Below are 72,089 nucleotides of genomic sequence, written 5' to 3'. Positions count from 1 at the left end.
GGTTGGCTTGTAAATTGGAGACATCCTGTAAGGGCATTATTCCACTGCATAGCTTAGTGTCAGCTATAAAGACAGAAATTTTACTTTTAATCCCAGACCCAATATAACTTATAAGGATATTAAAAAGTAAGGGTCCCAGCACTGAATTTTGGGGTACACCACTGATAACCTTAGACCGTTCAGAGTAAGAATCATTAACCACTACTCTCTGAATTCTGTCTTTTAGCCAGTTTTCTATCCATTTACAAACTTATATTTCCAAGTCTGAAAACTTTACCTTACACGTGAGCCATGTGTGGGGAACTGTGTCAAATGCTTTTGCAAAATCCAAGCATACCTCGTCCACCGCCACCCTTCTGTCCATGTTTTACTTACCTCCTCATAAAAAGAAATCAGGTTTCAACTTCTGTCTTTCATGAATCTATGCTGTCTGTTACTTAAAATATGTTTTTCCAGTAAGAACTTGTTTATGTGGTCTTTTATTAAACTCTCCAGTGTCTTCCAACTATAGAAGTTAAACTAACAGGTCTATAGTTACTTTGTTCCCTTTTTAAATAAAGCCACCACCTTGGCCCTACAGAAATCCAGTGGTACTATTTCCTTCCTTAATGAGTCCCTAAAAATGAGATACAAAGGCTTTTATTTTTTATTCTGTCTAAATATTTCTGAACCATATCCCTTTTGAGCTATTGTGGATCATTTGGAGCTGTGTCCCTACCACCCCCATTATGGGCATGAGCTCCCCCATGCTCCTTTGTACAGTATACACAGAGCTGAAGAAAGTATTTAATAAATTAGATTTATCTTTGTCGTCAGTCACCAACTCTAGAATATTTTGTAAAGGGTCTACATGCTCAGACCTGACCTTTTTACTATTAATATATTTGAAGAATTTTTTGAGGTTTGTCCTACTATCTATTGCAATCTGTCATTCGTTTTGAGTTTTTGCATCTTTGATTTCCTTTTTACATATTCTGTTATATTCTTTGTAACATTTAAACAACACTAGTGTTCCTTCATTTTTATATTTTTAAAAAGCACCTTTCTTATTGTTTATAGCTTTTTTAACTTTGGCCGTGACGTGATATTCCTTTATATGAACATTAGTAATAAGCTCTGCGTGGTTTGAGATTACCAGGTCCAACAGAGCATCATTCTTGGTTGGGGTCTGAATAAACTGGACCATAAAATTGTCCTGTAATAGGTTTATACATTTTTGCCCTTTAACTGTCCCAGCAGTGCCATTACTCCAGTCAATTTCCAGGTAGTTAAAATACCCCATTATTATCACCATGCCAGCCCTTGCAGCCCTTTCTATCTCCACCTCCTCATTAACATTGGATCGTCTATAACAAACTCCAATGATTAACTTTAAACTATGCACATCTATATGCAGTTCCACCCATAATGCTTCAGACTCATCACACTCTCTATCAACCAGGCCCTCTTTCGCACTTGCTTTGAGATCATTTCTCACATAGAAACAGACTCCCGCCACCGTTCATTTTTACCCCGTCTCTCCGAAAGAGTGCATAGCCATGAATATTAATAGGACACTCATGTGAGGAATGAAGCCAAGTTTCAGCAATACCGATTACATCATAGCTCTCTTCGTGCAACAGAGCTTCCAACTCACCTATTTTGCTTGGCAGACTTCTGCCATTGGTGAACAGACACTTTAATGCATTATTACATTTTGCTCTGGTGTTTTTCATATCTTGTTTAGTAGTACAAATGGCAGTATAATTTCCAATGGTTGATTGCAACATGGGAACTTTCCTGTCACCTGTCATAACCCTCCCCCCATCTATCCCCATTCTACCCTCAATGAATGTCTGACTCTAAACTGACCTGTCTGCCCAATGGAATTCTAGTTTACCCTCCCCCCTTAATCATAGTTTAAATATTCCTCCAGCCTTCCCATAAACTTCTCCCCCAGCACAGCAGACCCCCTTCCATACAGGTGTAAACCATTTTTAGAATATAGGTTGCACCCCAATGAAAAGTCAGCCAAGTGCTTCAGAAATCCAAATTCCTCCTCCCTACACCAGGTCTTTAGCCATGCATTCAGCTCTCTAATCTCCCCCTGCCTTTCCTGTGTTGCGCATGGCACAGGCAATATTTCAGAGAATATCACCCTGGAGGTCCTTCCCTTCAGCTTGCAGCCTAGTTCATTTAATTTTTTCATAAGGAGCCTCCACCTTCCATGTATTCTGTCATCGGTTCCAATGTGAACCAAGACAGCTGGGTCATGCCCAGCCCCTCCCAGTAATTTATCAACCCGGTCCACCGAATGCCAGAACCTAGCACCAGGGAGACAGCAAAACATTTGGTTGAGGCGATCCTGGCAACAAATTATTCTATCAGTCCTTCTGATTATAGAATCTCCTATTACCACCAACTGTCTAGGCCTACCTGCACTCATCACTTCTACTAGATGGGCTGCTCTCCCGGCTGTTAGGGGTAGCAGTGACACCTCTGGGTTTTCCACCTCCACAACTTCACCCAACTTGGCAAATTTGTTTTGATGCACAACTACAGGACTGGCCTTCCTTTTCTGTGATCCCCTTCCACTCCCTCTAACTACAATAACCCATCTCCCTATCTGATAATCCTGACTTGCTCCTCCACCCTCCACATCAACCCTACTGACCACCTGCCCATCGAGCAAAGCACCCCTTTCAAGGTTGTCCTTTCTGCCCAGTGTTTCAAGTTTCTCCTCCAGATCTCTAATGTGAGCTTCCAGAAGGGCAACCTGTTCACATCTGTCACAGCGGTATCCATCCTGGAGCTTTTGCACCAATTTTGCATACATGTGGCCCACTGTGCACTGAGAAAAACCTTCAACCCTCAGCCCTTCAGGTCTGGTATAGATTTTAAGGGGAACCCCATGCCCAAAAAAATGGTGTGGGGGTCCCCCCAAAATCCATAGCATACCCTTATCCGAGCATGCAACCTGGCAGGCCGCAGAAAAAGGGGGGTGAGAGAGCACCCCCCCTCCTGAACTGTACCAGGCCACATGCCTTAACATGGGGAGGGTACTTTGAGGTCTTCCCAAAGAACCTTGTCCCCATGTTGATGGGGACAAGGGCCTGATCCCCACAACCCTTGCCCAGATTATTATTATTGGCAAAAACAGAGTTAAAGCTCTATATAAAAAAAAATAAAAAATTATATGAAAATAAAACAATCAATGAACGAGATTCAAGTCCAAGTATTACTGTTAAGTCCACAGATTAATCCATGTGAGGATATTAGGGGCTGTAAATCTTAGAGGTCTGCCATTCCAAAAGCAAGAAGGAGCTCTGCAACTAGGACAAACACAAAGAAAGGATGGCGCCCTCTAAGTGCAGCATGTACGGTAAAACCATTTAGTTATAAGGTTTAAAAACACTCACATATAGGTAGTATTGTGCCAGCATATCAATAATAGTATGTGTCATTTGCACATTTCACAGTATGGGAAGGGGTCATGGGCTGTAGATGTAAATCCTGTGTCTCTGAAATTCCAGAGATGCTGCAGATGGTAAACACTTCCTGGTTGGTGGAGCGAAAGAAGGGGACACTCCGTGATCCACAGCACAGCACAGCATAGTTGATGTCACTTCTGAGAATGATGCAAGTGGGCGGTGCTCGCATTTGCAGCATGCATGCTTCTTCGTTAGGTTTTGCTGTCGGCCATGTTGGAAGTGGGCATAAATATTAGGGGCTACATTGTAACTGAACAAACTGTCTTGTAACCATGGAAACAGTAGAAACACAGAATTAGGGAAACTACATTGTACGGCTGAGGTAGAAGGGGGAAAGATGGGGCTGGAGATGGAGTGTAATGTAATTAATAAATTGGCAATTGCATATGTCATGCTCAAAGGTATCCAATGCGATTGGGAAATAAACACCCGGGGGAAAAAAGATCATGAGGTACACGTTCATTTATGATTTTTTTAAAATAATTATTAATTTTGATGGACTCGATACGTGGGACCTCCCTTGGGAAGCCCCAATTAATAAATATTAGGGGGATATATATTAAACTGTGTGGGGGGGGGGAGGATAAGCAAGATGACAATCCAGAGGTTTTTTGGTTAAAAGCTACATATTTTAAATATTTTAAATTTGAAAAGCTCGTTATAAATTAAATTGAAAAATAATAAAAATAGAAATAAAAATAGAAAAATAAAAATAATAAAATAAATACAAATAAAAATAAATATAGATAATAATAAAAATTAAAAATAAATATAAAAATAAAAATAAGATTGAAAGAAAGGTAAAAAAAGGGAAATTATATTTTATTATTTATGTAATAGACCATATGTGCACTTAATAATACATGTAGACTGACGTGTAAGGAAATTGGTGAGGAGTGTAAAATAGGTAGACTTAACAAGCTTAACAAGTTCAAAAGAGAATTTTTGACATTTTAGGAACAACTTATTGAGGAGCCAATTAAAATTTCAAGGTGATTACTGGAGAATATTATTATTATCAGAATTTGGAAGCCCCTTTAACAAGGGGGCCCCCAGATTCCGCCCCCCCCCCCCATTCACCAAAAAAGTGTCAAAAAAGTAAAAATGAAAGCCGACAGTTTTTGACAATTTAACAAAATGTGATTGATCTAAAAGTATCAAGTACTAACAACACTTTACTGCATATTCACCATACTACTGATTCCGCATTGTTCTCAAAATGCAGTCTAAATACGTTCGTTGTATCACTATTAAGCACAGTGATTACCAACAAACAATGTCCAAAAACAATGGAGAATGAGAATAAACCAGTCCAACATAAGGCAGCTCAAAGTATTTCAATCAATCTGTTTGTAGGCAACATGCAGGATAGAAGAGATCCTTCTGTGTGGTAGGTATTTGCCAAAGTTTATCCTACACCTTCACCGTTCCCCTTAAATGGCCGCTTACCAGAAGCTTTAAGCTTTGAAGCCTGTCAGTTTACTCCCGCTGTGTAGGCACCTCTTATCTCCTCCTGTCTCCTCCGTTCTATTCTGCTGTCCTCGTTGGCATTAAGCGTGTAAAAAATGCAAGGGGTCCAATATCGTGTTATACCCTTTATTGTAAGAAGCCCTCTCCCCTCTTACAAATTGCGCTTACTTAAAAACAGTATGTTAAAAACATATACATAGGTCGTCAGTACTTCAGATCGAACGTCTCACCGTCAGGCTGATATCCTCTCTCGTCACTGCCTGTCAATAGAGTCCCGGGTGTTCGTCTGTTCCTGTTCAACCTCACTACTTGCGTGGCCACGCCCTGACGCGTTTTGTGATTACGTCTTCAGAGGGCGTGGCCACGCAGTGTACGCTGTAGTAATTTATACTGGGATCAATGGAGGCAGAGCGACGTCATATCCTCTAAGTCGCCACCCGTCTCCCCTCCCTTTCCTCCTCCCATCCACCCAGGCCACTGTCCACAACCTATGTATTTCCGGTTTGTTCACCTCCGTATTGCGGATATGGTGTCCCCGGATGTTGACAATTAGACAACGGTCCGTTTCATCCTCCACGTAGCATACCACGTGTTGGCGCCGCGCAGAGGATGTGGAGGAGTTTATATAGTTGTTACCCATATTCAGCATGTCGTACACACTTTTCATTCCTATTGGGTATGACGATTACGTTAAAAACCTCTACAAACTTATAGAGCACATTTTTTTCCTTTTCCCATGTCACATATTCATTATTCATTCTCATCTTATTTTTATTTATCCTCAGATTTAAATACCTCTATATTATGTTATGTTTCCCTTTCCATTTGTTCCCATTATGCCTTATTTATAGATGGAATGCTCCTTACTAGATACTTATACTAAGTGTATATGTTAATTTTAAAACTATACTGAACCAAAACTTTTTTTATGCTCTACCCAGCATTATGCTCAACATGTTGTTGATATTGATATTTCTTCCTAACTACCTTTTCTTTTTAATTTTTTTATGGACTACATTGGGAAGCACTCTATCTATATGCATTTCCATTTCTGACTATCCCCCCTCTAATCAGTAGTTACTAATATGACAATTCACATCTAATTCAATATTGAGACCCTTAGGGCTAAGAGTGTCTGTTAAGAAGATCCATTCTGTTTCGCGCCAGGAAATCTCCCTCGCCATGTTTGCTCCTCTCCAATTCAGATACAGTTTGTCAATTCCCCAAAATTTTAGTCCCTTTGGGTCTTTATTGTGTTTATTCCTGAAGTGCAATGAGACACTGTGTTCCTTATACCCTATAGTTATATTATAGATATGTTCCGCCACCCGTGTGGTAAGCATGCGTTTAGTGTGGCCTATGTACATTAGGCCACAAGGACATTCTAATGCGTAAACCACATGTGTGGACTTACATGTGATACACTCCTTGATTTGAAATTGTTTTCCGTTGGCCGTAGATGTAAATGAAGTCAGCCTTCTTAGGTGTGTGGACACTTGTCTACATGTTTTGCATCTTCTACATGCATGGAAACCCGTTTGTTCCCAAAACCTTTTTAAACACTTGGTCGCCAAACGTGGCATTTTTTCTGTAAATAAATGGTGGTTTTTGTGGTAAAGTCTTTCCTATTACTCTATCCATCTGGAGTATATGCCAGTGTTTGGAAATAATGGCCTCTATGTCTTTGTATTGTTTATGGTAATGTGATATGAAACCCCATTCATAGGTAGTATTGATTTGTTTATTCATTGGTTGTAAGTAGCAATCCTGAGTTTTTTGGCCTATATCATTAATTAACCTATCCAGTGTCAAAGCTTTGTATCCCTTCTCATCGAACTGCAATTTTAGTGTATTGGCTTGTATAGTGTAATCCTCATTTGTTGTGCAATTGCGTCTTATCCTTGTGAACTGACCTTTAGGAATATTCATCAACCATTTAGGGTGATGTCCACTTTGTATGGGGATGAAGCTATTCCTGTCTGTACTTTTGAAATATGTTTTCGTGTATAGGTGATTCCCTTCTTTTATTACCACTACATCAAGATAATGTATTTGTTGCTGATTCCAGCTATAATCTAATTTAATATGGTTTGGATTACTATTTAGATGTCTCGTAAATTCTTCCAATGATGTTTCTGTGCCCTCCCATATGAGGAACACGTCATCAATATATCTACTGTAGAAAGTGAGTTCACTATGTCTATTTTGATAAATCCACTTGTCTTCCCATTGGCTCATGAACAAATTCGCAATACTTGGAGCGAATTTGGCTCCCATGGCGACTCCCGTCTTTTGACTATGGAAGTCGCCATTGTACCAAAAATAGTTATGGGTAAGACAGTATGGACTCATGGATATCATGCCCAAGAATTTTTTCTGCTCGAAAGGGATATCATCCCTATTACTGAGTGCCCAATTGAGTGCTAGCAGCGCGTCGTCATGTTGAATCATAGTATACAATGACGACACGTCTGCCATAACTAGGTGTGTTTCCTTCTCAGTTGATACCTTTACTTGTCTAATTTTTTGTATGAATGCTGTAGTATCTTTCAGATACGCTTTGGTGGTCTTGACGCTTGTTTGTAAAAAAACGTCTAGATATTCTCCTAATCTTGCTGTGACTGATTCAATGTCATTTACAATTGGTCTAGCTGCTGGTCTTAAAGCATCTTTGTGTATCTTGGGCACTGTGTAGATGGTAGGTATCTTATTGAAACTAGGGCATAGATATTGTTTCTCTTTTTTTGTAATCACTCTCATATAGTATCCATAATCTACTAAGTTATGTAGTGTTTCTCTATATTCCTTCGTGGGATCACCTTTAAGTTTAATATATGTATCCTGATCTTGTAACATAGACTGTAATTGGGAGTGGTAGTATGATTTGTCCAAAATCACCACTCCACCCCCTTTGTCCGCTGGTCGCACTACTATATTTTTTCTCTTTTCTAATGTCTTAATGCCATCTGTAATATGTTTAGGATTAACCTGTTTATGTTCTGGTAAGGCCTCTAGATCTTTTAATGTTAATTGTTTAAAAACTTCCACCTGATGGTTTGCGGGGTGTGGGGGGTTAAACAGCGATTTCTTTTTCAATCCACTGTCTATCCCTATAGTGCCTTTGATTTTATGGGTTCATGTACTTGTATCGTTGGATATGACATATTTCTTAATATTTAACTTTCTTACATATTTGTGTATGTCCATGTAAAGGTTAAATTTGTTCATAGGTCTTATTGCATGCATTTAAGACCTGCATTTAGGATATTTGTTTCTTTTTGTGTAAGGGTGACACTGGATAGGTTATATATGCCACTTACTCGCGTTCTCTGGGTCTTTTTCTGCTGGATGCGGTGTCCAGCTCTGATCCCTCTTCGTGTCCTACTCTTGTGAGGCCTTGTGACGTGTGTTGTGTCTCCCTCTGTGGGGGTTGCCACCATGCTGGTTGGTGGTTTTGATATTTTGGGCGTCTCCTCCAGGGTTGTGTTCCTCGTGTTCTTCCCCTGAAGTTGCCCCTTGTCCCCCGCCCTAAAAAAGGTTGATTCCGTCTCGGGATATGTGTGTCATAGGGAGATTCCTCACGTAATGTCTCATATTTATTATGGGTGTCCACGTTATAAGCATACTCTCTGGTTTTTACAGTTGTGGATCCCCTCCCTCTCCCTCGTTGATTACCTTTTCCTTTTTTTTTTGTGTTTCATATGTTAGGCGAGATGGGGACATATTGGTTCTACTTTGTTGTTCAGTGTAATCTATTTGTTCTCTCTGTTGTGTATTTTTGGATATTAGCTCTGATGTATCCTGCCTATATGCTCTATGCTCATTATTTGTTGCGCCACTTCCCGATGGATCCTGCCATTAATACATTTTATTTGTTTTAAAATCTATAATGTCTCTCCTAAATTTCTTTGCTTTTTTCCTCTGTACCTCTTTATCTACTTTCTCTAATCTTCTTTTTATACTTTCATCAAAACTCATTAATTGTGGTGTTTCCCTAATGGGTTCTAATTTCAACTGTAATTCTGCTATCTTAATTTTTAACATATCCATCTTTTTCTTTTTGCGTCTAAGTACTAGTTGTTGTAATTTCATTCCAACATCATTAAAAAACTCCAAACACTCTGCAGTGGAGTCTGGGTCATCTAAGCCATCCTGCGGGCTTACTTCCCATCTCATACTGCGCATGATTATTTGTTCCTTTAAATAGTGCTCGAATGCATTTATATCCCACCATGTGCGGATTTGTTTTTCCAATACATTCGCAAGACTATTCAGAGTAACATTTAGATCCTCATTTTCCTCCCAATCTCCCTCTGCAGAGAAGATGGAGGCCAAATCTATATTACGATTATTTAGGAAGTTTACCGCATCCATGTTCGCTCAAGGTGAACAACAAATCAAATATTTGTCTAAAAACTTTCAATAAAAAAAACTGAAATATATACTCTATGTACATACGCCTGACCTCAGCGCTCATATAAACCAATAAACTATTAAAACTGAATTTTTTGAATAAATTCACTCTCTCCTTATTTTTTAGCAGCTATTATATATCAAAGCAACAATGTAACAAAATGTGATTGATCTAAAAGAATCAAGCACTAACAGCGCTTTACTGCATATTCACCATACTACTGATTCCGCATTGTTATCAAAATGCAGTCTAAATACGTTCGTTGTATCACTATTAAGCACAGTGATTACCAACAAACAATGTCCAAAAACAATGAAGAATTAGAATAAACCAGTCCAACATAAGGCAGCTCAAAGTATTTCAATCAATCTGTTTAAAAATAAGGAGAGAGAGTGAATTTATTCAAAAAAATTCAGTTTTAATAGTTTATTGGTTTATATGAGCGCTGAGGTCAGGCGTATGTACATAGAGTATATATTTCAGTTTTTTTTATTGAAAGTTTTTGACAATTCCTTTATTTAAAAAAAAAGTGTTCCATGATGTAAATCCAGTGTCAGACACGGTGCCAACGGTCCTGAGGAAAAAAGTTCCTCTGAGTATTTCTGTTTTCGTTTTCTCTGCACCGTCAGCACCGTGATTGAAGATGGATGGACATCGCAAGACACTTTTTATTTTTTAATAAAGAATTTGTCAAAATCTGCTGTTTTTACATTTTTGATCCTTTTTTGGTGAATGGGTAAGGAGTATAATGTACCCCATACCCATTCACATGGGGGGCAGGATCTGGGGACCACCTTGTTAAAGGGGGCTTCCAGATTCTGATAAGCCCTCCGCCCTCAGACCCCCACAACCCCCGGGCAAGGGTTGTGGGGATGATGCCCTTGTTCCCATCAACAAGGGCACCCCAAAGCACCCTCCCCATGTTGAGGACATGTGGCCTGGTATGGTTCAGAAAGTAGGTCATTCTCTTGTCCCCCTTTTTCCTGCGGCCTGCCAGGTTGCATGCTCAGATAAGGGTCTGGTATGGAATTTGGGGGGCCCCAATCCATTTTTTTTTAATTTGGGGGGGACCCCCGCACCATTTTTATTTTACATTTTGGCATGGATTCCCCCTTAATATCCATACCAGAATTGAAGGGCCTGATAATGGACTGGGGGAGGGGAACCCAAGCTGTTTTTTCAACAATTTTTTATGTATATTGCTGAGATCCGACAATACATTACAGCCACGGGCAATTTTAAAAGACATTTTTTCCTTTAGAAATGTAATTTTGCTGTGGTACTGTTATAAACATGGGAGAGAGGTGCTACTTTACAGGCAGACTATCACCCCCCCCCCCCCCGGCAGGATATTTAAAGAAATATTTAAAAAAAATGTATTTCACTTTAAGCATTATTAAAATTACTGCTCCTGAAAAAACGGTAGCTTTAAAAACATTTTTTTTTTGCATTGATACATGTCCCATCTGACAGTACCTGGGTCCCCATACACTTTTTATGGCAATAACTTGCATATAAGCCTTTAAAATTAACACTTTAGATTTTTCACATTCATGTCCCATAGACTTTAATGGTGTTCGCACAAATTTTTTGTCTGTTCACATGTTCTGGTGCAAACCAAACCGGGGGGTGTTTGGCTCATCCCTAGTGAAGAGGAATGTGTGTGGCACTTGCACTTGCATCCATTATCAAGCTGAATATTGTGTGTACTGCCTATCATTTATAAAGATATGCATGATGAAAAAAAAATAGTTTTGCTTTTGGATTCATTCATTAAGTTTATCATTTTGTATCATCATATTTGTTATGTTAGAATGATTTGTTTTCAGAATTCATTTTGTATATTCGGATTTGTTTTGTATATTCATTGTTCCAAATTGAATCATATTTTCAGAAGATATTTTGGAAGATTTGGAGTAATTTTGTATGTCATTATGGTATTTTGGATGCTTCAAACATTAAGGCTTGATTCACACTAATGCAACTCCAAAGTTGTGTGACTTGCTTGCGACTTCCTTTGGACTTTCTTGTGACTTACTTGAGACTTTTGTCATTTAACATTGCAGTCTATTAGGCTACTTTCACACTGGGGCATTGCGGGTGATAGCGGTAAAGCGGCGCTATATTTAGTAATGCTTTACCATTGTTTTAGCGGTGCTATGCGTTTTAACCCCCGCTAGCGGCTGAAAAAGGGTTAAAACCGCCCACAAAGCGATGCTGCAACTGCACTTTGCAGGCGGGTTTGCAGCGCTGCCCCATTGTTTTCTATTAGAAGGGGCCCTTTAGGAGCTGCAAATACACCGCTCCAAAGATGCAGCTTGCAGAGGACTTTTTTGACCGTCCTGCAAGCGCACCGCTCCAGTGTGAAAGCCCTCGGGCTTTCACACTGGAGAGACAGCAGTGGCTGTTTCAGGGCGCGTTGCAGGTGCTATTTTTAGCGCTGTAGCGCCTGCAAAGCGCCCCAGTGCAAAAGGTGCCTTACTCTCAAGTCACACCAAAGTTGCAGAAACATAGCGCAGGAACTTTTTTTATGCTGCAACTTGAGTCGCATTGATGAAGACGGCATCCATTGAAATGAACATGTTTTGACTTTTCATGTGACTTTATGTGTATGATAAGTTGCAGCAGAGTGAACCAGGGCTAAGGCTTGGTTCACACTGCTGCGACACCAAAGTTGTGTGACTTCAATTGAGACTTTGCATTGCAACTTGCTTGTGACTTGATGCAACTTTAAAGTGACTTCAACTTTGATATTTCACAACTTAGGCTATAAAAAAACAGAGTGTGGCACTTATTATTGAACTTAAAAAAAAAAAAAAAACTCTGAACTTGAAAACAAATAATACATCCAAATCTCCAAATAATGAAAATTATGTATAAATTTAGATTTGTTATGAAACAAATTGCACATCTCTAAGTGTATCTGTCTATCAATTTATCTATCTATCTATCTATCTATCTATCTATCTATCTATCTATCTATCTATCTATCTATCTATCTATCTATCTATCTATCCATCTATCTATCTATCTATCCATCTATCTATCTATCTATCTATCTATCTATCTATCTCATATCGGCATAATGATTCGGTCTATTTAAATGACTGAGAACAACAAATCTGTGAACCTTCAGTATTATACTTCTGGGACAACTGCTATAAATGCAGACAGCGATATCCTTGTTCAACACTAAAATAATAATTATATGTGATAAAGCCATTATCATTTAAGATTGAAATAGCAGGGAAAGATAATCTGTTCTCTGCATTATTACCTATATAGATTGCAAAGGCTATTGGCATATGTATCACTTATCAGCATTATTGTAAAGTTGCTGTTTGTGAAGTAAAGGTTACACCATATTTAGGGTGCATTTTGCTGAATGTTATTACCAGATCTGCAAATTTGCTACTTGTCTCAGGTGACATTAACTCATTTTGAAGGAGTGTCACTCATAATACCAACATTGTCCTCGCTGACTCTAATGGAGTGTCACTCCAAAATGAGTTCATTATAATTGCAATTTAAAAGTCACTAATATTGTCATTCATGTTATCTCAAGGACATTGATAGCAATGCATGTTATGCCCCATGAATATTGACTACTGAAAAAATATTTGACTAAAAAAAATCGGCATTATACTGAATGTATATAAAAGGGCTAACAAGGAAACTTCTGAAATCTACCTGAAATCTTGTAATTGATATAATGTAATTGCATTTCCAGGCTGGTGCCAAGATGTCTCATAAAACTGAATGTTGCAGTAGCTGAAACTATTGAAATTTTTCTAAAAATGTGAAATCTTTACAAAAATAAATATGCTTTAACATTGTAGAAATATGTTTATTCCTAAGTGATATTAATTATGTTACTAATTGTATATCTCTTTTATATTTTTTCAGCACTGGGGTAAGAAAGATGAGAGGTTTCATTGCTGGAAAATTGTTTGTCTATCTGAAAACCAAAGCAAAGAAAAAAAAATGGAGGTCATTTGCCTATAGAACACAAATGTTTATTTTGTAGACATGTGCGATTACTTTTGTACGAATCAAAAAAGGATCCAAAATACGAATTGCTGCTATGCTTCTGAATTTTATACGAAATATGAAATTTTGTTTACAAATTTAGGATCCAAATTTCATTACAACGGAAACGTGAGGGGTGTTTTGTTGACCAATCAGGAGTTTTCTTCTGCTGCTGAGTAAGGGTTGTGAAAATTACCTTTTTAATTATGGGAGTAGGAGACTGGTACTGGTAGTCGATGGGAGATTCATAATCGGACAAAATAAGCATTTTCATGAATTATGATTATTCCTTATGATGAAGTTAAAAACCCAGGAAGTTAGCACCGCACAGGAATGGTGGGAGCCCCTCATAATGAGCACAGCACAGGGATGGTGGGAGCCCCTCATAATGATAAATGTATCATAACAAACATTCATAAATGTTCCGAAAATGAACCTCGCGAAAATTTGTATTTCGTACGAATCCTAATTGAATTTCGGACACAAATTATGAAATAAGAATTAACGGCTAATACGCAACGGAACGGAACAAAACAAAACAAATTTATTGGTGGCGCACATGTCTATTATTTTCTACCATACAATGAAAAAATTTGAAATGTAATCTGATATTATGATTAGCAGTTTTATATATTTTTTTAAATTTTACTTACTTACTTACCTTGCTTAGTTATCGATTGATAAAAGAAATTCTTGAGAGCAAACTATAAAAGAAGGTGGCACTTGGTGGGGACTCCATAAAGCAGGTTGCCTATCGGCATTTTCCGTAACCATATACAATACACTATAAAAAGGCTGTATACAGTAAGTATAGGCATTGATGCTATCTAATTCATTTTCAGTAAGTTCTTCCTGGAAACAACTTTTCCTTTTACAAGAACATGTGACACCATAATTTCTGAGAAAAAATAAAGATCCATGGCAAACATTTTACGTTAAATTAGAACTAAACTTAACTGCTTAAGGACCAGCCACCACAGTTATACTGCAGCAATGTGGCTCGATTCTGCAAATTGCCATAGGTGTATTTGCGCATGCTGACTGGTCAGTGGGGGGGGGCAATCAGTGGGTGGGGCAGACTCAATGTCTGCCAGCCACCCGTGATCTTTCCCCGCAGTGAAAGAATGGAGATCTGCCTCTGTAAATCTCTGTTCTGATAGGGGAGATCACACAGATCCTGACTTTCTGTGTTTCCCCAGTGAAACAGTACACCATACAGTAAGAACACACAGTAAGGAAACACATTTAACCTCTTGATCGCCTCTTCCCTGTCAGTGTCATTAGTACAATAACAGTGTATATTTTTAGCACTGATTAATGTAATAAAGTCACTGGTTCCCAAAAAAGTGTCAAAAACGTCAGTTAGGTGTCTGATCTGTCTGCCGCAATGTCACAGTCACGCTAAAAATCACTGATCACCAACATTAATAGTAAAAAAATTCAATAATAAAAATGCCATAAATCTATCCCCTATTTTGTAGACGCTATAACTTTAGCGCCAAAAAAATCAAGATATGCTTATTGTAGATTTTTTTACATTAAATATGTAGAAGAATGTTGGCCTAAACTGATGAGGAAATTAATTTTTTTACTTTTTTTTGGGGATATTTATTATAGCAAAAATTAAAAATATTGTTTTTTTTTCAAATTGACGCTCTTTTTTGTTTATAGCGCAAAAAATAAAGTCCACAGATGTGGTAAAATACCACCAAAAGAAAGCTTTATTTGTGGGAAAAAGGACCTCAATTTTGTTTGGGTACAGCATCACACAACCGCGCATTTGTCAGTTAAAGCGATGCAGTGCCATACCGAAAAAAATGGCCTGGTCATTAAGGGGGGAAATCTTCTGGGGCTGAAGTGGTTAAAGAGGAACAGCCTTATCATACAAATTACAGCAAAGACACCTGAAGAAATGTTTGGTAATGGGAATCTACAATGAAATACTTACAGATAACTAGAGGCTCTTCATTCTTTGCATGACTTTTTTCAATGCCACTGGATAACTTTAGGATTATGGAAGTCACTTTTCACTGGTTAACCTTGTTTTCTAGTTTAAACTAGATATTTTTGAAAATCTTATTTTAGATAAAATGTTGTCAATGCTACTCTAAGTATGCTAGTTCTGAAAATCAAAGATGGACAAGCATATAAGCTAAATAATACACAGTGATTGTTTGATAGTATAGGACATACCCTTAAGAGCAGGCAGTTGTTAACTACCGTTATGAATATAGACTCAAACTAAAATTTTTATAACTATATATTTAAAAAACAGCTTATTAAATTAAATAAAAATAAGGTATTGACATGAACATGAAGGGGTAGTAGTAATTAAATCCCACTTTTGAATAAACTCAAAATTTCTAGGCAGAAGAAAAGGCCTTTTGTTTTACAAATATATAGGTTAATAAAAAAATAATATAGAGCTAAATTTTTGTGCAGTGTACCATGGCAAACTTAATTTTTATACCCAAATTGCCAAAAAAATAAAAAAATCCATAAATCTTTTCTGTAAAATGTTTGCTTTGCAAGATAATTTTCATTTATCTTAGCACACATGGCACAAATTTACTTTACAATGATACCCAATCACTTGTAATAAAAAAAAATTGTATGAAATAATTATTAAAATTAAATATTAGTGCTAGAGGTGATTCAGTTCGCATTGTGTGCTATACAAGTATTTCATTCATGCAATAATAATATGAAAATAATAGAAAAAAACATGATTTTTGCTTGTATGTGATTGCAGTAGTAGTCAAAAAACAAATAAACATTCCCAGTTCACTTATCATCCAGCCTGCAACAAACCCAATTCACCCTGTGCAACAGTCCACGCTGAAGACAAGGTGTTTAGTTTGCATAGATTTTCAATATTTAAGTGATGGATTACACTTATTTGATATGCTTTTCAATGTATTTAGCACAATGGGCATTTTTTAATAGATTGATGTCAATAAAGGTTATGTACATTTTTTATTATATTTTTCTTCTTTGTTTATGCTGGTGCTTTAAAGTCTCTGTATTTTCACCATGTATTGTTTATTATTGAGTTGGGATGTGGAATCCAATATATTTCTCTGGTCTGGAGTAAGAACATGCATTGAGACCCCTTTCACACTGGGGCATTTTGCAGGCACTATATCGTTAAAAATAGCACCTGCAAACCACCTTAAAACAGCTGTTCCATTCACAACAGTGTGCAAGCCCTCGGGCTTTCACTCTGGAGCAAAAAAAAGGGGAAAAAAAATTGCGCTACAGAATAAAGAAATTAATAAAAATCAATGTTGCTGCAGTTCTAATATATACCAAAAAAGTTATATACATGTATAGATGAGAAAAGAGAAAGAACCGCGCAGTCCCTAATAATTAATATTAAGGTATAAACACCTCACCCAAAAACTGGATATAAACCCTAAGTGATTATAATTTGATAACACCTGTTTCAGAAAAGAATCTCATACAGTGCAAAAGTGTTACATATAAAATGACATCACTATGTATCTGGTGAGTCCCAAATCTATTGTGTTACATATACTAAATACATTTAGCAATACATATACAGCAGTGTCACTGATTACATATACAGTGGATCACAATAATATTATACCATACACTAACATGCAAAATATAATGTGCAAATAAATAAATCACATAAATTATTAATGTGTCCTTTTGTGATAATTCTTGTAAAAAACAAGATTTTTTTTATATAAACTGTAGACAAAACACCACGTGTCACAGATAACTCCAGGTCCCTAAATCGTGTTCCAACGCAGGACAAGCTGAGATGCACCACCACCAAACAAATAAGATTGGCTCCTTACCAGATATCCTAGTAAGGTGCGCTTTAAGTGGTCAGGTCAGACCATACATAAGCTTGAATCCTCCAACCCTGGCTCCACTCTCAAACAGGATCACAACTCGAGAATATTCCAATAAGAAAAGCGAATGGTCCACCATAGGAAGGAAAAAAGCACTCCAAATAGTGTAAAACCATTTATTAAAATAAAATGAAAAAAGAAATACACTTACAAGATTACTGTAAGGAAAGGCATATCATGATGGGAAGCGTCGGCCGAGCGCAATTCTCCACGATCATATCCTTATTCCAACTGCTGTTTAAGAGGCAAAGAAATAGCGTGTCACTCTGGAGCGTTGCGCTGGCAGGGCATCAGAAAAAGTCCTGCCAGCAGCTTTTTTTGGAGTGGTGAAGGAACAGTGAACTCACCGCTCCTCCACCACTCCTTCCCATTGAAATCAATGGGGCAGCGCTGTCATACCAATGGCTAAACACCTCTGCGGTGGCATTTTGTGGGCAGATTTAACCCTTTTTTGGCTGCTAGCAGGGGTTAAAACTAGCTGCCGAATAGCGCGCTAAAATGATGTTGACGCCCGGGTGGCACAATGTTAAAAGGGTCTTAGATTTGCTCAAAAGTATGTATAAACTAGCCCCAATTTAATTTGGGGAATTTAATAAAGCATTTACAACTTTTTTGAAAGTATGTCCCTTTAAAACTACCTGAGCCTAGTTCAGACACGCATTTACAACATTTTCGGTAACAATAGCAAAACATAAGACAAATTAAGGTAGGTCATGCTAATGTCACTTTATGAACCTGTTGCTATGTCAGTGACAGATTTTTAAAGGGTTAATTGCCTTTAAAAAAAAAACTATCTATGCAGGTAAAGGGCACCTGTAGATAAAACAACCTGCAGATTTTGACTAAGGTTGACCAATGCCCTTGTGATAGGTGTAGTCCATTAACATACCTCCCGAGACCTGGCTGAAAAACTCCCACAGATGGCAACCCCCATCCTGCCCTGTTGCTAGGAAGTTGATAAAGCACTCCCAGCCATTACTGTCAACCCCATCATCACAGGATGCAGGACTGATGGGAAACAAGTTCCCACATCAGGCACCACCCACTCAATTTTTCTCCTCTCACTGATCCATCACAAGCAAAGTGAACCTGTTGGGCAACTAGTCTCTCAGTTCAGATTCAGGATCTATCTACCACACTACACAACTCCTCCACCATGCGCCTGCCTGTGACAAGGACAGTGGCTGGGGAGGGAGCTCAGTAATACTGAGCTGCATTGAGGACAACAAATTCAATATGGACTCTCTGGCCTCACTACTGCCACCTCTTAAGACAGGTTAATGTATCTGTTTCCAACAAACACTGTCAAATTCAGTGCAGAGGTGCAAGGGAATTCCAAAGTGTGTCAATGATACTCTTTATTCATTTCCTTGTATGTATTTATTGTGTATACTATGGGATTGATTTACTATTACTATTGATTTACTACTACTATTGAGTGGAAAATCTGCCACAGTTTTGCATAGCAATCAATCAGCTTCCAGCTTTTTTTGTTAAAGCCTAATTGAACAAGCTGAAGTTAAAAGCTGATTGGCTACCATGCACAGCTACACCAGATTTTCCACTATCCAGTTTTAGGCCTCTTTCACACGAATGATCCGTTCAGGCCCTTCTGTCAGTTTTTTAGGCGGACCTGAACAGATGTGCTATAGACCCCTATGGAGCGTTGGATGTCAGCGGTGACATGTCCACTGACACCCGACCCGATCCGATCCGAAAAAGTGTGACGGAGGAAAAACCTTCTTTTCCATCTGTGTGTGGATCGGATCGGGTGACGACGGACTGTGCGGTCCATCGTCATCCGATCTCCCATAGGGGAGAGCGGCGATCTGACAGGTCTGTCCCTGCACAGAGACAGACCTGTCATCTTCCTGCTCAGCGGGGATCAACAGAGTGCCGGAGCGGATCAGCCCCGTGTGAAAGAGGCCTTAGTAAATCAATTCCTATGCACAGTATATTTATTTCATGGGTTTTTTTTTACAAGCTTTGAGTTTTTTTTTTTATATATATATATATATATATAGATAATCCGTACCTAATAAATTGCAATTAAAGTTAAGTAGATTTTTGGTACTTATGATAAGAGCTGGTAGCATTTTCTCTGTTGAATGTGGCCCTCAGACAATGTTTTGGTAATCTAAAAATACAGTAGTTCCTACTAGATTTCACAAAAAGCTACATGAAAGATAATACATTCTTCTCATGTCACCAGAATATTAACACACCTGCCGGCAAAGTCAAGATGTTAGTTTAAAGAATCATAAATATGAAAGAGCTCAATAATGTGATGTGTGACAGCTGAGTGACAAAGCTAATTAACAGCCTAAAGAAGATTCTTTATAAATAAAGCAGCATCTGTCCCATTGTATTCTCGGTAAAAATCTATTATTCTCCAGTCCCTTGTTTATTACTTAATAGCGTACAGCATTTTTAAAAGTTCTTGCTACTTATTACTGTCATCTGCAATTATAAGCAGTGTTAATAATGCCTTTATATTTTCATCCACAGGCCTTTGAATCACTTTTTAAACTTTTCATGTCAGTCTCAAATGAAGACAAATATCATAACATTTATCCAATGACCCTAAGCAGTGCTGGGACAATGCCCACCTATTGTATTTGTCTCTTTATAGTTCTTTACCCTGCATGTTATGACATGTAACTGATGTTTGCATGAAAATAGCTTAAATATATAGTTTTCTTACCGTGGAAATGCAGCTTCCTGCCTCCACACTTCAGTGTTCTGTGCTGGCAGAGCTGAGTGATGACCACACCCCTTATCACAAATGTTGAGACAATCACACTGAATTCTTGTGATTCTTATTGTAATGAATTGCTAAAGATAATGACAATATGGACACATATTATCTAACATCCATTTTTAAGTCTATCTAACAAATAATGTACAATAGTAAGCTTATACAATTAACTATGATATCAGTTATATATATCTAAGTATAAGTGTGTATATATATATATATATATATATATATATATATATATATATATATATATATATATATATACACTGTATTTATTGGCATAAAACACTCACGTTTTCACAATAAAAATCCAGTGCAAATAGCAGGTGCGTGTTATACTTCAATACTTCAATTCTAGCTGCCTCAGAGGGGACAAGGAGAGGGGCGCGACGAGCGCCATCAGATTACGTACAGTGAGAATCTCCTGTTTACTTGGCAGCCTCTGTAATAGGAAGTTCCGTCTCCTGGGCCGCCATTGGACCACTGTTCTGTCTATCATAGGAGATTCTTGCTGAATGTAATCTATCAGCGCTAGTCCTGCCCCCCCTCACCCCTGCAGATGGGCATCGATCAAGCTGCACTGAGGGCAATGGTGAGGCTGCTGCATTGATGGCACTGGTGAGGGTGCTGCATTGATGGCAATGGTGAGGGTGCTGCAATGATGGCAATGGTGAGGGTGCTGCATTGATGGCAATGGTGGGGCTGTATTTATGTGGACTGATGAGGCTGCATTGATGGCAATGGTGAGGCTGCAGATGGGCACTGACCCTTATTATGTTTCAAAGTTCCTTATTTAAAATGTAAGTTTTTTTCCTGAAACTTCCCTCTTAAAATGAATGTGCGTGTTATACACCTATGCGTGTTATATGCCGATAAATAAGGTATATATATATATATATATATATATATGTATCCTGCCTGTGCCTCTGCCTGATGTTCCTATACCTTCCGACCCAGCTGTTTATGGACAATTGGCTTGTGTCCTTGCTTCTTTGATCTTGTCTGCTATTCAAATGTCACCATGTTCTGGTCTCTGGTCCCTGTCTGATGATCCACAGTCATCTGGATCCTGCAACCAACAGCTGGTGCTGTCTGCTACATCAGCCCTTATGCTAACCTATGTCCTTACACCTCCTGTCACCACTGGTTCAATGGTGTAGGACAGTGGGTGCAAGAGAAGCCCCCTCTTCAGCTCGATTTCCACCAGGTACAAGAGTGCCATACACTGTAGGCATATTTGCAGCCAGGTGCAAGAGACAGATGTGTGCATCTGTAGTTGCTAAGAGAAGATGCTGAGAAGATGCTGAGTTGAGCAATACAATGCGGAGGTTCAGCACAGGAAATGTCTGTGGGCTTGGGATACATAGTGCATGTAAGGAGAGTGGCCTATCTTGTCATTTGGTTCCCCCATCGAACCTATAGTGCCCTTCCTGCAGAATATGCTAATCCTAATTGTGAGCCCCCCAACTTCTGCATCACCTGTACTTCCCCCAGAATTCAGGTGGAAATTGTTTATTTTACGTCACCTGATTTTTATTCTCTATGGATCTATTGTGGACTGAAGCAATTTATATGCTGGTCAATTAATCGCCGCTAATCCCCAGTTGACCCTTGCCAGAGATTGTAAACCTATTATGGTTTCTAAATTTAAGACCTTCTTTGGACTATCCCTTCTTATGGGCATAGTTAAAAAAGTAAGTTGTGGTCATATTGATTCTGACCCAATTCACCATATGCCCATGTTCTCTGCATCCATCACCAGGTCTAGATATGGACAAATCTTGCGGTTCATGCATTTTAATAACAATGAATTCTGTCGTCCTCCGGGTGACCCTGAATACAATCAGCTTCACAAAATTCGGCCCCTCGTAAACCCCTTTAACCAATAGTTTTCAGCCTTGTTTACTCCTGATCAAGTTGCCTGCATTGATGAGTCACTGATTACATTTTCTGTCCACTTATCTTTCAAGCAGTATCTTCCCAGCAAGTGTGCCAGATATGAGGTCAAAATGTATAAGCTCTGTGATAGGGCAACAGGCTATACATATAGTTTTATAGTTTACAAGGGAAAAGATATTTACATGGAGCACGGTAACTGCCCAGACATAGGAAATGCTGGTAAGATTGTTTGGGACTTGGTTTCCACCACATTTCAGAAAGGGGTACCACTTGTACGTGGACAATTATTACATGATGACACTTTTTAGTCACTTGTTTGATCATGGAATTGGTGCATGTGGTACTATGGGATCTAATTGCCGGGGCTTATCCCAACAGTTTGTAGAGTCCCGTCTTAGACTGGGGGAGAGAGCCTGCTTGAGAAGCAATAATTTGCTCGCAGTGAAGTGGTGGGATAATCAGAAGTTTCATTGTGTCCTCCCTTCACACAGATACGACAGTCCAAATTCCATGGTGACTAGTGTTGTGAAGAAACCCCTCTGTGTCCACGAAAACCTTAATTAGGGGTGTACCTCAATGACCAGTTGATGTTGCCATACTTAATTGCCTGTAAGGACAGGCACTGGTACAAAAAATGTGCTATACAAAGCATCAGAACAAACTGCATCCTTTCTTAAATTACAGGAAGAGATCATCACAGCCCTTCTGTTTCCAGATGGTGCTGTGGCCAAACTTTACAATCCAAATGCAGTGAGCCGGCTGCATGAGAGGCATGTTCCATATGTCCTCCCTGGTACCCCTACCCAACGATTAGCCCAAATAAGATGTTGTGTCTGTAGCAAGCGAGGATTTAGGTGTGACACCCACTATTATTGTCCCTCCTGTCCTGGCCAACATGGTCTTTGCATCATTGAATGTTTTGAATGCTACCACACACACTAGTGGAGTATTAGCATAGGGTACAGCATGGCACAGTCTAGGGTACAAATTCACAGGGTCTCTAAAGATGCCATTGAATTTTCAGAGACCCAAACCTGGAACCGTTACAGTTACAAATAAAAGTGTAAGGCCGCGTACACACGCGGGGACTGTTCGCCCAACTTTGTCCGTCAAACAGTTTCGGCAAACAGTCCGCTCAAAATTAGCATGGACGGACATGGCCACACACGACGGACGAACAGTTTGCTGAAACCGCGCGCGATGACGTGAACGGCACGTACGACGGGACGAAAAATACGACGTCCTATACACTGCATTATAACTTTCGGCGTGTAAATCCTTTCTGAGCATGCGCGGAACTTAGTTTGACGAACAAGCCTACACACGAGCGGACTGTTCGCTGAAACAAGGTTTCAGCGAACAGTTTTTCGGAAATTCCGAAAAACCTTGTTCGTCAAACTGTCCGCTGAAACTGTCCGCTGAAAGCCCACACACGACCGGACTGTCCGCCCAAACACTGTTCAGCGGACAAAGTTGGGCGAACAGTCCGCCCGTGTGTACGCGGCCTAAAAGAAAAAAAAGTATATAATATAAAAAAGCCCCTCTATTGTTCTCTCTCTGTTTTCTGCTCTTTTTACTGTATTTTTTAACTGCAATGTTTTATTGTTACTGTGTTTGATCATGTTTGCTCTTCAGGTATGTAATTCTTTTATACTTTATTGTTTACTGTGTTTTATTGTTAACCATTGGTTTCTTTTCAGGTATGCAATTCAGCTGCAGCACTGATTCATTTATCTTGGCAGCAACAGCGTTTGCTCATAAATCAGTTACTCCCGCGCTGTAGGAGGTGATCCCTATCATTAGGGGTGGATTGCCCCATGCTTCAGCATATATTTTTTACTCTTTTTTTGGCACAAATTGTTGTTGTTTTTTTGAGTTAATGTATTATTGTTACCATTGTTTGCTTTTCAGGTCCACCATTCAGTTGCATCCCTGAATTATTTATCTTGACAGCAGGGGGAGGGGGTAATTTTACCACCACAATTTAAAAAAAAAGGTGCATGCATGCCCATCATTAGAAGTGGATGGATGCAGGGCGATATTCTAATGATGGGCATACCCACCGATCAATCAGCCCACAGGTTGCTTAAAAAAATAACATTACAATATATGCCCAACAAGGACCAGCAGCGTACTGGTATGTCGCTGGGCTTTGAGTGGTTATACCATAATGATTCATGCAGGTTTAGGTATCATCTTGGTATCATTCTTTCCAGTCAGTGGTTAGCTTTCATGTAAAAGCAATCCTAGTGGCTAATTAGCCACTAGACTGCTTCTACAAACAGTGGGAAGGAACATCTTCCATGGTTTTCTCTGCCTCTCCTGTCCCACCAGGGAACCTGAGAATGCAGCCAGTGGTTCTGCCAGCCAACCATAGAGCTGATCGAAGACCAAAATGGCTCCAATCATCTCTATGGCCTAAGAAACCTGAAGCTACGGGCATTTCATGACTTTGGTTTCGACTATAAACAGCGCCATTGGGAAATTTTGAAAGCATCTTATCACACCAATCTTGGGTAGAGGAGAGATCTCAAGTCTAATAGACCCAATTTAAAAAAAAAAAAAAAGATTACCTGTCACTACCTAATGGCATCATAGGGGATATTTACATTCCCTGTGATAACAATAAAAATGATTAAAAAAAATGAAAGGAACAGTGTAAAAATAAAATAAAAAAGCAAAATAAATAATAAAAAACAAAAAACAAAGCACCCCTGTCCCCCCATGCTCGTGTGCAAAGGTGAATGTTGGTCTTGTGTCATATGTAAACAGCAATTGCACCATGCATGTGAGGTATCACCGCGAACGTCAGATCAAGGGCAGTAATTTTAGCAGTAGACCTCTGTAAATCTAAAGCGGTAACCTGTAAAGGCTTTTAAAAGCTTTTAAAAATGTATGTAGTTTGTCACTGCTGCATGGTTGTGTGCAATTTTAAAGCAAGTTTTGTTTGTGTCTATGTTCTCGGCATAAGATCATCTTTTATATTTTACCAATTATTTGGGCAATATAGTTTGTTTTAGTGCATTAAAATTCAAAAAGGCGTTTTTTCCCCCAAAAAATGTTTGAAAAATCACTGCGCAAACACTGTGTGAAAAAAATTGCAACACCCACATTTTGATCTGTAGGGCCTTTGCTGTATATATATATATATATATATATATATATATATATGTATAATGTTTGGGGGTTTAAAGTAATTTTCTAGCCAAAAAAATAAATCATGTAAACAAAAAGTGTCAGAAAGGGCTTTGTCTTCAAGTGGTTAGAAGAGTGGGTGAAGTGTGGCATAAGCTTCTAATGTTGTGCATAAAATATCAGGGCAGTTCAAACCCCACAAAATCACCCCATTTTGGAAAGTAGACACCGCAAGCTATTTGCTGAGAGGCATGGTTGGTATTTTTCAGCTCTCATTTGTTTTTAAAAATGAAGAAAGAAAAGGAAATTTTTTTTTTCTATTTTCAATTTTCCCGAAACTTGTGGCAAAATATAAAATATTCCATGGACTCAAAATGCCTCTCAGCAAATAGCTATCCAAAATTAGGGTAATTTTTTTGGGGGGGGGTTGGGCTATCTGGGCATTTCGTGGCCTCCGGCAGTGAGGAGAGAAGTAAGACCCCTTTCACACCACACCGCACCTTGCGTCGGCGGTAAAACGCCGCTATTTTTAGCGGCGTTTTACCGCTGGATTTGCGGCGGATTTGCAGCGCATTTCGGCCGCTAGCGGGGGGCGCTTTTACCCCCGCTATCGGCCGCAAAAGCGTTAAAACCGCCGGCAATATGCTGCAATAGCGGCGTTTTTACGGCGGCATTACAGCGCTGCCCCATTGATTTCAATGGGCAGCAGCGGTGGAGGAGCGGTAAACACACCGCTCCTCCACCGCTCCAAAGAAGCTGCTGGCAGGACTTTTTTCTGACGTCCTGCCAGCGCACCGCTGTAGTGTGAAAGCCCTCGGGGCTTTCACACTACACACAATGGTACAGCTTCTTTAGGGCATTTTACAGGCGCTATTTCTAACGCTATAGCGCCTGCAAAACGCCCTGGTGTGAAAGGGGTCTTAGAAAGCCTGAAGGCGGTGCTTGGTTTTGGGGTCCTGTATGTGGCTAGACTGCCAAAAAGTCCCACACATGTGGTATCCCTGTACTCAGGAGAAGCAGCAAAATGTATTTTTGGATGTAATTTCACATATGCCTGTGGCATGTTTGAGCAATATATAATTTCATTGACAACTTTGGGTAATTTTTTATTTTTATTTTTTTATCAATTTTTAATCACTTATGACAAAACATAACATATTCAACGTGCTTAACAAGCCTCTCAGCAAATTCCCTGGGGTTTCTAATTTCCAAAATGGGGTCAATTTTGGGGGGGGGGGTTGTACTGCCCTGCCATTTTAGCACCTCAATTAATGAGATAGGCAGTCATAAACTAAAAGCTGCGTAAATTGCAGAAAATGTTCCCTAGTTTTTAGACGCTATAACTTTTGGGTGAACTAATAAATATACGCTTATTGATTTTTTATTTTTTTTTACCCGCGACATGTGTCTGAAAGCTTTTTGGCCTAAATGTATGAATAAAATTGAGTTTATTGTATTTTTTTATAACAAAAAGTAGAAAGTATTTTTTTTTTTACATTTTCTGTCTTTTTTCATTTATATTGCAAAATATAAAAGCCACAGAGGCGATCAAATACCACCAAAATAAAGCTCTGTTTGTGGGAAATAAAGGTCACAAATTTGGTTTGGGTACAACATTGCATGACTGAGCAATTGTCAGTTAAAGCAATGCAGTGCCAATTTATAAAAAGTGCTCTGGAAGGGAAGGAAGGGGTAAAATCTGCCGGGGCTGAAGTGGTTAAAAAAGTATTTTGTTCCTTTTTTGTGTCATGTCAGATTTATATTAATGCAGACTAGTAAAGTTACTAAAGATCCACCTAAAAGCCGCGTACACACGGGGCGGACTGTCTGGCCAACTTAGTCCGTCAGACAATCCAACGGACAGTCCGTCATACTTTCGAATGAACGGACTTGACCACACACACCACTTTTTGAGCGGACTAATACGGCGTACTAAGTCCGCCATACTATCCGCCCTACTTTTGAAATGAACGGACTCGCCCACACACGCGGAGGAAAGTCCGCTCATTTCGAGCGCGTCTCCAGGTAGGCGGGGCCCGCGAAGGAGACGTCACTGGCCCCGCCGCCTGGTATGGACTTAAAGGGGAACCCCAACGCCGAAAAAAATTGGCGTGGGGGTCCCCCCCAAGTCCACAACAGACCATTGTCCAAACACGCTACCCGGCCGGCCAGGAAAGGGGGGCGAGCGAGCGCCCCCCCCCCTGAGCCGTACCAGGCCGCGTCCCCTCAACATGGGGGGGTGCCTTGGGGAAGGGGGGGCCGCGTGGCCCCCCCACCCCAAAGCACCTTGTCCCCATGTTGATGAGGACAAGGGCCTCTTCCCGACAACCCTGGCCGTTGGTTGTCGGGGTCTGTGGGCGGGGGGGCTTATCGGTGTCCGGGAGCCCCCTTTAATAAGAGGGCCCCGGATACCGGCCCCCCACCCTATGTGAATGAGTATGGGGTACAATGTACCCCTACCCATTCACCTGTAAAATAAAAGTACCAAAAAAAACACAACACACGAGATAAAATAGTTTATTGCACAGCTCCGGGGGTCTTCCATCTTCGGGGGTCTTCTCGCCGGACTCCTCCCCTATCTTCTTGTAGCTCTTTTGCTAGCGGAGGAGTCCGGCTTTCTTCCTCGCCGCCGGCCTCTTCTCCCGACTTCGGGGGTCTTGTCCCCCTCTTCGGTTCTTCTGCCGGGCCACCACGCCTTCTTATAGCTCTTTTACAGGCGGTGGCCCGGTCTTCTGTTGCCGCCATCGCCGCCGCCTTCCGTTCTTCTTCTTCTTCTTCTTCTTCTCCAGGAGATGTTGCCTCGACGATCTCTCTGGCCGCAATGCCAGGGACGCACTGCGCGGCCACTTATATAGGTACAAGGGGCGGTGTCACATGGCTTTATGTCACATGGGTTGGTCACATGGGTTGATGTCACATGGGGACTATGACATCGTAAGGGGGTGGGGTCACCATGTGACACCAACCCATGTGACATAAAGCCATGTGACACCGCCCTTTGTCCCTATATAAGTGGCCGCGCAGTGCGTTCCTGGCATTCCGGCCGGAGAGATCGTCGAGGCAACATCTCCTGGAGAAGAAGAAGAAGAAGAAGAAGAAGAACGGAAGGCGGCGGCGGCGGCGACAGAAGACCGGGCCACCGCCTGTAAAAGAGCTATAAGAAGACATTGTACCCCATACTCATTCACATAGGGTGGGGGGCCGGTATCCGGGGGCCCCCCGGATTCCGATACGGTACGATCTGGTATGGCTCAGGAGGGGGGGCGCTCGCTCGCCCCCCTTTCCTGGCCGGCCGGGTAGCGTGTTTGGACAATGGTCTGTTGTGGACTTGGGGGGGACCCCCACGCCAATTTTTTTCGGCGTTGGGGTTCCCCTTTAAGTCCATACCAGGCGGCGGGGCCAGCGACGTCTCCTTCGCGGGCCCCGCCTACCTGGATACCCGCTCGAAATGAGCGGACTTTTCTCCGGGCGGGAAAAGTCCGCTCATTTCAAAAGTACGGCGGACTGGCACACACACGGGCGGATTGTCCGCCGAAATGCGAGTCCGACGGACAGTATTACGGAAATTCCGAAATACTTAGTCCGCCAGACTGCACGCTGAAAAAGTCCGCTGAAGCCCACACACGAGCGGACTGTCCGCTGAAATGTGTTTCGGCGGACTAAGTAGGCCAGACAGTCCGCCCGTGTGTACGCGGCTAAAGAGATTTTGGAAGCTAATAGATGATTCAATATGTTATTACATATCTGTAATTAATTAACTGATTTTTGAAATGCCACTTTAGCACCTAATTGGTAGGTGTCATGTTTGCATGCATGTGAAGGAGTATATGCATGTATAGAGACACAAAAGCAATGTTCAGCAAGACTTGACATTAGAATTAAAAAGGATTAGGCATCAATCACACAAGGCCAAAGCTTGAACAGTGCACAGCTCACCTTTGTGAATTTGCCATGCAATAACTCATTCTTAAAAATGTATTTTCAGTAATGCAATGTGAAGTAGATCAGTGTCAGATAATTACATTTTTGTATGCTTTTGCTCTTTTTGGTTTCCATTTTTTTATATCCCAATCTAAATATACATATGCAACATTTACATAATAAAATTATTATGTTAAGCAAATGTACATCATTTTGGAGTCATGCAGTTAAATGAATAAAAAGAACATTACAAAGGCAGACAGTGTTATGATATCACAACATGATCATATTATATACATTAGGTATTTACATTTAAACTAATAGAAGTGCATACATAGTGCACATTTAACTGGAAAATACAGAGTTTGGATGAATTTTGAAAGTCAGTTTTTTTCTTAATCCTGTTAATTCCTTAAATAATTGCAATTACTTAACACAAGGGAGATGCTAACATGTTTTATAATAATATGAGACTTAAAGCTAGGACACTGAAGAGGATTCCTGCTGTAACACAAGCTAGCATGTCTGCATGAAGATCATGGTGATCATGTTATTGTGCTTTATGCAAATGGTAATGATTATGTTTTAATGTACCACTGTACTCATGCAGTCAAAAGAATGCATTTTTCACATTAAATCACTCGTTTTAATTTTCTTTCATTATGTTTGGAATACTTAGTACAAGTGAATATCCTTCTATATACATCTTTATTTTAAATGTTTTATGTAGCATTTTTTTGGGGAAAGTGTATGTATATCATAACAATGCACCTATTTTCTCAATTTTGGTCTGTAAATTCCCATTAAAAGTGTTTTACTGTTTCTTAAATAATGAAAAACTCTAGAAGTCTAGACTGCTGCTACACTGTTATCAGTTATCATTATTAACAGCTCTGTCTGTGGACTACAAAACACACCCCACTAAACTATACAGAAGCAAGGTGTTATGTAGTCCTGGAAAAATGCCCTGCCCTTGAGTGATACTGAGCTTTGCCACACTAAGACCAGGGCTGTCTTTAAGGTGGGGCAAAAGGGACAGCTGCCCTGGGCCCAGACATTGCTGTGTGAGTTTGTAGCATATTCTATCTAGCTAGCTATATCTATCCAGTTAGCAGTGATGATGTGGTATAAGCTCTAGCAACTAATCAGTGAATTGTAATGTGTGATGTAACCTCTAGCAACCAATCAACAAGCAGAAATTATGTGCTGTAATTTCTAGCAACCAGTCAGCAAGCAGTAATGATGTGCTGTAACCTCTAGCAATCAGTGAGTGGTAATGATGTGCTGTAATCTCTAACATCCAATCAGCAAGCAGAAATGATGTGCTGTAACCTCTAGAAACCAATCAGCAATAATGATGTGCTGTAACCTCTAGCAACCAATCAGCATGCAGAAATGATGTGTGGTAGCCTCTAGCAACTAATCAGGGAGCCTTAATGTGTGCTATAAACTCTAACAACCAGGCAGTGAGCCACAATGGTGTGATGTAACCTCTTGCAACCATTAGTTAGCAGTAATGATGTACTGTAACCTCTAGCAATTAATTAGTGAACTGTAATGTGTGATGTAACCTCTAGCAACCAACCATCAAACAGAAATGATATGCTGTAACCTCTAGCAACCAGTCAGTGCATGGTAATGCTATGATGTAACCTCTAGCAACCAGTTAGCAGTAATGATGCACTGTAATCTCTAGCAACTAATCAGTAAACTATAATGTGTGTTTAACCTCTAGCAACCAGTCAGCAAACAGAAATGATGTGCTGTAACCTCTAGGAACCAGTCAGTGATTGAGCGGTAATGATATACTGTAATCTCTAGCAACCAATCAGAAATCAGTAATGATATGCTGTAACCTCTAGAAACCAATCAGTGAGCTGCAATGATGTTCTGTAACTTCTAGCAACCAATCAGTTAGCAATAATGATGTGCTGTAACCTCTAGCATGTAATCAGTAAATCGTAATGTGAGCTGTAACCTCTAGCAACCAACCAGCAAGCAGAAATTATGCCCTATAACCTCTAGCAACCAGTCTGTGAGCAGTAATCATATGTTGTAACCTCTAGCAACCAGTATGTGAGCGCTAATGATATGCTGTAACCTCTGGCAACCAATCACAGTCACTGCCTGATATGCTGCAATTGAGTCTGCCATTTATTGTATGTCTCAGAGGTGGAGAGTGAAATTGCATGGCAGAGGCCAAAAAAATGTTTGCCCAGGTTCCAATAAATATTAAGATGGGAAGTGTTAGTGGCAGGATCACCTGGTGAAAGTAAAGGAAAAGACTGAAAAAAAAGACAAATCCAGCTGCCACATTTAAGGACTGGTAAGCTGTATTATATTCTGTTTTTGTTTTTGGCCTCTGATACAATTTAAGTGCTAAGAATAGATTGCTGAATTTAAAGTGTTTGTTGACCTAAAAAAATAAATAAAGATCCTGTTCCTTTAAAGGATGGTATACAGCACAGTGCTTGTGCTGTGCAATTTGGCTCCCTGCATCACCTGAAATACCTGGCAGATCCTGACAGTTTCTGCCCTCCCCTGTGTAAACTGACCATGGCGTATCATGGCTGCTGAGCCCTGACATCATAGGTCAGTTTACATGCCCCTGTCATCTGTTCTTTCCTCTGTCCTCTCCTTCCTCATCCCCCCCTCCCGGACTGTCAGCTCTGTGTCCGTGCCTGCCCCCTCCACTCCTGCTGCTCACATTACTGTTATTTTCTTACACTATCCTCTCTGTTTATGTATGTAATGTCCCCCTGTGTATGTGCCTTAAAAAAACAATACAGTATATACCTGGGTCACGTGACCCACCATCTCTCTCCTCCTCTCCTTCTCCTCTCCTGACTGATGACAGCGGGGGATCATGCGAGCGCCGATTGATGCTATAATTTTACATTGGTGGGTTAACAACCACTTTAACACCTACCATTTGAAGTAGGATAGCATGTTATCCAGGTTGTTTCCAATGAGACACTGGAAAGTCCAACATGACAGTCTTAGGGCCGGTTCACACAGCGAGGCGATGCGAGGCGACACGGCTCGCCTCGCCTCGCTCCCGCAAGTCGCCCCCGTTCTGTACAATGGAACCGTTCTGAGAGGAGCGACTCGAGTCGCTCCGACTCAGAAAAAAGGTTCCTGTACTACTTCGGGGCGACTTCAGGGGCGACTTGCATTGACTTCTATACAGAAGTCCTCTGCAAGTCGCCGCTGAGGTCCCCGCAGGTCGCGGCGAGGCAAGTCGGAGACGCCTCGCCGCGCCTCGCTGTGTGAACCGGCCCTTATGGCTAATGTAACCATGGACAGAATCCTTGACTCTTCCCAGTGTTTGAGCATCCTAATAGAATTGGCTACATTTATTTGTGAAAAGTGTTTCTTTTATAAATGGGTATTGATTTTATTGTTGTTTTGCACTTGGGTGAGGGACTACACCTATTGCTAGCCAACTGTGCTTATATTTGATACTTGGTGGTATTGTAAATCACACTACCTATTTGTTTATTTTTTATATAATCTTTATTTTATTACTATTTACATTCCCCCAGTTTAAATGCCAATTTAAATCTCAGACTTTTTTTTTATCATGTTATAATCCCATACCCACATTACGTTTTGTGACAGATTTTTGCTAGGAACCTTAGAATACAGTACCTTTCTCTCCCAGTAAAGATGCTACTTCCAGCACATTACAGTGCTGTGCTCACCTGGCAGAGCTAGAAAACAACCATATTTATTGGAGCAAACTTCCCCTCACAGTATTGTTCAGGCAGGAAGGAAAGGGGTGCATCTGACCAGGTTTACATTACAGAGTGTACTGGGTCTAAGCCCTTGTACACACGGTCGGAAATTCTGACGGAAAATGTCCAATCGGACCATGTTGTCGGATAATCCGACCGTATGTGTGCTCGATCTGACTTTTTCCATCGGATTGTCCGACCAACAAAGTTTGAGAGCTGGATATAAAATTTTCTGAAAACATGATCGAATCGTTTGTAGAGAATTCCGATCGGACAAAGTGCTCAGATTAAATTACGAGACCAAAGCTATTGGCTACTAGCTTGAACGTAGTCCTGTCGAAACAAGCGAACACCTTTATAGGCGGACTGAGGGGACTCCCCCAGACACGATATTTAACGGAATATTTAATTTTTTTTGTTTCACTTTAACATTATTACAATCACTGCTCCTGAAAAAACTGTCTTTTTTTAAACTTTTTTTTGCTTTGATACATGTCCCCTGGGACAGTACTTGGGTCCCAATACACTTTTTATAGCAATAACTTGCATATAAGAATTAGCACTTTTGATTTTTCATGTTCATGTCTCAGTTTAACGGTGTTCGCACACATTTTTTGTCTGTTCGCATGTTCTGTGCGACCCAAACCGGGGGGGGGGGGGGGGTGTTCGGCTCATTCCTAATTATAACTATGACACTGATGGTTGAATCTGTCATCCGGCTATCTAGTATTATTAGGTACTAGGATGCAAATGGTTGGGTTACAGGGGGTCATTTGTGCAACCCTGTTATCAAGTGTGAGACTCTGTGTGTGAGTAAAATAACTGCACATTTGTGTGTTTGCTGTCCCATGTGTGTGTGATTTTGGTCCACTCTGTGTGTTTGTGATCACTGTCTTGTGTGTGTGTGATCACTTTTCCCTCTATGTGTGTGATACTGCTGTTTTCTATACTTGTGTATATGTATGATTGCAGTCCTCTCTGTGTGTATATATTAGGGTTGCACTGGTACCACTTTTTTAACACCGAGTACAAGTACTGATCCTTTTTTTCAGGTAATCTCCACTGAATGGACAGGAGACAGAGGCTCCTGTTCATTCATAAACGGAAGCATTGTAAACATAGGTTACGATGCTCAGTTATGAATGGACAGAATCAGTGATCACTGACTTTGTGCATTCTGAAAAGGAAGGAGCTGGTAAATGACATATATACCGGCTCCTTCCTTCGCTCTCCATCCTGACAGATCTAGGGGAGGACCCACGGAGCACAAAGGGGGACCTGGAGGAGGAAAGGGACTGAAGGAGGACCCATGGAGCACAGAGGGGGACCTGGAGAAGGATGGGGACCAGAGAAGGACACAGAGAGAGGGAGGAGGACATGGAGAGAGGGAAGAGGACACCTGAAGCCAGAGGAGGACACAGGGAGACAGTCAGGGGTAATCAGTGCGGCGGCAAGGGCAGTTACAAGCACCAATCTCCCCATATAGCCTTTCAATAAAGCAGCCTGTCAGCTATATTAAAAGGCTATATGGGGGGGAATCTGTGCTTTTAACTGCCACTGCACCGATCACCTATGAGGCTGTCCAGCTCCCCCTGCTACACTGGGAATGCCTGGTTGTAAATAACAGGTATTGGATTAAGCATCAGAGCATTTGCGCAAGTATTGATACTCGTCCAAATGCTTGGTATCGACACTGATACTAATACTATTATTGATATCGGTGCAACCCTAGTATATATTATGTATGTCTGCTCCGTGTGTATGTGCAAGATCTTTGTCTTCTCTGTGTTTATGTGGGATGTTGTTATTTCTTCTGTGTGTGTATATATGTGTGATCACTGTGAGGGATTGTTAGGTAGGCCATATGGGTCATCAACATTTTTCATGGTAGCCCACTATACTGCAGAGGCAGTATGGGGGAACCATCTTATCATGTCTATGGGGGGGTCCCAAAATGTCAAGATATATGAAATGTTACAGGATCCAAGACAGAAGTAAACATGGACTGCTTGTTGGTGAGTGCTGCAGGTATTGTGGTATGTGCCAGATTTCAATTAAGACTGCAGCCAGCATGCACTTCTCATTACAGTACACTCTCAGTACACATGCGACTGTTGAACAATAAGTTTAACACATTTATACACGTTATAATTTGTAGTATTCACCATTTCAGATTGTAAAGTTTTTTGTATGTGGATTAGCGCTATTCTTATCACTTTACACAGTTCACTAATTGTTTTTTCACAATTACTGGAGTAGCAGCTGTTCAATGTCAAGATACATGTATATAGTTTATATATCAGATCTAGCAACTTGTAAGTGCCAACATTTCAAAATTATGCATAAACATATATTTACAAGTGCTGGGGTGTCCTATTATACTTGGTGTAAAAAACTGAAAATGTATTATCAAATACTAACCATAATTTTCCTTTCTTGATGGATTCCATGGCAGTCTATGTGTGGGTTAACCCCGCCTCCTCTCCAATGCTATAGAACCCCATACCCATAAATTTGAACTTACCGCTAGGGACTGCATTCCGTAACTAGCCAAATCTTTGACCAAATGGGTGGGAACTCCATTTGCCTTGGAGTCCATCAGAAAAGGAAAATTATGGTATGTATTTAATAATAAATTCTCAGTTTTCCTGACAGACTCCATGGCAGCCTACATGTGGGAAATAACTAACTAGACCACATGGGGTGGGTATGCTGAACAAAAAAGATTTAATTTGCCCCATCAACTGAGAGGATTCTTAAACCACAGAAGATAGAGAAGCATGCTCTATACAGTAATGTGACATGAAGGTATTGATTTAGGCCCAAGAGGCTGCTTTGCAGATAATGTCTGGAGCCATGTGCCGGGCTACTGCCCATGAAGCCACCATACCCCTGGTGGAGTGTGTGGTCACCACCCCTGGAGGAGCCAAGCCCTTAGCTCTATAAGTCTACTGAATGGACTGGAGGATCCAGGCCGCAATCATCTGTTACTGCCAGAGTATGAGATGAACAGGTGTTCACAACATCTAAAGGAGGAAGTAACTTGCAGGTATTCCTTCAGTATTTCACCAATATCCAAAGGATGGACCTCGGTAGACCCTGGAGACCTGAATGTAGGCAGGATGATTTCCTGGTTCTCATGGAACACTGATGAGCCTTTCGGATTTGAGCCAAGCATAGGGATGAGAACCACCTGGGAAAAAAGGCAGGAATGGTTCTTCATGACCCAAGGAATCAATCTCAGAGACCCTCTTGGCCGAGGTGATAGCGACCAAGAAGACGACTTTTGCAGAGAGGTCTTTGATAGAAAGAGGGGTAGACTCCATGTTACTCAGTCCAGACAATGAGTCAAGAATGAGAGAAATATCCCATTTGAGGAATCTTGGTGTCTTGATGCCACATGAAGGAATTGTCGGATTAGTGGGTGAACAGCCCATGATGTTCTGGAGAAGGCAGATAAAGTTGAGACTTGGACTCCAAGAGAGCTGATGGAAAGTGACAGGTCTAAGATGGATTGAAGAAAACTGAGGATATCTTGAATCCCTTGATCCCTAAATGATCTGTCATATTAAAATTCCACTGATCTGTCAAGGTATCTATTCCGAAGGCCTGGCTCCAAAGGACTCAAATGTAGTACTTCTCGACCTTGAAGTTGCAGGGGGACGCAAATAGATCCACTTTGGGGTTAACTCTCAGGGACAGGATCCACTCGAATGTTTGCACATGAAGAGACCACTCATTGTTGTCCAACTTTGTGTGAGACAGGAAGTCCGCCTGGACATTCTGGGCTCGGGGATGAAAACTGACAAAATATTGGCCAGGTTTTCCTTGGCCAAAGACATAATGGGTTCGACCTCTTGAGAAGGGTGGAGCTTCATGTTTTCCATCTTTAGAACCAATGACTCCCTTTTCAGGATATGAGAGAACGCTTGAAGGGCACACCAGGTTGCCCGAAGTTCCAGGGAGCTTGAGCCCTGATTGTGAAGATGAGCATCCCACTTGCCTTGAGCAAGTTCTGACCTGCAGAGGGCTCCACATCCAGCACAACTGGCGTCGCTTGTAACCGTGACCCATGACATGGGTCGATGTAGTGGCAGGTGAGCAAATTTTTGTGCTGGAGCTATCAGAAGAGGCTGTTCCTCATCACTGATGTTATACGAATGGACTGATTCATGTCCCTTAAATTCCATTGTCGAAGGAACCCTGTTTGAAAATGGTGTAAACTCCACAGAGACCACGTGACCATGGGGGTCGTGGAGACCATTGTGCCGATAATCCTTAAGCACTGTGTGGCCCTTAGACATGAGCAGTTCTAAGCCAGAGAGATTCTCTCGGATAACTGGAATTTTCTCCACAGGAAGAGAGATGGTGCCTTCCATTGTGTCGAACTGGGCACCCAAGTAGATCAGGTACTGGTCTGGTACTGGATGGCTTTTCTCCAGGTTTAGGAGCCACCCAAAGTCAATCAGTGTGGAGATAACCTGCTCCTTGTGGATCAACAATTGCTCCTTCTCCTGGGACAACAGCAGAAGGTTGTTAAGGTAATGGTACAAGAGTATCCCCCTTGTTCTGATGAGGGCCACCACAGCCAGTAGAACCTTTGAGAATACTCGGGTGAGGTTGTTAGCCCGTAAGTGAGGCAGGTAAACTGCAGATGATCTTACCCGATTGGAATCTGAGGTATTTGCGAAATTCCTCTGCCACAGGCACATGGAAGTAAGCATATTTTAGGTCGATTGAGAGCCAATCGCCTGGCTGCACGGCTTGTTGGATGGTAGACAGAGTCTCCATTTTAAACCTTTTGTACTTTATGAATTTGTTGAAGTAAGTTAAATCTATCACTGGACGCTATGAACCATTTTTCTTCTGAACTAAGAAGAGAGGGGAGTACACCCCCTGGAGCTTTTCATCCTTTGGGACTGGCATCACTGCTACCTGCGTTTTCAGTTAATCCACATAGGAAAGTAGCACCTGCTTTTTTTCTTCTGACCGTGGAAGCAGGGTGGAAAACTGGTGAAGGACCATGTGTGGCCTGAGGATTCTGTCTTGATGGTCCAGTAATCTGAGATTGAGGCCACCCAGACGTGCTGGAAAAGAAGCAAACGAGCCCCTACCCAACCCACCTGGGTGGGCTGAATCTCAAAATGATTTAGCCACTCACGTCCCCTGGACGCCTGAATTTTAGCAGACTTCCGAAAGGAAGCTTGCCCTCTGTTCCAATTCCTTCTGAAGTCCCGTCCAGGTCTGTAAGAGCGTGCTTCCCTTGAACGCTCAGTACTGCATCTTCTAAATTGAGGTCTCTTCTGACTGAACATATGCCTATCCAGTGGCATGAAGCCCGCCTTCCCACCAGTGGCCTCGGCTATAGCACTGTCCAGCCTGTTACCAAATAGCAAGGAGCCTTCAAAGGGGATCCTATACCAGGCTTGTTTAGACACCGGATCCGAAACCCAAGGGAGTAACCACAGGGCCAAATTACCCATGACCAAAGACAGCATAGTCTGGGCCAGCAGGCAGATAATTTCGATAGAAGCCTCCCTCCAGGAAGGCCGCTGCCAGATTCATCTCCTGAACTGCTGAGCCTGTGGCTAATTCTTCTGAAAACCCCCTGAGTACGGAGTCCACATTCTCTGTCCACGATTCCATAGCCTTGGACATAGCCGCTAGGGCCCGGGCAGGCTTGCAAGCCATACCAGCTAGCCCATAGATTCTCTTGAGGTCTTGGTCTATCCATCTTTCAAGACCGTCTTTATCCACTTGCCGACCGCTGCATGCTGATATACGTTGGCACAATGGCAGTGGAGGACAAATGGGCGTACCTGTACTTTAAGAGCCAGGGATAGCAGGCGCGCGCCCCGCCGCATACAGCGTGACTGTGCCCACGGGACCAGTGGACTCGATGTCTGTCTGTCTCCCGGCCATCGTGTCTTGTAGTCTCAAAATGGGGAAGTGCCTGTAAACAAGGCAATTCCCCGTTCTGGCTTGTGTCGTGACAGAGACCACCGCTCCCTGTCATCGGGAATGGTGATCACTGTCATGTGACTTGAAGCCCATCCCCCTCACAGTTATAATCACTCCCAATGGACAATGGTCCAAAAATAGTGTCAAAAGTGTCCGATGTGTCTTCCATAATGTCACAGTCCCGATAAAAAATAAAAATAAATCACAGATCCCTGCCATTACTAATAAAAATGCCATAAAACTATTCCCTATTTTGTAGACACTATAACCAATCAATACATTGCAAATTATTGCAAATGTGTTTTTTTATATATATAAATATTACTTATATTTATGTAACTTTTTCTTTTTTAAAAACATTATAAACCTCTTTTTTTTAAAAGAAAACATTGCTTCATCAAGCACTGCTACCACACACAGGGGCTTACCTTGTCCTGTGCTACCTGGGCATTGGGGGAGGCTGGCGGTCACTGCCTGTAGGAATCCCCAGTAGGCAGATGCTGACAGCCCTTTAGAATCACCTCCTGAATGACGTCATCACTGCCCCTCGCTTATGCACAATACGGAGCCAACAGACGGCACTTGTGCGACCGCGGGTGTTCCGTCGCTCTGTGCATGCGCGAGTCAAGCCTCGATGTCACGGAAGCCTCGTGCATGCGCAGACCACAGCAGCAAATGCAACCCAGAAGCGTTGTGGTGTCCTGGACTGCAGAGGCACTCCGGAACCCATGGAAAAACTTTTAACAAAAAAATAAGGGTAGAAAAGAAATAACCAGCAAGGGGAAAGCTGTGCACAAGACACCAAATAAGTAAACATAAACAGCAGCCATGGGTAAAAAGCTAAAAGACCCCAGACCTTGCTAGCCATACTTGATAGATAGACGTCCTTCCCAGGCATATACAGGCAGCCACCCCTCCATCACACCAGGGCATCTTATGCCTGAAAGACAGCAACTTGCTGGGCTCTGGGCATGAACTGCACAGAAGATATGCCATAATCCAGGAAAGTGTCCCGACTAGTCGTCATTCAGGAACAAACGAAATGTAGGTCCGTTGGAGGAGGCCAAAAAAAGGAATGCAGTCCCTAGCAGTGAGTTTAAATTTATGAGTATGGGGTCCTATAGCATTGGAGAGGAGACAGGGCTAATCCACACGTAGGCTACCACGGAGACTGTCAGGAAACATACATGACAGTATCATGTGTATAGCAAGTTCCTTAAACAGTGCACTCCGCAAAGCTTAGTGTTTTAAACTGCAGTCAACTTGACAAAGCCAAGTAAAAATAATGTTTGTGTCTAGTAAAAAATGATGTTAATACACTTAGATATCTTTTAGTTATGATGCATTTGATTTCCAGAAAAAAGGGCTACTTATCTATATTTCATGGGTGACTAGATTTTTTTTTTTTTCTGCAAAGATCTATGCTTTAGTTCTGTCTTAAGATTTATCTTTCATCTCTTATTTTGTTAGATCACTGGAAACACTGGTTTTCCGTTACATGACATTTTGTAATGAGCAATAATGAAGTGTTTGAACTGTTGTAAAAACTGCAGATGCATCTTGAGTTCACTCATCTATTTTAAAACAGACAACAATCTTTCACTAAGTGTTATGGTTCAAAGCTCTTTCTCTTGTTTTGAAAGGAATTATCTATAATTATGCTTTGCCATTATTTAAGTTGTTAGCTAAACAGTTTATCCATAATTAGTAAACATAATTTGGAGAAACCTGCCCCACTTCCTAATGCAATTTGGTTATGTGTTTACAACATGTCTATCATATACTGCATTTTCTATTTTACAGGCAAAAAGCTACAAGGAACGACAAAGATGGAACATTTTGTACAGGGATTTTTATTTAAAAATAGACTCTGAAAAACAGTGGAAATGATTAAATAGAAGCTGTTTCACCTGCCAAAAAAAAATTGCACGTTTGCCTAACAAATCTTGACATTTACATAGCAGTTAGGATACCAAGTACTAGTATCCTGCAAAGGCAGGGGTGACCAGTAGTGTGTAACAAAGAAAACCAGACCCAAACTAAGTGCAATTATAGTGAGGTTTATAAATAGCACAGCAAAAATCATCCAACTTCCAACAAACAGTATACAAGCAAAAGTGGCACACATGTGATAAGTGATACCAAGTGAGGAACTACCTAACCAACAATCTATGATATAATATTGCCAAAGTAAGGAGAATCATCAGGTATAGCAGGGTCAGGCAGGAGGTGCAAGGAACAGCAGGTGCTATGTGACTATGTTATATGTACCTGCTCTGTGCAAAGATATTGCAAAGAGAGGTCCCTTGCATCCTCTTTGCCAGTCCCCCACCAGCGATATCCACACCTCCATCTTCTGGGCGCCTCCTCAGCAAGTTGAGTGCTAAGGAGGCATTGGTGTGTGTGCTGCCGTGTTGGACTGTATGCATCCATAGACACACGGAGTACTAATATGCCATGCAGAAGTATGATCCACAACAGCAGGAGCCTAAGTCCTTGTACACGCGGTCGGACATTCCGACAACAAAATCCATCGGATTTTGTCCGAAAATTGTGTTGCATACACACGGCCGGACAAAGTTGTCAGAAAATCTGATCGTTCAGAACGTGGTGACGTTATTTTGTTACGATGGGACTACGTTCAGGCTAGTAGCCAATAGCTTTGATCTAAGAATTTGATCTGAGCATGCGTGGCACTTTGTCTGACCAGAATTGTCTACAAACGATAGGACAAAGTCCCATCAGACCATGTTGTCGAAAACTTTTATAGCCCAGCTCTAAAACTTTGTCGGTTGGATATACAGACGGAAACAGTCCGATGGAGCCCACACGCGGTTGGATTATCCAACAACATGGTCCGATTGAACATTTTCCATCAGAATGTCCGACCTTGTGTACAAGGGCTAAGGCTCCCTCTACTCTGTGTTTTCTGTAGGACCAGGGAGTGATAGGAGCGGTGCTGCAGCTGAGACAGCATTGGAGCCATGGCAGAAGCCAGGAAAATGTTTAGGGATAGAGGTGGGTAGGATAAGTAGTGGGGTGTTTTTTACCTTAACGCATAGAATGCATTAAGGTAAAAAAATATATATAGTTTATAACCATTTTAATGAAGGTCCATTTCATGGACTTTCAAAGAGCCTGTATTCATTTTCAGCTATGATAACATATGATCCTAAAAGATTTTATATGCCCTATAAATGAATTAGTATCCCATAGTTAAGTGCATTACTAAACTAGGCCTTGTTCACTTGGGTTTTAATTTGTGTTAGAGCTGTATGAGTAGAACATTTTTGCAAAGCATTTCAAACAGCTTTGTGAAACCTTTTTTTTTTAAAACTTCAGCATCAGGATTTTACCTGTTTGAAAGCCCAGATATGTTTGTGTCCATGTGAGTGGCTTTGCTTATTCTTATTTTAATATACTACATGCAGAATGGACAGTGGGGAACCAGAGTGGAGAAGTGTCATCTCACCAGGGGATACACACCTGCTGTTTTATGACCTCTTATTGGTTTGTTAACTGAGGTCCATCTAAAAAGATGAAAGCACAGCTGAAGAACACTGGGTAGAAAAGATGGAATGCAAAGAGAACCGTGGCACTGTCTGGAGAAGGAAGGTTTGTGCATAGACACTTTTAGGTTCAGCTTTATGTGTAAATATTTTGGGGTTCGTTTGCACAATTATTTAGATTTATAATATCCATTTATTGTTTATGAATGGTGATTGATTTTTTTATGCATGGTTTTTGCATTATATATAAATATACTAAAGCGCTTATATGGATTCATGTAAAAAAGTGAGCAATAACTAAATGATGTCAGCTGCAACCAATCTAATAGTGCTCTGACACCGTGACAAAAAGTTAAATTCTATGAATATATTGGCGCACTTGAATCAACAACCCACTTAATGGATAATCAATATGTACCCATAGTGAACTACAATAAAAATGAATAATTAAACTTCAATAAAAATAAAATTAAGTGTTGCCAGTATATATGGTTTTTGCATTCATGCACACATTTTAATTATCATATTTACATTTTCTATTTATGGATGAAAAGATCACACAGCCTCATGCCAGCACAGCTCAACTGTGAGATAGTAAACACTGCTTCAGCCCACTTCCGTCCAGACCACATCACTGACATGTTTTCACCCTGCCCACAGGGCTTAGTCATGACTAAGCCATGTGTGGGGCAGCTCTCTATAGTTAGTTTGAGCAGTAAAATAAAGCAATTTTAGCAGTGCGGGAATCTTTATTATTTTTAAGGTAATGTTAATCCTGGAATTTAATGGAAATGTTAACTGTCACTTAAAACCAGTAGCTAGCAGGTTTCCAACAAGCTTCAAGTAGTGCTGAAGCTTTTTAAAACCTGCTAGGAGCCTGTTTAAACTGGAGCTAAATTGTGTCATAAAGACCTTAAAGTGGTTGTAAACCCTTTACAATCACTTTATACTACAGGCAAGCTTATATTTAAGCTTACCTGTAGCTACACTGGATATCTCCTAAACTTGTATGGGTTCGAAGATATCCCTGTATTTGCATGTGCCGACGTCATCGACGCGTGCGCACTTAAGCAAACTGAAGCAACGGCACGTACGTTGCACTGTGCCATTACCAGCATCTTCCGAGCACATGCATGAGAGTGACGTCATCACGGCTCAGGCCAATCACAGTGCCAGAGCCGCGATACCCAGAAGTAACTCCCCGGGGAGATGCTGGAGCAGTGAACGAGGACCGATGAGGGGGCTTCAATCTCAGGTAAGTAATTCATAATGAGCTAGTATGAATGTGCACAATCCCGCTACCCTGAGATGACAGAGGGACGTACGGGTACACCCATTTGCACAGCCGTGCCATTCTGCCGGTCGGCAAGCGGTTAAACAAGGAGGGATGAAAGTGTAAGTGGATAAATCTTACTTGTAAAGCAAAAGCAAAGCTTCTCTCCTCATTCCATGACGCTGTGCTACCCCAGCATGTGCAGCCTGTGTTTTAAAATACACTTTATATGGGAGCAAGGCACTGGAGGTACATCCCCAATGGCATGAATAACATCCAATGCCTGCAGTGGGTGGACACCAGATGACTGGAGACTCTATCAAGGGTTAAATCATTTCAGCACCTGTGCTCAAAATGTGCATAGGAAAAATGTCAACCAGATGATTCCCCCCCCCCCCCCACACACACAAAAGCGGTGTCCTGTGTTACCACACACTCACTGCAGACATTGGATGTTATTCACACCACTGGGTGTGTACCTCCAATGGTTTGCCTTTATATAAAGTTTACTTCAAACATAGGCTGCACACTCTGGGATAGCTCAGCACCATGGAATGAGGAGAGAAGCTTTGCTTTACAAGTAAGATTCATTTATTTACTCTTTTGTTCCCTCACTCTTCAATACCTGTATGATTTGCTGCCTGTTTCATGTGATGTTTTACTTGGGATGATCCGTTTATTTGAATCTTGCATTACCTCTAAAACTTTGGCAGTTCATGCATCACATTTTGTACATTCACTTTGCTGCTGCACTGTTCATCTTTGCCCCCCATGTTACCTATATGCTTCGCTTATGACGTTTATTTTTACTGTATGCTTATGCAATGAATGAACATACACAGATACATATATATTTATACTTTTTTTGTGATATGAGTGTATCCACAATTGATGATCCTTGTGAGTCCATGCACACTTGTGGCAATAGTGTACTGTACCTCCTCTTCTTCCTCTTACATCCTATGTGGAGTTTATCTGGAAGTGTCGGTCAGCACCCTATCTTCGACCATTGGGGAGCGTGTCCTTTCATTTATTTGACATATTCCCCTTTCCTTTGGATTAAATATCTATGATATGGGACGCCTTGGAGATGCCAGATCTGTGAACCCATTTGTGTAGCATTGTTTACTCAAGATATTAATTATTATGTGAGTATTCACAGATTTTCATGCCTGCCCTGTTTTCATTGTCATGTCTGAATACACTGACCATATACTATCTATATTCTCTATATATTTGTTTTGATACTTTGTTATTGTTTTTTTAATAGAGAATACAGCCTGTTCTAAACCAGCCCCTGAAGAAGGAATTAAATATTCAAGTATATATATATATTCCAAAACATGTTGGGATCTTTGGTGTCTATCGACACTGTTTTGATGTCCAAACTATGAGATCATCATATGGTCTAGAATTCAGCTGTGTTTATTATAGTTTCCATATGAATATCTTTTTGTGTTTTTAAGCCATTCTATGCAACATTTATGCAATTTTTTTGTGTATATATAATTTTGCATTCAATAAATTTGTACTTTACTATACTTTTTTCTACTCTGTATCTGGTATTTTTCCTTTCCCACCAAATCCCTAGTGGCACCCCTTTTTTTCTTCTCTCTCTGCATTTTGGGATGAGGCATAGGATTCCAGTACATGACTTACAGCTTTAGATTGCAGGGACAACCCTCCTAAACCATCCCAAGAATCTATGCCAATCAAGATAAAGAATAGTTTAACAATGATTATCCTTATGATTCAGGTGAAAATTGCTACGTAGGTGGCCCTGTCTGCCATTTCCCATTCAACGTCCTTTTGATTTAAAAATCAAAGGAGCTGAGTGGAAAATTATCAGCCAAACAGTGGCTTCATTCAGTAAGATGCAGCCGCTGTTTGGGTATTCTGACTGACAGGTTGAATGAAAACATCAGTGCATACCCAGCTTTAGATTGCAGAAGAAAAGATTTCAACAAAGATAGAGAGAGAAGGGGTTAACAATTAGTATGGTAAGTTCATGTAATAATGACATCACTGATATGTTCACTTACCTTTTCCTTGCACACATTGAATCAGTTATGTTTATTTGTATGAACTATGAACCATTACTGACCTTTTCCCAATCTCTCTTTTCTTTTTTTACTTTAATTCACAGTTAATTTATAAGTATGGGCACCTCATCCAAGGTCCCTCCTGCCCCCCCCCCCCCCCCGTCCCCCACTGGGATCTGACTGTATGAAAGTGTATATAATATGAAACACACTAATGCCGCATACACACGACCGAACTTTTCGACAGACTAGGTCCGACGGTCTTCCCGATGGACTTTCAGCAGAGGTCTGATGGACTTTCTGAATGAAATGGACTTGGCCACACACAACCGGACTAAGTCTGTTCGAAAGTCCGTTCATTTTGAATGTGATGAGGTAAACGGGACTAAACAAGGAAGTTCACTAGTCAGTAGCCAGTAGCTGCCCTTGCATCGTATTTGGTCCGTCGGACTTGAGTCCGTCGGATAGATTTGAAACATGTTTTATTTCTAGGTCCGTCAGACCTTTGGGGGAAAAAAGTCCACTGGAGCCCACACACGATCTAATTGTCCGACGGATTTCAGTCCCCTGGACCAAGTCTGTCGGAAAGTCCGGTCATGTGTACGCTGCATAACTCACGGTGGATAGGAAAAATGCAAAACAAGTTCAAACATTTTCAACTAAATACAGTGTCAGATCCTTAACTTGAATTTTTCCAATCTCTTAATCTTCATCCCCAACTGCTTTATTATGTCATCCTGATCATAATTCTACTTTTCTGTGTTAAATAGTCCCTCTAAATGAAGACACTTTGAGCCTTTAATTAACTATTCTGGCATCTAAATGCTAATAAATCCTTGTTGTCCCATGGTTTAAATATGTTTCCGTGAAGTTTTGCTAAGTAATACAAAAGTAAATGATTCTTTATAGCCAAAACTTAATCAAAAGAAAAAAAAAAGATATTGCTTCTGAGAAGCTGACATAAGAATTTGGAAAATCACCACAAAACACTTGAATTCTGAGAAACTGACAGGAACATTGTAATATTTTAATATGAGACTCCAGTGCAATTTACTTGGAGAAAAATGCCTTTTAGGGTAAGCAGATTGCACTCATTTATTTACATTTATAATTTTAAGTGCTCTTGGCATTGTACGCTCATCAACAAAGCCAATGTATTTCTTCCACAATGAATACAATGCCAGCTGCATACTGTTGTGGTGTTTGGAGAAAATCAGCAAACATCTTCAAATTTGATTGGTCAATTATATAGTAATGAGTCTGCAAGCAAGTGCCTCATATTTCAAGGTTTTCAGAATCTTCTGACTTATTTGTATTTTAGGTAAATACTGTCTGTAGAAAAATATATTTCCCTTACATGTTAATTATATTAACCTTAGGTAAATGTCTATCAAAAAGTTTTTTCTCTTTCTGTATGACTTTTTTCAGTTATATGAAAACATGTATTTGTGATTCATCATGTCCACCTATCTCTGTTTTGCAAAAAAAAAATTTTTTCGTAATGCTAGCTAATGCCATTGCTATAGGGTGCCACCTTAGCAGCTTAAATTAGGTTTATTAATTTGTTGTGTTATATTCTTTTATTGAAATAAGTTAAAAAGAAAATAATTCAAATAATGGCCACTAAATGTCATACCTATTTATATGGGGGAGTGTTGGGCAGGGCAATCTTTAACACTGATTGGACCCTGTCCCACCTTTTTGCAATTGCGGGCTTTGCAGGGCAACTCTAGGTTTAAATCAGGTGGAGAGGGGACAGCATATCACCTCCTTACCACCTGTCAAACACACTTGGATCACTTTTCAGAGGATCAGCAGTGCCTGCTGCACTTGGGAATGAGGCCTTAGGTGCATTTGGCAGCAGTACTCTAATGTAAAATTGGGGGGGGGGGGGTAAAACCCTGTGGTTAAGTTGTGGTTTTACTGCCCCCATTTCTACACTTTTAGCTGCAGAGGCAGTAGTCAAAAGTGTACACATGCCACAGCATGAATTAAGCGCCCTGTTGTTTTTGATGGTTGCTACCACCTGCCGATCATGGCTCATTCAAGTAAATGGGGCTACTCTGCAAGTGTCCCACAACTGCATTCTTCTGCAGGGGCTAAAGCAGGTAGTGAGAAAGCACCACAACACTGCCTGCTTTAACCTCGTTTGCTGTACTGAACAAGGTTGCAGGACACTTGCAAATTGGCCTCATTCACTTACGGTAAATGGAACATGTCTGGCAGGTGCTGCACCCACCAACCATGATAGGGCATATAACTCCTGCTGTGGCTGCAACATGTGCACACCCCTGGCCACTGCAACTAAAGAGGGTGCAGTTGGGGTATAGTTGATAAAAACACATCTTAACTATGAGGTTTTACCAACCCTTAAACTGCAAATTAAATTAACCCTTACTGTTCTGAGCCCCCTATAAGGCTACTTTCACATGAATGTAAAATGGATGCACGGTTTACATGCAGCACAGGTACACTGCAATGCACCCGTGGTGTGGGTAAACAGCAGCACATAAGCATGAAACAGCCTTATACTTTTATGCCCAGTGTATCGCTTCTCACAGATCTGAAGATCTCTTCTTTACTGCTGCTGGCACCACTCTGGAGACCACTAGCCCGGATAAAAGATGGAGTTCAGTCAGTATCACACCGCATGGGACAGGAGCCAGCACTACAGAGGAGGCATTGGCTTATGCGGCACTTATTTCTTACTACAGATCCAACCTTACAAGTAGTCCCTCTGCATTACACTCTGTTTGATGCTCTGGAATGGTGGGTCAGCAAGCCCAGACCGCAGTCTACCATTCACCTGTCCATGATCTACTGGTTGCTGACCCCTGCAATAGAGCTTTAAGATGTTCACATAGCCATTGCTGACTACTTGTATCTAGCCCAATACTTGTATCATAGCCAGTTAAAGGAAATTGTGTCAATGCTGATAAAAAAACATGAAGGCTGCCATTGCTATTATTTCCTTCTGAATGTTTGCTTTGACATCACGGTTTTCATACTTGTCATGGGCCATAGAAAACATCCTTAAACTAGAGACTCACACATGGATCTCTTTATATCAAGGTTAAAATAGGTATTTCATTAACACAAAGACTATTTTAAAAAGATGATGACCTTCTAATGTAAATGTAATAATATAGGAATTAGATTGCAGATATCCAGGGCATTTTCTGTATTGTACTGATTTATTAATTTCACAGTGCATTTCATATTTTTTATCTATGAACCCTGAAGATATATTCAAGTGCTTGCTCTTCTGTATATAATCAGTTCACATACTCCTCATATGACCTTTTACAGGTTAATGTCATCTGCGCAGAACAAAGTGGTTCATTAATATGTAGTGTAAACAGATATGACCCTGATAATTAACTTCACAGCAATCAATGTATAAGTGCACTTTTTCTAAAAGACTAAATTGCAGTAATCATTGTAATTGGCTAAAAATGCATGGTTCAATCTAAAAAAGTGAATATATTGCATTAACATTTGAATTTCCATTGACTGACATGACATGTCATCACTTCTCCTGATTTTTCTATCCATTTACAAGTGTACTCCGTAAGGGGGTCTTATATCCTCATTTAGAGAACAGTGACAGAAAGAGGAGGAAAAGTGTGTGTGAAGATGTGGTAGGGTAAAAAAGATGAGATAAGGATGACATATTTATAAATCTTAACGAAAACTTCATATTTTACATTGGCGATATGGAATCTGCCACTGGGAGTTGTACCTCAGTGATGGGCCCCCTTGAAAATGACCATAGGCCAGTTCTTCTCACTGTCTACAACTTTATTGGCTGTCTTGCTAATCTTTGAATTTCTGAGCAACTGACTAGAAAAACGCTATGGATGTTGTTTCAGAAATCAGTTCAGCAAGATTGAAGATACTAGCGTGTCCTAGAATATGTTATTTTGCAAGGGATATAGAGAATGGCCATTTTTAATATTAATAAACAAACAATGAAAAAACAGTTCTTGTGTTCTTGTCTTTTTACAATATTAGAGGCCAACTCTGAGCTTGCCCCCCTGTTTGTTCCCTGTTTGATTTACACAATGGGACATGTTTTGTTGTTGTTGTTGTTTTTGGTTTTTTTTTAGGAGCTAAATTGAGGAAAGGGACCTCCAAGGTATTATTCTCAGAAATACTACCGGTACCTCGAGCCACACCAGAAAGGCAGCGGGAGATTAGGGAAGTAAAGGGAAGTACAAATTTCAAAAGGAGCTGTGCTAAAACATGACAACACTCATTGATTCAATATAGTGCAAAAATTTGCATAATGACATTCAAGATTGGATATAATGTGCAAATTATGCATAAAGTGCTCTAAAATTATAAAGTGCAAAAAGTGACATAAAGTGCTAAAGAATAATATAATACTGAAAGTGCAAAATTTACAAATAAATGAACACAGATGATTATAATATTAATTGTATATATATATATATATATATCTATTTCATGTACAGACATATATCACATTTTTTATGCCTAGAAGACATAGAATGCTAATAAATAAATCAAAAAAAAAAAACATGGTTCAACAGCTCTCATGATTGTCTGGCAACCATTCAAGGGTATTCCCTATATCGCAGGGATAGGGAGGGTAAAAGAAGGGAGGGGTATACCTGTATATCAAAAATTATGTACAAGTGAATGTGAGGGACGGCAAAGGGTAGAGCTACAAAGGGAGGAAATTAAGGGGAAAGTAATACTGGGAGTATGCTATAGGCCCTCTAACCAGAGGGAGGAGGTGGACCTCCTATAGCAGTTTGGAATGATGGTAAGGATGGGAAGTGTCAGAATAATGGGGGATTTTAATTATCCACTGCACATTCATCTAAAGCTCGCCATTTCCTAAATGTCTTGCAGGACAATTTCATAGGTCAGATGGTAAATGTACCAACAAGAAACAAAGTGTTACTAGACCTACTGATTACCAAAATACAGACCTGATCACAGATGTGGAAATACAGGGCAATTTAGGAAACAGTGATCACAGGTCAATTCGTTTCAGTATAAAGCACACAAGAAGAAACATAAGTGAATACAAAAACACATAATTTCAAAAAAGCCAACTTCCCTAAACTAAACTCCTTGCTAGAAGATATTAAATGGGATAAAATATTATGAACAAATAACACAGAGGGAAAATGGGAGTGCTTTAAGAGCATATTAAATAAGGGTATTAGCCAGTGCATCCCAATGGGAAATACATTTAAAAGAGCTAATAAAAGTCCTGGGTGGTTTAACTCCAACATAAAAATGCATATAAAAGCAAAAGAGAAGGCCTTCAAAAAATACAAGGCTGAGGTGTCATCATCAGCATTCCAACTGTTGTAAAAAATGTAAGGGTGCAATCAGGGCGGCGAAGATGGAGCACAAAAGGCACATAGCGGAGGAGAGTAAAAAATATCCCAATAAATTCCTTAGGTATATAAATAATAAAAGAGGGAGATCAAATCGGCCCCATAAAGAATGATAAAGGGAATCTGGTTACAAAGGATAGCAAGATGGTGACATTTTTGAATTTATTTTTATCCTCAGTCTTCACAAGTGAAACAGGGGGCTTCAGTAAACAAAACTGCAAGGTTTATCCTCATGACACACCACAGGAAGCACCCTCATGGCTAACAGAGGATAGAATTAGGAATAGACTTGAAAAACATAACAAATTGCCAGACTATTGTTCCCAGTTTTTCAGTCTACTACTGGAATGGTCCCAGTTGACTGGAGAAAAGCCAATGTAGTGCTAATATTTAAAAAAGGATCAAGATACATCCTTGGGAACTACAGACCAGTTAGCTTAACATCAATAGTTTGTAAGTTCTTGGAGGGGGTGATAAGGGATTTTATACAAGATTTTAGTAATGAAAATGGTATCATTAGCAGAAATCAGCATGGATTCATGAAGAATCGTTCTTGTAAAACAAATCTATTAACCTTCTATGAGGAGGAGAGCAGCCATCTATATAAAGAAAGTTCCATAGACATGGTGTATCTGGATTTTGCAAAGGCATTTGATACAGTTCCCCATAAATATTCATTGTACAAACTAAGGTCTGTCAGCATGGACCAAAGGGTGAGCACATGGATTGAAAACTGGCTACAGTGGCAAGTCCAGAGGGTAGTAATAGATGGAGAGTATTCAGAATGGTCGTGTGTGGACAGTGGGGTCCCCCAAGGTTCATTCCTGGGACCAATCCTATTTAATTTATTCATAAACTATCTGGAGGATGGGATACACAGCTCAATCTCGGTATTTGAGGACTATACTAAGCTAAGCAGGGAAATCATTTCTCTACAGGATGTGGAAACCTTGCAAGAAGATCTGAACAAATTAATGGGGTGGGCAACTGCATGCCAATAAGGTTTAATGTAGAAAAATGTAAAATGATGCATTTGGATGGCAAAAAGATGAATGCAATCAACTCATTAGGGGGAGAACCTCTGGGGGAATCTAGGATGGAAAAGGACCTGAGGGTCCTAGCAGATGACAGGCTCAGAAATGGCATGGAATACCAGGCTGCTGCAAGTAAAGCCAACAGAATATTGGCATGAATTAAAAAGGGGATAAACTCCAGAGATAAAATGATAATTCTCCCACTCTACAAGTCTCTGGTCCGGCCGCACCAGGAATATGCTGTTCAGTTCTGGGCACCAGTCCTCGGGAAGGATGTGCTGTAACTGGAGAGAGTCCAGAGAAGGGCAACAAAGCTAATAAAGGGACTCGAGGACTTTAGTTTTGAGGAAAGATAACAAGCATTGAACTTATTCTCTCTGGAGATGCTTGAGAGGGAATATGATTTCAATGTAAAGGATACAACTTTTCCATGAAAAGGAAATTAAAAAGGCGTGCGGTCATTCACTAAAATTAGAAGAGAAGCGGTTTAAGCTTAAATTGCGTATAGCGTTCTTTACTGTAAGCCCCTGTACACACGGTCGGAGATTTCGACAACCAAATCTGTTGGATTTTGTCCGCCAGGTTTTGTCCGTCGGATCTTGTCCGAAACTGTTGCATACACACGGTCGGACTAAGTTGTCAAAAAATCTGATCATTCAGAACGTGATGACGTAATTTTGTTACGATGGGACTACGTTCAGGCTAGTAGCCAATAGCTTTGATGTAGGAATTTGATCTGAGCATGCGTGGCACTTGGTCCGATCCAAAATTCTCTACACATGATCGGAGTATGTCCGATCGAAGCAGTTGGATGGGAAATATTTCCAACATGTTGGAAAATTGGATCTGACGGATATTCCGACAGAATCAGTCCGATGCATACCACACACAGTCGGATTATCCGACGACACGGTCCGATAGGACACATTCCGACGGATTCTCCGACCGTGTGTACAAGGGCTTAGAGTGGTAAGAATGTGGAATTCTCTTCCACAAGCAGTGGTTTCAGCAGGGAGCATTGATAATTTCAAAAAACTATTAGATAGGCACCTAAATGACCTTAACAGACAGGGCTATAAAATGCAATACTTTACTGACATAAAAGCACACACACAGGTTGGACTTGATGGACTTTTTTCAACCTCAGCAACTAAGGATGGCATGTACCCTTTACTCATTGAAAGGGAAAAGGTTAAAGAAATAATTATAAAATGTACCTTACGTATCTCTGAGAGCACTCTACTTTATAAGTAGTCTACAACAGTGGTACACTTAAGTATTGCTCTGTTTGCAGATATATCAATGAAAAGGAACCATGACACTACATTTGACAGTGTTCAGTGATTAATATTTTAGACTTTACTAAAGAATAAACCATTTCTTTAGTAGTTAAGAGCAGTAACAGCTCAAGTTAAGAAGCAGATTTTACATTTATTTGGAGACGCAATGTTATCAAAGGCTCATTAAAATCTCCACTTTCAATCATGCAGTCATTTCAGGAGTACTGAGGACTAAATTAGTGTCATTTAAGAATGGTGATGATGGTTTTTGCAGTGTGTGAGATAGAATTACTGAACATAATCAAGGCTCAAACTCATGATTTCATTAATGAGATTCAATGAGTTTGTTTTTGAGCAGGGATCTACTTTGTAATCATTACCTCTCTTGCTGAGCTGTGCTGTTGTTTATGATTTACATTTGTGTTAGCTTAAATTATCCTAAAATTGTACAGCTTTTTGTATTTTGTTTAAACACCACTTTAGTGAAAATAACTGCATCTTCCTACTGTAACCCTTAGGCCCCATACACACAAACGTTTTTAGAGCGCTGTTTTTGAGGGGTTTTTTTGCAGCTTAAAAATGCCACTCCATGTTATTCAATGGCCTCATACATACCATGGCATTTTTGAACTGTAACAGGCATTGGCAATTTTAAGTTCCAAAAAACCACAGGACCAGTGCATTCTGAGGCTCCAACGCTAGAGTTGTAAAAATGCCAGATGCCGGTAAAGGGTGCTGAACGCAGTTTAACGAGGCTTAACGCTGTATACAAAATTGCATTTTTAATGCTTTTTTTTTCCTGGCATCGGTATTAGCTTTCACAGCTTGTTTTTTTAAAAAGGCAGTGTGTATGAGGCCTTAAACTCCAACCAAAACCTTGTGTTTTTCATTTTAAATAAAGTGTCAGATGATAGAACTAGACACTAGATTTTTTTTACATTCTGCTGTGACTGAGGAATGCAGGATGAGGTGGCAATTAAGTGACCTCTCAAGCAATGTTTTGCATGTTACTGTCCTTGGGAGTGAAATAATATATTCTTTGGGAAACAAGTGTATGCATGCAAAAATAATTAAATGTTTTGTAACGAAAACATGAATATGGCATTGTCCTACTTATGTGTGATCTAACAATGCAAAAAAAATCAAATAACATTTAAAAGCTAAAACAAAACTGGTGTTTTCAGAAATGAGTATACATTTGTATTTGCAGTTTGAAAACCAAGGTTATATGCTCTGTCATTTCAATTTTGAACTGTACTTATTTTCTTAATCTGGTTTGTTAACCTTTCTCCTGAAGCTTTGTGAATTGCAAAGCAGAGGGAGGAGTTGGAGGCATAACACCACAAGTGCTGTCTGTAATAGACGCTGTTCTGATGTGGCTGGGAGCTGGAAGCTTAGCTTCCACTGTACATTCCAGCTTTCTTTAAGTGGGGCTTACAGGCACAGGTACATTTCTGTAAAACAATACTGTTCAAATTGGAGTTTTACAAAAGAGAAAAGTTTTTATTTTTTTTAAATCACTGTTCCTGAATCTGGGCTTTAAAGTGGTTGTAAACCCTTACAAACCACTTTGACCTACAGGTAAGCCTAGATTAAGGCTTACCTGTAGGTCCAAGCAATATCTCCTAAACCTATATGGTTTAGGAGATATTTGCCCGAAAACGGGCACCGCTGTCAGCGGCGCGCAGGCAGCGGCGCGCAGGCGCACTGAACGCGGCAGTTCCAAAAATGGAGCTGCCGCATTTGTCGACTCCCGTGCGCATGCGCGGGAGTGACGTCATCGCGGCTTCGCCGAATGACAGTGGCGGAGCTGCGAGACGCCACAAGCAAGATGGATGCGGCGGACTACAGGGGACAGCGCGACTTCGCTGGCTCCTGTGTCAGGTAAGTGACACATAATGGGCCTACTATGCGATGCATAGTAGTCCATTATGCTTTACCTTTGCAGGGAAAAAAAGAGGAAGTAAACTCATCAGGGTTTACTTCCTCTTTAAAACCAGTATTTCAACTTATACACAGAACATATAGAGTAGAATATGTCAAGTCCTAAAAACAGGATTTGTTGATCCTAGAGTATATTCCTGAACGACATACACCTGGATAAAGTAAGAATTTTTTTTTTTGTTAACATAATCTCCAGTGGAGACACATAAAAAATTGAATACATCTTTTTGCAGAGGGCCATTTCTGAAATAAATACGTTTTTTTTACTCTAGTAAAAGCTGAACTTTAGCAAGCATTATAAAAATATCGATGACTGCAATTCCGCTTATTATGCATTGTTCCAGACAACAATGCATACCTGGATTGTGCTACCCTTTGTACCCTTTGTTTTGTACTCTTTGTAGGTGGAAGGCTATTAGCAGGTGCACGCTGTGAATCTTGACATGTGCTGATCAGACACAGAAGAGACAGTGAGCGTACATCCGCCCATAACCGATCTTTGCAGAGCAAACATATCCCCTCAGACGATCATCTGTACAATGCACAGGGGCCCTTTGCTGGCGGACATGTCCTCACTCCGCAAACACCTCTCCAAACAACAGGAAGTTTACCACTACCTAACAGGTCTCAACCAGTGTCAGTCTGCCCCAGTCAGCTCTTTAGAGCAGGCTGGGGGAAAACGAAAACTGGGGGGACTCTTATGACAATACATATTAAAATACATCCAATACATCTTCATAAAATTTTCCACAACAACAGTTACTATTCTGAATCAGTTGGTAAGTTTTAATCATCCTCAGGCTGCTCTAAGAATGGCTTGAGAAGGTAGAGCATTATCACCATTTCCTTACATCATTGCAGGAATAATTTATTGATTTGTTATAGACTTGCTAATGCTGATCTTTAATTTTAATTTTAGGGTATATATTAAAATTGTTTTTATCCAGAATGCTTTGCTTTTTGTTTTTAGGTGTCTTATAAATACCTATCCTCTGCCCCTTTTTTATGCCATTCTCTTCTCCTTACAGGTTTTGTGCCATGAACATGGTTGTGTATCAAACACTGAAATTGGTCTTCTTCCTCACATTGCCAATGATGTATTTTCCCTAATATAAATATGAGATAGGTGGCATCATATATAACAGTTGTTCATACTGTTTAATATGGTCTTTTTAGACATCTTTGGTAGGGGGGGTCATAGATCGTTTATTGGCTGTTAGGATGAAATAAGCAACCCTCTCCCTGTAGTAACTAATGTAGTCTAGTTTATATTGCCCATTAAAATAGTCAAACATTTGCTGGGTAGGCACCCATCACACATTGAGATTAAATGGAAAGAAATTGCTCTGTCTTTGTAGTGCTAGAAGAACAATGTTGGTGGTGTAAAATCTTCTGAAGTGTATTATGCCACTCATCCTTGCCTCCATCATTGCAGTGGACAGCAGGATTTTATGCCAGAATAAAACTTTGCGTTGTTGGCAACAGTGGCAGCAAAGATTGAAAAGGAAAGGGTTTGAAAGGAAAGGGAATTGATGATGAAATGATGGGAGATGATGGTGTTGCCATTAATAACCACTGTTTTTTCCATTGATGTAGGAATTTGGGATGGTGTTTCATAACTTTCAGGAGAACTTACATGTCTAAGTTGTGTGTGTCTGAATACATAGGAGTGTAATGCAGCAATTGAGGGATTCACCTTGGCTCTTATGTGGACAACTTTATAGAGTTACCAAAAGCAGCATTCTCATATCAGATTTATCTTTTTTTAGAAGCATCCAGACTTCTGGAAAATGTCATCTTTAGTAATATTTTGCTGAGTTTTATCTTCTTTAACATCACCTCTCTCTACTTCATCCTATCAACCACTACATTATTACCATCTAATGACACAAAGACAGATGAAACTTTACTGTGAAGAAGAACATTTTGACAGGAAGTGGAGGACAATTTATGACCAGTGTGCCTTCATAAAGTCAGTTTCAGATTCATCATCCTGTGAAGATGAACAGCGGCCAAGTTGTTGAATCAGAATTCTTGCACTTTGGTGCACATTTTCTGACTGCTTGCTGATGGTCTTATTGCATCTGGTGCTATGGTTGTAGTTCCTGACATTTCAAATGTTATTATAGATTTTACTGGAATGCCTCTCATTGTATAAAAAATTAATTGGCACTGGACTTTATAGGCACTGAGGTACACATTATTATAGGTAAACATATATTTAATAGATTGATTAAAATGAGAAGCAATCAGAAAAACAATGATTAAAAAACGTTGCAAAGTAAAGAGTGCCTAGATACTGATACTGCACACAACTCATACACCAAGGAATGGATCCCGAATAAACATAACACATTTCTTGTTACGGTAACAAATAGTTTTTCTGTCAGTCTTGGTGAGAGTTGATCATGTTGTGCAGTAGCCTGGCTCTACATTTTATACCTATATATACGCTTCTTCAGGAGCTTAGCCATACATTCTGAATAAAATAGAAAAAACAACACTAAATCTTAAAATTAAAGGCTGATATACATCAAAAATCAACCTGTAACTTATAATAGGGGGTAATATAAGTTGACCATTTTCAACCCATATGGAAGAAAGAAATGGAAAAATCATGCATGGACCCTGTACAAAGGAGACACAAGTGCAGCCATGGGACAAGTGAAATAATGTCTGACAATGTATATAACATTAAAGAGCATACATAAATACAGCTCTAGGAGCCACTAATCAAACAAAGTCATTTATAGCAGCTTGAAAGGCAAGCTATCTTAGCAAGTTCAAACTTACAGTGCAAACATTACACAGGATTTGGCACCAGCAGGGGCGGACTGACCATTGGGCCACTCGGGCACTGCCCGAGGGCCCCGAGCCACTAGGAGGCCCCATCAGGGTTGCCAGCCTCATTAAAACCAGGGAAAGTATGTATAAATCTGTTCTTTTTTACATCTGTCTCTGAAATGTCCCTTACCGACATGCTTTTGGTCGGAAAATCCCAAGATTATAGCTGCCCCACCTCTCCAGTAACTTCTCAGCCAATAGAAACATGTCTGTGTATACTGTGTGTACATGTATGTGTATACTGTCTGATTGTATACTGTGTGTGTGTATACTGTGTGGCCCCATAATCTCAGATTGCCTGGGGGCCCCATAATCTCCTATTGCCCGGGGGCCCCATGAGTTGTCATTCCACCCCTGGGCACCAGGATAGAAAACACGGTCTGTAGGTATCCGGGAATATGGTGGGTGTAGCAGACATGTATAATCAAGGAGGTGACTGGTCTATAATCAATCTAATAAAATAATGTTTATCTATAATATTGTGTACCTCAGTGCCTATAAAGTCCAGTACCAATTCCTTACTATTATCTCCAATAAAAGGGACGTGGCACATATATAGGACATTTTTGGTATCCACAGTGCCATCCTGTGGTGATTCCAAAAATCTATTTTTTTCGAGTCTCTCATCGTATGTTTCATGTACATACAATGTTTAAGTTCAGTCATGTAAAATCTGATCTCAAAGTATGTGCTTTTTTAGTAACAGTACAAAACCTCATAATACCTTATTGAAATTATGAGGGATAATGAGACTGAACTGTGCAGTTATATACAGTCACTAATTAAACTGTTTAAATGGCTTCAATGCGTATGCTGAGTTAATACTTGAGCAAGTTTGATATATTTGATAACAACTTTAGCATACAAAGGTCTTGGGATGCTCTGGTTAAACAGTATATATTTTGCAGAATGGTGCTGCTCCTACAGAACAATAACTGACCTGGACTTTAAAACCTGCACTTTTAGACCTTCCATGACTATCACAGTTGTACAAAATGAATGGGGTGGTGCACTAATCACTAGAGAAACCAGTAAATCAATTTGAAAACAGAATTCCCTAGTTTCAGAACTGTGCATTTCAATGCTTTGCATTCATTTGAATATATGCATTTAGATGTGTGCATTCAATTAATGAACTTTGATTGCCTGGTTACCCAAACTCCTTTTTTTTACAAATTAGATAATATTAAATCCAAATAATCACGGAAATCAAAAGTGAAAAACTGACAGCTCTCCAGATTCAATTATATGTGGTGGGGACTGTAAATTATTTTAGTGCAACATCTATCTATCTATCTATCTATCTATCTATCTATCTATCTATCTATCTATCTATCTATCTATCTATCTATCTATGTATCTATGGCAAAGCGGTCATTTTGTTTAATGTCATCGCTACAGTGCAATAATCTAAATTAAACAAGGTCATTACTGTGTCAAACACAATGTCACCATCATGCAATTGCTGTCCTAGAGGAAGGCTCACATCAAGCCTCCTACAAAGTACATCTTTGTTTGCATGTATAGCACTATATTGGAAGAATAATATGACAATATAGCTTTAGTACAATAAAGTCTCTAATTATATCACTAATAAGGCATTCTGTTTTCATACCTTACTATTGCACTGGAAAGCTTTCAAAAATAGTCAGCTTTCGGAGACAATGAAACTCACTAACAAAAGGACAGCAAGGTTAAAATGTAGAGAGTTCCAAATTAGGTGTATTTACTTTGGGAAAAGGCAGTTTCCAGGAAGCCTTATTAATATGTAAAAATAATTCATAGGTTAATATAAACATTTGTCAGACAAATTCTTAGTTCCCAAGAGAGTGCAGAGAGTGTGTATGTGAGAAAAGGTGGTGGAATTTCTTAACACAAGAGAATGAAGTAGCAAAGTCATTAAGACAATATAAAAAAAAAAATAGCTGAATGTAAAAGTGGGCTGAAGTCAGTGAAACAATATTAAATGAAATGCCTTCCATGGAGTTATTACTAGAAATTACAAGTACATACAGTGGTGTGAAAAAGTGTTTGCCCCCTTCCTCATTTCCTGTTCCTTTGCATGTTTGTCACACTTAAGTGTTTCGGAACATCAAACCAATTTAAACAATAGTCAAGGACAACACAAGTAAAAACAAAATGCAATTTGTAAATGAAGGTGTTTATTATTAAAGGTGAAAAAAAATCCAAACCATCATGGCCCTGTGTGAAAAAGTGATTGCCCCCCTTGTTAAAACATACTATAACTGTGGTTGTCCACACCTGAGTTCAATTTCTCTAGCCACACCCAGGCCTGATTATTGCCACACCTGTTCACAATCAAGGCATCACTTAAATAGGAGCTGCTTGACACAGTAAGGTCCACCAGAAGATCCTTAAAAGCTACACATCATGCCGAGACCCAAAGAAATTCAGGAACAATTGAGAACGAAAGTAATTGAGATCTATCAGTCTGGAAAGGGTTATAAAGCCATTTCCAAAGCTTTGGGAATCCAGCGAATCACAGTGAGAGCCATTATCCACAAATGGCGAAGACATGGAACAGTGGTGAACCTTCCCAGGAGTGGCCGCCGCCCAAAATTACCCCAAGAGCGCAGCGACGACTCATCCAAGAGGTCACAAAAGACCCCACAACAACGTCCAAGGAACTGCAGGCCTCACTTGCCTCAGTTAAGGTCAGCGTTCATGCCTCCACCATCAGGAAAAGACTGGGCAAAAATGGCCTGCATGGCAGAGTTCCAAGGAGAAAACCACTGCTGAGCAAAAAGAATATCAAAGCTCGTCTCAATTTCTCCACAACACATCTTGATGATCCCCAAGACTTTTGGGACAACATTCTGTGGACCGATGAGACAAAAGTGGAACTCTTTGGAAGGTGTGTGTCCAAGTATATCTGGCGTAGAAGGAACACTGCATTTCATAAAAAGAACATTATACCAAGAGTAAAATATGGTGGTGGTAGTGTGATGGTCTGGGGCTGTTTTGCTGCTTCAGGACCTGGAAGACTTGCCGTGATAAAAGGAACTATGAATTCTGCTGTCTACCAAGAGATCCTGAAGGAGAATGTCCGACCATCTGTTCGTGTACTCAAGCTGAAACGAACTTGGGTTCTGCAGCAGGACAATGATCCTAAACACACCAGCAAGTCCACCACCGAATGGCTGAAGAAAAACAAAATGAAGACTTTGGAGTGGCCTAGCCAAAGTCCTGACCTGAATCCTATTGAAATGTTGTGGTATGACCTTAAAAAGGCCGTTCATGCTCGAAAACCCTCTAATGTAACTGAATTAGGACAATTCTGCAAAGATGAGTGGGCCAAAATTCCTCCAGGACGCTGTAAAAGCCTCATTGCACGTTATCACAAACGCTTGGTTGCAGTAGTTGCTGCTAAGGGTGGCCCAACCAGTTATTAGGTTTAGGGGGCAATCACTTTTTCACACAGGGCCATAAAGGTTTGGATTTTTTTTCACCTTTAATAATAAACACCTTCATTTACAAATTGCATTTTGTGTTTACTTGTGTTTTCCTTGACTATTGTTTAAATTGGTTTGATGTTCCGAAACACTTAAGTGTGACAAACATGCAAAGGAACAGGAAATGAGGAAGGGGGCAAACACTTTTTCACACCACTGTAAATAATCAAATCAAACCAAGTTAAACTCATTGATAACTAATGCCCTGTACACAAGACCGGTTTTCCCATTGGAAAAAACTCTGAAGGTTTTTCCATCAGAGTTCCGACGGAATTCCGATGACACATGATCACAACAAAGTCCGATCGTCAAGAATGCAGCGACGTACAGCACGTATGACGGGACTAGAAAAAGGAAGTTTAATAGCCAGTAGCTAATAGCTTCCTTCTCGTACTTGCTTCAGAGCATGCGCGTTTTTGGTCCATCGGAACAGTATAAAGACAAGCGGTTTTCCCCATAGGAATTGGTTCCGTCGGAAATATTTAGAACATGTTCTATTTCTATGTCCATCAGAATTTTCAAAAAAAAAGTCCAATGAGGCCCACACACGATGGGAATATATGATGAAAATTTTCCGTCTGACTTTTTCTGTCGGACATTCCACTCATGTGTATGCAGCATTACTCTAGTTTTAAAAATGAACCCCGGTCTTTGCAATGGTATTCCACATTTTTATCTAAGTTGGGCTCAAAGTAGCACATAAGAGAGGTAAAACAGGACTCCAGCAATCTTTTTTTTGTCCCATCTGTTTCTGTCTCTGGTGCTTGGTGGAAACATGTTTTGCTCTTTATTTTCTCCCCATTTCAACTGTGTGCCTCTGAATTTTCATTGAAGAGTGTTACAACGGACACATGCCCTGTCTGTGTTTGTTCAGCCTCCCACAATATCTAATGACTGCTCTATGTAGTGCATATAACTTTTCACAGTGTCAGTTTCATCTGGATTAAAAATGTGGCTGCAGAGCATCCTGCCCGTCATTCAGTGCGTGAACACTGAATCCTGCCTGTTGGCATGTTGATCAGACTACTGTCTGTACAGTTTGACTTAAACTGCAAGCACATGTAGCTGCATTTTTTTCATCTAGATGAGTGAGGGTTATCTGCAGAGAACACTGCGCACCTGCGCCCTTTCCACAAGTGATGGACTCAGGAACTATTGCTTTCTATGTTTGAATACAGTGATGTTTCTCAGTGAGTGCAACTGACTTGCTGGTTCTCTTTAGGCATTAGGTACAAGTGTGTGTTGTAACGTCTACTTATACAGGAGCAGTAAGATGTATCTGATGATTGCAGTATGATATAGACTGAAAACACATGTAACACACCTAGTTTATTGTTTTGTATTTTACACAGTTGGCAAAGATGGAATGATAGGATTGATGCCTAGATGTCTATTACTGTTGCAGGGGTCATTACTGCAGTGATGTGCAGGTGTGCACCACCTGACTCCTCCTACTATCCAGTGCCAAGCAGCAAAAAAAAAGAAGCAAGGATAATCAAATAAGGACAGAAAACAGCACAGCAGAGGGGATAAACATATACTGTAAAAAGGGTTCAGACTGAAGCTCTTCTTAACCACTTTGCGCCCGCACTATAGCCAAAAGACGGCTACAGCGCGGACGCTATCTGAAGGCGTCCCTGGATGTCCTCCTATTTACTTCCCCTCTGTGCGCCACCAGGGGTGTGCATTGGGGAAGTTCTGTGCTGGCCGTGTCCCTTGGACACAGCCAGTCACAGATCGCTGTAAACGGCCAATCATAGTGGCCGTTTACAGCGTGATCGGCATGTCCAATGGGACATGCCGGCTCTCCCTCCTCACACAGACAGCGTGTGAGGAGGGAGAGATGAACAGCTGCAGAGATGCAGTGGTTAGTGACAAAAAAAATGAAAATAAAGTGCCCATCTGTCCCCACTGCCACCTGTCCCCACTGCCCCCACTGCCATCTGTCCCCACTTCCACCTGTCCCCACTGCCCCCACTGCCATCTGTCCCCATTGCCACCTGTCAGTGCCATCTGCCCCCACTGCCACATGTCAGTGCCACTTGTCATCGGTGCCATCTGTCCCCAGTGCCACCTGTTGTCAGTGCCATCTGTCCCCTGTGCCACCTGTGCCCAGTGCCATTTGTCCCCAGTGCCACATATAAGTGCCATCTGTCATCAATGCCACCTGTCACCAGTGCCACATCAGTGCCACATAGTGCTATCTGTCATCAGTGCCACATCAGTGCCACTTGTCATCAGTGCCACACAGTGCCATCTGTCATCAGTGCCATATCAGTGTCACGTGTCATTAGTGACACATATTAGTGCCATCTGTCATCAGTGCCACGTATCAGTGCCATCTGTCATCAGTGCCACCTGTCAGTGTCACATGCCATCTGTTATCAGTGTCACGTGTCATCAATGCCAGGTATCAGTGCCATCTGTCAACGGTGTCACGTGTCATCAGTGCCACGTATTAGTGCCATGTGTCATCAGTGCCACGTATTAGTGCATGTGTCATCAGTGCCACGTATTAGTGCCACGTGTCATCAGTGCCATGTATAAATGCCATCTGTCATCAGTGCCACGTATTAGTGGCATCTGTCATCAGTGCCACATCAGTGCCACGTATCAGTGCCATCTGTCATCAGTGCCACATGTCATTGTCCTGGTGCTCCAGGGCCTTTAAAAGTGTAATAGGTTGTCAACAAGTTAGATGTGTAATTTATGCTCCCAGAACACGTGATGGCGCTCCCTGCATGTTGGGCCTCTCTATGTGGCCAGGCTGTGGAAAAGTCCCACACATGTGGTATCGTAATACTCAGGAGGAGTAGCAGAATTTATTTTGGGGCATTATTTGTGGTATACACATGGCAAGTGAGAGAAATAACCTATTACAATGACAATTTTGTGGAAAATAAAATAAAATAAAATAAAATCTTCATTTTGCAAACAATTGTAGGAAAAAAATTACAACATCAAAAACCTCACCATGCCTCTTACTAAATACATTGGAATGTCTAGTTTCCAAAAAGGGGTCATTTGGGGGGGGGTATTTGTACTTTTCTGGCTTGTTGAGGTCACGAGAAATGAGATCGGCCACCAGTACATCAGATGTGATCAATTTTGTATGATTTGCACCACAGCTTGTAGACTCTTTAACTTTCACAAAGACCAAATAATATCCACTAATTTGGATTATTTTTACCAAATATATGTAACAGTATAAATTGTGGCCAAAATTCATGAAGAAAAATAAATAATTAGCAAAATGTTAATCACAGAAACAAAGAAAAATGCATTTTTTTTTCTAAATTTTTGGTCTTTTTTCATTTATAGCGCAAAAAATAAAAAAACCCAGAGGTGATCAAATACCACCAAAACAAAGCTCTATTTGTGGGAAAAAAAGGACAAAAAGTTCATTTGGGTACAGTGTTGCATGACTGAGTAATTGTCATTCAAAGTGTAAGATCACGAAAGCTGAAAATTGGTCTGGGCAGGAGGGGGATTTAAGTGCCCAGTGATCAAGTGGTTAAAACAAAATCCTTACAGAGATATCATTCCAATAAACACATTTTCATCAGGCAGATATATTAAAGATATAGTGAAGCCACGTACACACGGGCGGACTGTCTGTCCAACTTAGTCCGCTGAAACACATTTCAGCGGACAGTCCGCTCGTGTGTGGGCTTCAGCGGACTTTTTCAGCGGACAGTCTGGTGGACTAAGTCTTTCGGAATTTCCGTAATACAGTCCGTCCAACTTTGGTTTCAGCGGACAGTCCGCTCGTGAGTAGGCTAGTTGGACGGACTAAGTATGGCGCATGCTCAGAAAGGATTTACATGGCGGAAGGTTGCATTGCAGTGTATTGGACGTCGTATTTCTAGTCCCGTCGTACGTGCTGTACACGTCATAGCGCAAGCTTTCAACGGACTGTTTGTTCATCGTGTGTGGTCAAGTCCGTTCATTCAAAAGTAGGACGGACTGTCCGTCGGATTGTCTGACGGACTTAGTTGGCCAGACAGTCCGCCCGTGTGTACGCGGCTTAAGTCTCTATTAATTTAACAATCAAATCATTAAAATACTGAACAGCTTAATGAAATATGACGTAATATCCAAGCAATGATCTTTTCCTCCACATAATTCTACATCTTTTCCTCTACATAATAATTTCCTCTACATAATTCATACTACGTATAGCAGTGATTCAAATTCTAGCTTTGTACATGCACTGGTCGGTGACACCACAAAGGGGATGTTGCCACCAAGTGATATCTCCAGGTGGTGTTCTTGAATTGTTTTAGATTGTGGCATGATGTGTTGCTTTTTGTGATCTGTTAGCATGCTTCACTTTTCTTTTTGATTTCTGGATTCAACAGGTCTGGCAGTAATCAGGCCTGGGTGTGGCAAGTGAAATTTAACACAGCTTTCCAAAAAATTGTGGTTAATCACAGTTTGTTCATGATTCAGCATGGGATGGGGGCAATTACTTTTTCACAGCACTGTATATAAGAACTGTCAAATGGCAAGCCAGGCATTCGGCACTTTGTCTTAGTTGATGGTGGAGCTTTTTTTTTTTTTTCTGGGTCCGTGGCAGAACCCTGATTGATGATGGATCTACATCGGAAGACATTTTTTTATTTTTTAATAAAGGAATTGTCAAAAATGGTCTCTCTGTTTTTATTACTTTTTGAACTTTTTTGATGAATGGGTAGGGGGTACTATGTACTGCATACTCATTCACACCCCACCCACCCCCATCTGGACAAGCCTGCAACCACCACCCAGGGTTGTGGGGAAGAGGCCCTTGTATTTCCATCAACCTGAGGACAATCTGCTTTGGGTGGGGGGCATGATGATGGTATGTGTCCTGATATGGTTCAAGGGGGTCACTCACTCACTCCCCACCTTTCCAGACCTGCCAGGAAAAATCTAAAGGATCCTCTCCTGAACACATCCCATACACCTGACTAAAGGAGACCTTGGGATCAGACACCATCCCTGCTACCTTTGCTTTGGAGCGCATGCACCGTACACCACTGTGCCCTCCTTCAGAAGGTGCTTGTATCCTTAATTTTCAGGATAGTCACCATCCTATGAGCTGAAAGAGTATGGCCGGGTTCGCACTGGTACGATGTGATGGTTGTAGAACTGATGATCCGACTTTGCCCTACGACATCTGTCCTACATCAGTGCTACTTCTGACTTGAATGAACAGGATATGATTTTGCTCTAACTTTGAGATAGTCTGACGTGTTCTTTGACCAATTAATCACATGCCGACCGGGCCATAGCTGAAAGACAGCTACAGCGTGGTTGGCTTATTCTGGGTGGACATCCGTGGGATGTCCTCACAGAATCTTGCTCTCGCGTGGTCCCTGGGGCACGCACCCAGGAACATCTGTGACCGCTGGGTCCGGAGGACCCGGTGCATCATGGATCACGGTAAACGGCAGCTGATTGCAGCCGTTTACCACGTGATCGCTCCGTCAAATGACGGAGTAATCACTTGTAAACAAACCACGTCACGTCATGAAGCCGGTTCCTCCCTCCCCTCTCTGTACCGATCAGTACAGTGAGAGGGGAGAGCGGGAGAGATGGCAGCAGCGCTGTGGGCTGGATGTGTAGTGCCCACAGCAATGCTCAGTGACAATACTCTGCAACACTGTGCAATACTCTGCCAATACTGTGCAATACTCTGCAACACTGCACTACTCTGCTAATACTCTGCAACACTGTGCAATACTCTGTCAATACTCTGCAACACTGCAATATTCTGCCAATACTCTGCAACATTGTGCAATACTCTCCCAATACTTTGCAACACTGTGCAATACTCTGCCAATACTGTGCAATACTGCAATACTCTGCCAATACTCTGCCAGTACGCACCAATACTTGCCAATACTCGCCAATACTCTGCAATAAATTTTAACAGAAACAAAGATTTTTTTTTTTACCGAAATGGATGCTTCCTCTTGGCTGGATGAGACCTTCAGTCACTCACAGCAATCCTAACACGTGAGTGCCCCTACCTGTAAAAACCTACCAAGTACCTTATTTCTTTCCTGTCACAGACCTCAGGTCAGGCTCCACTACTGGTCTCCCTATTCTCCTGTTTACGAGGCCTGGTCTGAGTTTTTGATATACATTATTTTTGTTAGACTGACCATACATTATACAATCTTCTTGTAGAATTTGACTTTAGATTTACCAAAACCATATAATAAGAGGCAAAACCTAAATGCTTTCAGCTTGTATGCAATCAAGCAGGCCTTTGTGCTACATAGTCGACACTAAGTCTAAAGGAAATTTAATAAAAATTGTATAATGTATGGCCAGCCTTACTTTTTTCAAATGCTGTAACAATTTTCATTGCAACCTGCTTTGACTGTTTTTTACTGCGAGCTACCTGTATAATTTTCCTCCCTACAACCCGTTTATGGCTAGTTACACCTATTCTACAGGAGGAAGTTAATAATAGTTTTCTGCTGTAGTGCCTACCCTTCTGTTCATTGCCCCCGACCTGCTACTGTTGGCATTACCATACTCTTGGGGGACTGATTCATCCTATTTTTGACTAATCCCGAATCTTTGACTTTTGTGTAATCTACAGAGAAGCTGTACTCCAATGCTTCGTTCTCTAATTCCAACACTACCCACTGCCTGCATGTGATGCTTGCATCATATGTTTTGTTTTTCAACTTTATTGTTTGGGTCTTTGGCTTGGGCTTTCTGTATTTGGGATGGAAGATGGAATGGTGGGTTGGGCTCAGGGCCATCTTTAAGGCAGGGCAAAAGGGGCATCTGCCCTGGGCCCTGTCATTGTCGGGGGTGCCCAAAACAGCTGCCTCATACTTGCCAACTATCCAGGTTTAAATTCCCTTGTCCCTTGAAGTTTTATTCCTGTGCTGTGTCCCAATATCTCAGTGTGAAGTGCTGGTACTAATGCTGCCCAGCTCTGCCTTATTGTTGTGTGCAGATGACTCACCCGCAGACCCTGTGTTTACATGTAAATAACTGAAATTTGTATGTAAATAGCGCCAACAATACTAAGTAAATAGCTGCGGCCAGTGGCATTGATGTGTAAATAAAGTCGGCATTCCTATGTATATCACGCTCCGCTGCTGTGAGGAGGTGATGTGCTGTAACCTCTAGCAACTAATCAGTGAGCCGTATTGTGTGCTGTAACCTCTAGCAACTAGTTAGTAAGCAGTAAAGATATGATGTAACTGCTTGCAACCAATCGCAATTGCTGCCTGATCTGATACAGAAAATTGATTTTAAATCTAGCTGCTATTTATTGTATGTCTCAGAGTAGGTGGAGAGGGAAATTGCATGGGGGGGGGGGGGGGGGGGGGGCAAGAAAGATTTTGCCCAGGGTCCAATCTATATTAAAGATGGCCCTGGTTGGGCTCTATGTGTTTTTTTATTTTTGTGTTTTGTTTATTTGTTGACTATGCCTCCCTCGTTCTGGTCTCTATATTTGGCATTCCTGGTGGGAAATTATGTTTTTTTTTTTATGCAGAATCCCACACTTGTTGTCAAATTTATCTCTACACTGCTGTGGCTAATGCTTTAAGGGTGCTATTTTGGAATGTTATGGGTCTGAACTCACCCTGGAAGCAGTCCCTGATTTTTTTCCTTCCTTAAAAAATACAAACCACATATTTGCTTGAAAGAAACCGGGGGGCGTGGCCGAACAGCGTAGCAGGGAGGACGTGTGGAAACAGGGCTCCACACAGAAGAGTTGAATCCACCGCCATCCCTGCTCTAACTCCCACGGGCGACGACAGCCACGACCGGGGGAAGCTTCGGGGACACCCGCTCTGCCATCCTGAACATTTTCTGCCGCTTAGAACTCCCCCTCGCCGCCGCGGCGATCCCGGAGGGGCCAGCCGCACAAAGCGCTCGGCGCCATCTTGCGGCCTACACTCCGGCCGGACGCATACAACGCCCGCGGCCTGTGGTGGATCTCCGGTCTGGGGACCACTTTCTACCGCCCATCCTACACTAAAAGCCAGCGGCGGACTTCCGACAGACACCGCTAGCGGGCGCTGACGGCCCGCGGACCGGAGCTGCTTTGCAGGCCTCGGACCAGGCCTTCTCCCCAGGACTTCTCCCCAGGGCGCAGTGAGTAGGAGAGTTAACTCACCCCCCCCCCCCTTCAGATAGCGGTGGAACCCACTTCTGTCCCCTGTCAGGATTAACGTATCTGAGCAAGGGCAGGGAACCCCTGAGTGGCTGTAACCCCCAAGAAAGTCCGAGGCTTCGGCCTACCTCCCCATAGCCGGCGGCCATCTTGGTACTCCTCCTACACCCAACCCTAGCAGCAACCAATTACTCCCTCAGCAGCATAATTTGGTCTTAATCCATCCTTGACATATCTGACTACCACCCCACTGCAAGAAAGGTGCAGAGTCATTTGGGCAGACCACTTTACCCAGCCTCAAGGTGCCTCACAGACGGCGGTCCCCACCACAGGACCCAGGGAAAAACGCCCATCCCCATTCTGCTCTGAGGATAATACACACCCTCTATCTATTGCTGCAGCCCTTAATTACTACCGAGGTGGCTAATTGCATGGCACTTTAAAAATTTTGGAGGCCGTGGCTTGACACGCAGTGTACATGGCTATGATGTAACAACGCCCCGGTGTTCCGAGGAGCCTGAGAACTGAAAACAGACCGATAAAGGAGAATATGTCCACACACCTGAGGAGCAGCACACACAACCATACCCTTCGCTCCCTAGGGACTCCTAAAAGAAAACCCTCGCCTGGGAACCTAAACAAGTTTAGATACAGTGGCAATAACAAAACCCATAAGATGGCCCCACCACAGAGGAACAATATTGAGGATGACTTAGATGATGACGAAATCTCACTACCAGCATCTGAGGATTCGGTCGCCGGTAACAAACTCGACCAACCGCTAACGTATGCCGCTATGACAGATATCGCAGCTGACATTAAAAATTCTCTTTCTGCCGCAATCACAGACATGAAAACTGAATTGCTGAAAATAACAGAACAAATGGCAATAGCGGAACGTGCAGGGAAAAGAAGGGACAAAGCCCTAACCAGATTGGACACCATAACGAACTCGCATTCCCAACATCTGATTGATATGAACAGACAAATCGAAGATTTAGACAACCGCGGCAGGCGAAACAACATCAGAGTCAGAGGTGTGCCTGAAGCGGTTCCCCCTGACCAGATCAGACCAGCACTTACTGCCATCTTCAACAGCCTCATTGAGAGACCTGAACAGTCCCCTATTGACTTCGATAGAGCACATAGGGCTCTCAAACCTAGAGCGCAAGACGGGAATCCCCCAAGAGATATCATTTGCTGTTTGCCCAATTATGGCCTGAAGGAAGACATCCTTCAAAAAGCGAGATCTAAAGAGCAAATCCTGTATGCAGAAGCTTCAATACAACTTTTTCAAGACCTCTCACCTATCACACTCAAAAACAGAAGAGCTCTAAAGCCCCTACTGGAAGTGCTCAGACAAAAAGGCATCAATTACAGATGGAAATTCCCCTTTGCACTACAAGCTAACTATTTGGGGAAACAACACCTGCTGAGAGTCCCTGATGACCTGCAAAAATTCTGTGAGGATCTACAGGTGGCACCGATAAACCTACCGGACTGGTACGCTGAATTCTGTACTCCACCTGAAATTAACAACCCCCAGGCCTCTCCAGGACCACACCACGCACAATCTCCGTACCAGCGCGGAAAACATGCCAGACATACAGACCGAAGCAGCTTTGTTTCTCCATCCTCCTCTAAAGCCACTAAGGCCCCGAGAGCAAGGGAATCCTTAGAAAATTGAATTACTTTGCGATATAACCAGTGACAACCTTATTTACCAAACATCTACACTGAACAGTTAAACCCACTTATGTTTTTTTTGGCCTACCTCAAGACTGGATCAACCCACAGGCTGAATTGACAGTGAAGCCGGTTTAAGGCAACGCCTGACATGATCTCTCTGTTTTGCACTAAAAGGGGGGGGGGGTTTTGTTTTTTGTTTTTTCTTCTTCTTCCACCCCCAGCAATGGCCTCAAGATAGCTTACGGTGGGTTGTGATCGCTGCTCCCAGGGATTGCTATCAGTTTGCACAGACCCTGATAAGACTTTCGTTTGGAGCCTTCACAGTGTAAGTAACCTGGCCTGACCACTATGCTACACTCAACACATAACGAGACACTTTTTCTCTCTGCACCCAAATGGAAATGAGAAGCCAGAAACAGGTAGACTAACTATCCTTTTCTTAGCTGTACTAGCTCTCAACTCAAACACTGAGGGCACATATCTGTTGGGCTGTGCAAACTCCCGGGCCTCAGGAGAGGACTGAGACATTTCCACCCTTCTCCTCCCCCCCCCCCCCCCCTTCTTTTTTTTTTTTTTTTTTTTGGCCACTCGACATCCTCAGGTTATGGGTTAAAGGTCAAAGTTGACCACTATGACAACTAATGTAAAGTTCAATGTTTAAGTTTAGCGTTTTTTTTATTTTTTATGATAGGTTATAGAACGGTTGTATTGTTTATGCATCTTGTGAACTGCTTTGTAATATCCTCTGAGACGTACCTCCCTCCAATACAGTGACAATCATATTTACCCAAGATATGACATAACAGCA

This window comes from Lithobates pipiens, unplaced genomic scaffold, assembly GCF_037356315.1.
Source record: "Lithobates pipiens isolate NorthernLeopardFrog02 unplaced genomic scaffold, aLitPip1_a1.2 Scaffold_13, whole genome shotgun sequence".
Taxonomy (NCBI): Eukaryota; Metazoa; Chordata; class Amphibia; order Anura; family Ranidae; genus Lithobates; species Lithobates pipiens.
This window is presented reverse-complemented; position numbering follows the sequence as displayed.